General features: G+C 44.7%; 1 protein-coding gene and 1 pseudogene across 1 annotated transcript; one reads left to right on the top strand and one right to left on the bottom strand.

The window, feature by feature from the left end:
• The first annotated feature begins 7393 nt into the window (after positions 1-7393).
• Positions 7394-8589, top strand: LOC118702259 (annotated as a pseudogene).
• Positions 8590-17517: 8928 nt separating this feature from the next.
• ECHDC3 (enoyl-CoA hydratase domain containing 3) lies at positions 17518-31122 on the bottom strand. The gene is made up of 5 exons (XM_036408002.2): positions 30884-31122; positions 27841-27962; positions 25849-25946; positions 23530-23730; positions 17518-18400 (listed from the first exon to the last, which is right to left on the bottom strand). The coding sequence occupies exons 1-5, from the start codon at positions 31057-31059 to the stop codon at positions 18089-18091; spliced, it is 909 nt and encodes a 302-aa protein (XP_036263895.1). The 5' UTR covers positions 31060-31122; the 3' UTR covers positions 17518-18088.
• Positions 31123-67799: the final 36677 nt, after the last annotated feature.

The following is a 67799-nucleotide window of genomic DNA, read 5'->3' as shown; positions in this document are numbered from 1 at the left end:
TTAAAATACCTAGGAATAAATTAAACTAAGGAGGTAAAAGACCTGTACTCAGAAAACTACAGGAAATTGAAAAAGGAGATAGACAAAGACATAAACAAATGGAAGAACATACTATGTTCATATTGGTAAAATCAACATCATTAAAATGTCTATACTACCCAATGCAATCTACAGATTCAATGCAATCCCCATTAAAACACCAATGGAACATGTCAAAAATCTATAACTAACTTTCCAAAAATTCATCTGAAATAAAAAAGGACCCCAAATAACCACAGCAATTCTGAGAAAGAAGAATGCGAAGTTGGTGGGATCCCAATACCAGATATCAAGCTCTAAGATAGCAAGCCATGGTTCTCAAAACTGCCTGGTACTGGCACAAGAACAGACATATAGACCAATGGAACAGAACAGAGAACCCAGGTTTCCTTAGATTTAAAGTTCAATAGCAAAGACTAGAAAAATTATCATGCCTAGGAGTCTAAGTAGCAACTCAAACCTTACTATCAAGTACCTGTTGAAATCCTACGTATTGCCTCATCTTAACCTATCCTATATAATAAAAGCCTAGGTGGTTTAAGCGATGTTGTTACAAGATGCCTGCCACAACATCACAAGATGGCCACCACAAGATAGCTTCCATGATAGTCACAAGATGGCCTCCACAAGATGGCCATCACAAGATGGTTACCACAAGATGGCCAGCAGGGGAGGGCAATTGGGGGTGATCGGGCCAGCAGGGGAGGGCAGTGGGGGTGATTGGGCTGGCAGGGGAACAGTTAGGCGGGAATCAGGCTGGCAGCCAGAAGTGATTAGGCAGGCAGCAGGAAGGCGAGTGGTTAGGAGCAAGCTGTCCTGGATTGTGAGAGCCTAAACCAGCAGTAAGACATCCCCAAGGGGTCCCACTTGGAGAGGTTGCAGGCCATCCCCATACACGAATTTCATGCACTGGGCCTGTAGTTAAAAATAAAATGGAAGTATACTGTTTTCTCTCTATTTTATCACAAGTCTTGGATATTAATAATTAATAATGACTTCTAAATCACTTAAAATTTCTAATCCTTACATGCTATAGCAATTTTGGCAGACAAAAATACATAATCCCTATATCTGTTCCATCTAGGTGGCTCAGAAATGGGACAATCTGATGAAATGCATTGTTTGAATAGAACTCTTAACCAAGGTTTTAGTAGAAAAGTGCAGTATGCTAACTACAGATATAATCACAATATTCTCTGAATTAATATTATTAATTTTATTGAATTAAAGCTTTAAACTTTGATTTACACTTTAAATATAAGTTCTATGTTTGAGATTTCTGAAATGACCACAACTCCATTTCCTTTCCCCTTCCTTTCAGAAATACGTCCCTAGAATTAAAGGCATAAAAAAAAGAACAAAAAACAGGAAGCACAACTTTGGTGTCTAAGGAGAGTGACTGGAATAGGAATAAGAAAGCCAGTTTGTTTTACAGAGTCCAAGGCAGGCTCAGAATTCAGCCCCCAAATTCTTGCAGTGCAGCCCTGTCAGTAAAAATTCTGCTCACACCTTTTGCTTTCAATCCTATATAATAAAAGCCTAATATGCTAAGTGTCTCTGGTCGTTCAACTGACTGTTCAACCAATCAAAATATATTATGCTAATGGTATGCTAAGTCTGTTCAACTGCTCAGTATGACATGCACTGACTGCCAGGGGCAGACAGTTGACTGGTCGACCAGTCTCTATGATGTGCACCACTACCAGGGGGCAGATGCTCCGAATGGTAGGCTAACTTGCTGCTGGGGTTTAGCTGATCAGGACTGAGTTAGATGGGCCAGACACATCCTGGAGCCTTCCTGCAGTCCTTCCCCAGCTGCTCAATCTCCCATGTCTCTCCCTGACCCTGATCATGCATCGGTGGGGTCCCTTGGCCTGACCTGAGCCCCCTTGGGGACCCCTCAGGGGTTGTCAGAGTACTGTTTTCAGCCTGATGGTGGGATGACCAGACACACACTGATCACCAGGGGGAAGGTGATCAACACAGGAGCTTCCCCTTGGTGGTCAGTGCACTCCCTCAGGGGGAGCACCGCTCAGCCAGAAGCCAGGCTCATGGCTGTTGAATACAGCAGCAGTGGCGGGAGCCTCTCCCACCTCCACAGCAGCGTTAAGGATATCTGACTGTTGGATTAGATCTATTGCATGGAAGTGGGCCTAAGCCAGCAGTCGGACATCCCTCAAGGGCTCTTGGACTGCGAGAGGGCCCAAGGCTTGGCTGAGGGCCTCTTCCCACGTGCACAAAATTTGTGCACCGGGCCTCTAGTTAGACATAAAAAGACAGCCACAGACCAGCACAATTCCGAAGGAAGCCAACAAGGAAGACAGACCAAGGCAGAATGGTTACCATCAAGAAGGCAGATAATAACAAGTATTAGAGAGGTTGTGGAGAAAAAGGAACCCATATTCACTGCTGGTAGGAGCATAAACTGTATAGCCACTATGGAAAAGTGTATGGAATTACCTCACAAAAACAAGAATAGAATTACCATATGATCCAGCAAACCCTCTTCCAGTTATCTATCAGGAAAAAACATTTGTAAAGATATATGTTCATTGTAGCAATATTATTCCTGATGGCCAAACATGAAAATAAAGTGTCCTTCAGTAAATATTTGGATAAAGATGATGTGGTGTGTATGTATGTATGTGTGTGTGTGTATGAATACTACTCAGCCATAAATGAGGAAGTACTGCCATTTGTCACAACATGGATATTATATGCTAAGTGAAGTAAGTCAGACAAAAAAAGCTATGTGGGATATAAAACTAAAACTCAGACATAGACAACAGTAAGGTGGTTACCAGAGGGAAGGGGTATGGGGTAAGTAAAGGGTAAAGAGGGACAAATGTATGGTAAGGGAAGATTATTTGACTTTAGATGGTGGACATACAATGCAATGTAGCAATCATATTTCATAGATAGGTACACTTGAATCCTAAATAAGGATTTTAATCAATGTCACCCCAGTGAATTTAATTTAAAAAAAAATCTGAACTCATAAACAAAAAGCAAACTGAAAGCTTTTCTTAAAATCCACATGCTAAGAATATCATGTTTCTTACTTATTTTCATAGAACAATTTAGAATCTGTGGTATCAGTAAATCAGTTGTCCTATTTATACTAAAAAAAAGGGTAATGTGCTAATTAGACCAGACGTTTTCTGCATGTCTGTTCTGACAAAGCCTGGGTTTGGCCAGGCTTGCAAACTACCCATGGACCCTTGCCTAGGCCGGCCCTGCCCGCAGTGGGGACCCCTACACTGATTGGGGGCATGGCCAGCCTACAAACTACCCGCCCTCTTGCCCAGGCCAGCCCCGCCCCAAGCAGGGACCCCCACCCCCATTGGGGGTGAGGCTGGCCTGCAAACCACCCCAGGCCCCCCACCTCCAGCGAGAACCCCCATCCCGACTGGGGTCATGGCTGGCCTGCAAACCACCTCAGGCCCCTCACCCAGGCCAGCCTCATCCCCAGCGGGGACCCCCACTCTGATCAGAGATATGGTCAGCCTGTAAACTGCCCCAGACCTCTCATTCATGCTGGCTCCGCCCCCAGCGGGGACACCCACCCTGATCGGGGGTGTAGCCTTCCTAAAAACCCCAGGCAGCCCCTTGCCCAGGCTAGTCCCTCCCCCAGTGGGGACCCTCACCCTGCCCCAACTCAAATTGCTGTCCATTCCCCCACCCCGATCTGAGACCCCCTTCAGGGCAGGCCAGCCGGCCCCACCCATGCACCAGGCCTCTATCCTATATAATAAAAGGGTAATATGCAAATTGACCCTAATGGCAAAATGACCAGAACGACTGCTGGATCAGTCACTATGAGGCACACTGACCACTTCTGGGTCCCTTCCCCCAGACATCAAGCACCGATCACCTGATGGCGAATGGGGAACTGGGGGTGGGTGGCAGCAGGGGCAGGGCTGGCTGCGGGCAGCTGGGAAAGATGGCCCTGATCACAGGCCAGACCTAGTGACCATACCCGTGCATGAATTTTGTGCGCTGGGCCTCTAGTGTAAAATAAAACTGTAGCATAAAAAGAAAAATTAATGTGAGTGATAAAATTCAAAAGCAAAAAAATAAATAAAAATTCCTTTGGCCAGTGATATGCAGTAGTTAGAGCATTGTCCTTCACACCAAAAAGTTCAGGGTTTGATTCTAGTCAAGGGCAAGTACCTGGGTTATGAGTTCACTCCCTTCTTCTGTTTGGGGAGCATTTGAGAGGCAGTCAGTGGATGTGTCTCTCACATAGATATTTCTCTCTATCTCTCTCCTGATTACTACCTCCCATCCTTCTACTCTCTCCAAAAACCAACAAAAAACCCCCACCTCAAGTCAATATTAAAATTCTCTCTATATAAAAGCCTAATGACTGAAATGACTGGATGACCGGCTGGTAGCTATGATATACACTGCCCCAGACCTTGTTGCTGGGGCCCTGACAGCCCTGAATCTGGTTCACTTGCACCCGGAACCCAGACAAGGGAGAGAAGGGAGCCTGATCCCGCATGGAAATGCTGTTCCTTAGCCGTCATGCCTTGCTTGCTGCTGGAAATAAAGGGGGGCCGGCTAGCCAACTTCCCACGGTTCCTCTCCCCTGCAGACATGCCCCCCTCGTTTGATCCTGATCACCAAGACCCCACCCATGCACAAATTTGTACACCATGCCTCTAGTAAACAAACAAACAAACAAACAAATAAATAAACCTTACAAAAGCAAACATTACAGTGGTAAAAGAATGAAATGCTATAAAAATAACAGGACATAAATAAACACTAACAATTAAAAACTAGATAAAACAGAATTATAAAGTGTTGGTGGCCCTAGCCAGTTTGCCTCAGTGGATAGAGCACCAGCCTGCAGACTGAAGAGTCCCAGGTTCGATTACAGTTAAGGGTACATGCCCAGGTTGTGGGCTTCATCCTTAGTAGGGGTCATACAGGAAGCAGCCAATCAATGATTATCTCTTATCATTGATGTTTCTATCTATCTCTCATTCTCCATTCCTCTCTGAAATCAATAAAAACTAAAAAAAAAAAAAAAAAAAAAAAAAAAAAAAAAAAAAAAAAGAAAGTCTTGGCAAACAAACTCAAGGAAATCTCCAGGAAGCAGAAAAAGACAAAATGGGAAATAAGAGGGGGGAATATTTAGAGATTTGTCCAGGAATACTGGTCTAAGTGTTCCAACTTCTGACTAATGATAATATTAGTAAAAAGAAGGAATAAAGAGCTTATAAAAGAAACAAAAATATCCCTTGAAAGTAGATAAGACCTGGAGTCTTGATGGCCACAATACAATGAAAAGATGCATACCAAAACATAACACGAAATTTTAGAATCCCAGGAATAGGTAAGCTTCTAAATATTTCCAGAGAAGAAAGGGTGGGGGAAATTACTAAAGTTTCAAATATACAATATATCATACATTACCAATATATTTAAGAGCAACAATGTAATGAGAAAGTAGAAATGTCTTTAGAACTGCAAAAATTTATTTCAACCCATAATTCTCTGCTCTATTAAGTAGGAGGCATTTCAGAGAGGCTACAGTTTCTGCCCATGTGTCCCTTCCCAGGAAAAAAGATATTCAGTGAAACAAAGGAGAATAACAATACAGAGGAAAACATAAACAAAGTGATTTTTAAACCAGTATTCCACCCAGCACACTGGTGTGTGGCAAGAATATTTACAAAATGCAATATCTATTATATTTGGACAGGGGCACTGACCTTTTCCCTTACATTGTCAAATAACAAAATGACAACAGCCAATACCACAATAGACATCAAAAGTGAATGAATCAGCCGAAACCGGTTTGGCTCAGTGGATCGAGCGTCGGCCTGTGAACTGAAAGGTTCCGAGTTCGATTCCCGTCAAGGGCATGTACCTTGGTTGCGGCACATCCCCAGTAAGGGCTGTGCAAGAGGCAGCTGATCGATGATTCTCTCTCATCGATTCTTCTAACTCTCTATCCCTCTCTCTTCCTCTCTGTAAAAAGTCAATAAAATATATTAAAAAATTTTTAAAAAGTGAATGAATCACAATTACACTTTTTTTAATTGGTAAAAAATATATTCTTTTGATGTGTCACAGAATTTTAGTCATTAGTTTATGCATGCCATGAGATGAAAAAATTTGAAAATCACTGACTTAAGAAATTGGGATCCAACACCAGTGTGTGTGAGATCCCAGATGACTTCAAAGAAATATGCTTAAAAGCAGGCACAGAACAGACCTTTGGAGAACAAGTGTATAGTAGAAGAGGATAACAAAAAGCTAGGGAGATGGCTTCCAATAAGAAATAGAACAAATGTGTTTAATACGTGAAAAATATTTTTGAAAGGCCTGTGACAAATGTCACAGCATGTTCAGGAAAAAAAATAGAACAAGTGATTACACTAAAAAACTAATTCCACACACATACAAATGAAAACTTACTAGGTATTATGTTAATGTAGCATAAATGTAGAATTTTTGTCCAATAATCATCTTTCTCTGCCAAATTACTAGATTGTTAGATATTAAGCAGTTATTTCTGAAATCAGAAAGGCCAGCCTACTTTCTGAATTTGGCTATGTGAGATCATTTTGATGAGAAAGAGAGGTTTGTATTATCCTGGAGAAGTGTAGCAGTGCTGAAATTTCAGTAATATAGAGGTGCCAAAAATGAATACACATTTTAACAGCTGGTAACTCAATTTTCACTCCTTTTCAGGATTAATTGATTCAAAATAATAGGTAAAGCCAGCCTATGCTTTGAACAAAGAAAACTTATTCTAAACTCTGACTAAACTTTTTTTTTTTTTTTTTCATGGGGAGATATAAAACCAGCAATAGGTGACAAATTGAGGGCACACAATTATCAACTAAAATAATTCATTCTTGACATTTGCAATTCTATTGCTTTGTTTTGTCAGCAGTGCTTGGACCAAAATGGTCATAAGATTGAAAACAGGTTCTGACAAAAATTATTCACTTCTGTAGGTTCTTTAAAATTTTTTAAATGAACTATCCTATATAATAAAAGACTAAGAGCAAAATGAGGAAATGGTGGAATGACTGGTTGCTATGATGTGCACTGACCACCAGGGAACAGATGCTCAATGCAGGAGCTGCTCCCTGGTGTCAGTGCACTCCCACAGGGGGAGCACAGCTTGGCCTCTCTCCCAGTGGGCCTATGCCCACAGGCCACACCCCCCACCAGTGTATGAATCTCATGCACAGGGCCTCTAGTAAGTTAATAAACACCAACATAATTATGCAGAGTGCATATACATTTTTTGATCAAAAGAATGAGGGGGCAGCGTCCTAGGCTGCTGTGGTGTAGGAGGAGGAGGTTTGTAGCAGTAGCAGCATCCATGGCCGGTCCCCTGTAGCGGGACGCAGTATTTGTGCAGAGACATAGGACAGGCCTGTTGGTGGGTTCCTGTGCGGGCCTGTTTGGGGCCCAGATCTTGTACCACCTCTTCCCAGATCCTGTGGTTCGATGGCTATAGTACTAGCCTTAGGGTCAGCCAGCCCCGCTCTCCCCAAAGCTTCAGAGACTTTTCCAAGAGGTGCTACAGGACACTGGCGTCCCATCTGACCATGGGTACAAGGCCTTCACCACTTTCACCTTCCTGCCGGTGAGTGCTGGCTTCCCAAGACTCCCTGCTGGGGCCATGGTGGACATCCCTGCCAGCTTCCTGGGTGACTCAGTGACCAAAACTGACCACCCTGTGATTGTACACGGGCAAAGAGTGGACTGGAAAAGCCCAGAAGGTGCCCTGACCCTGTCCCATGATGCCCAGAAGCTTGCCTTGGCCAGGGAGGTGGTGTGCCTGGAGAGCAGTACAGCTGCGCTGCAGACCCTGCTGGTCCCAGATTGTCTGGCAGGAACTTGGACACTGAGCATAAGTGCCAAGCATGCCCTGGGGCTCTATGGAGGCCCCATAAACTTAAGAGTTGCCTTCAACCTGGTGGCAGCAGTGGTAGGCTTTGTGGCTTACGCCTTCTCCACAGACTCTCTCACTCATGCCCTGGAAGCCTGGCTGGACCGTGCACAGCTTCCATGTCTGCAGCCTATTCCCAGGGTGGAGTGGAGTTCTATGAGAAGATTCTGTCTGGCAACCTGGCCCTGCGCAATCTCTTGGGTCTACCCGGAGAGAACTGTATACGCCCAGTGGGAACATCGTTCCCAGACATTGGTTCCTCAACAAACATTGACCCTACATGGCCTGTCGGGATTCCATGCTGCAGATGTGGAGGGCGGCTCCCAACCCAGGCCACTCCTGAGGGGTTCATCTCACGGACAGTTCCAGCTCATGCAGGCACAACCCTGCCATTGACCCTGGGGACTCTCCGTACCCACAACCCAATGTTTTTGGAGTCAAGCAACCTGGATTCTACCTCACCCCACCTCTTATGATCTAAGCGACCTTGAGCACATCCCTTTATGAATCTGAGCCTTGTTTTACTCCACTGTAAAATGGGGATGATGTACACTTCTGGCAGGATTGTGGGGGTCCTCTGGCAAAAAGGGTGTGGCATAAGTAAATGGATGTCCCTCCTTCTAGGTCTGTGAAACCAGTAGGCTGTGGGGATGAGGTCATACATATCTCACCACCAGAGGTCCTTGCATGATGTGAACACTCCTACAGCGAAGAACCACCCGTGGTTTGCCTGTCGGTCAGATCCCAGTTTCCTTCTGCGGTAGAGGTTAAAAGCTTTGAGAGGGTGCCCAGCCAGTGTGGTTGAGCCTTGACCCAGGAACCAAGAGGTCGCCAGTTTGATTTCCAGAAAGGGTACATGTCCGGGTTGCAGGCTCAATCCCCAGTAGGGGGTGTACAGGAGGCAGCCAATTGATATTTCTCTGAATATTTCTATCTCCCCTCCCTCTCAAAAATCAATAAATAAAAACATTAAAAAAAAAGAATGAAGGGTATACAAGAAAAAGGCATGGCCAGAGAACTAGATGGCTCAACAGTAACAAATATTTGCATAGTCATGATAACAGAAACACTGATTCTGATTTACTAAAAACCATGATACATGTTGGGAGGACAGGAGGAGGGAAATAAGACCACACTGGAGGGAGAAAGCTAAGCTTTCAGCTGCTACAACAATAATTCAATAGATAACACAAAAATTGCCTTAGCTATTATATTGCTATTAATTTTGTTTTTAAAAAAAAATAAAGTTAAGGCAAAAAATTAAGGCAGATTTTTATACCACAATCATGTTACTGACATTTTACTTCAAGATCAGAACCCCCTTTAAAAAATGTCTATTACTGAGCAAAAAACTTTCCTGAATATGTAACTTGTTAATTAAGATGACAGAAGTGATTAAGAAAATCTTCAAAAAAAGGTTCATGCTAATGATACTGGGTTTATAATAGATTTTTAACAATTATGGCAGACAATTTTTAATTCAAATTACCAACTTCTTACATAACTTTTCAACTATTTACTTACATGGTAGAAATAGTTGTTCTTTCTCTTTCCTCCCACTAAGAATAAAAAGAATGAACTGATCAATACTGATACAAATGCCATAGAAAAAAAGAGAAGTTACTGATTACCTAAAAGATTACTAATATACAAAACTGGAGGCACACACTCCTCAGGACTGCAGAGAGGGGCACAGGATAGCATTTCCTTTACTCTTTCACCCTCTCTTTACAGGTGAGCATCCCATGGCTCTGGAAGAAACTGAGAAATACAGCAATCCTACCCAAAATGATCAGCTCCAGACAGTCATACACACATGCCATGAAAATGCATGTTAAAACCCCCACTTTTTATTGAGCTGCAAGGATTCAAATAAAATGGACCCTTCCCTGCCTGTACTTTTGCTGTCACAATCAACTGAAAGACTTGATCCTTGTGCCTTTTAAAGCAAGTAAACTCAATTGACCATAACGTTAAGGAGATAAGCAGGGAAGCAAAAGCATTAAAATCCTCCAGTTCTGGGTTTTTATCCTAAATCAAACAGGACAAAGGAAATTGACATAGTTGCACATGCTCCTGCTTAGCTTCTGGGGAACCCTATAGTGCTCTGTTCCTCTGACGTACTCTGGGGCAGCATTTCCTAGAGTGAGAGAGTTCGAATAGCTTCAAATTCTAATGTGAGATAGCATTTGCTTGAGGACTATGTAAGATCACACATTCAACCCTCATATAAACAACTGAAATGTTTTTTATTTGTTCAAACAAAAATCTGTGACCTAAATCCTATCGTGACTTACCGATCATTTGACTTTTCTTGAGGAAAATTGTGCCAGCTCTTGGATGGACAGAAGGGATTAAACCTGAAACCAGGAAAAAGGCATACAATTTTGTTGAGTAGGAAAATTCATAATTAAAAAAAATAGCTACACATCAATTTGTATCACTTACTATTGAGAAGAATTTTTAAGTAATGGTAATAAGCCAATTTTAATTTTAAAAGGAACAATATAAAACTTATATTGAATCACTTACTATTGAGAAGACTTTTTAAGTAATAATAATAAGCCAATTTTAATTTTAGTAAAGGTAACAATATAAAAACTCTACTGTGAAAATTCAAAATTGCAGAATTTTGATATACAGGTGCAGTAAAACCAGGCTATGTCTTAGACTTTTTTTTTAACTTGGACATAAATAATCTATGAATTATGTACTCATCAATTAGAAACAGTCACTCTCTTTCATGCTAATATTAGCACATTTCAGAAACAATGTGAAGAAACAAGTTAAACTGTAGCCAATTATTGTCAAATTCCTGCTAATATATCAAATATGTCCAAATCACGAGCTGTATTTGGAATTGTTCTTTACCATAGTCTAATTCTAACTCCATTCACAAAATGAACTTATTTAGTTAGCTCTGGCTTACTTGGGGCTATTCATAGTGGCACATTTAAAAGAATAGTATCAATGTTTTAATCTACAGGGAACCTTTCATGACAGTGACTTTTTATACTTTCATCAAAGTGATTTCTTTTTCAATCTTTATTGTTCAAAGTATTACAGATGTCCCCTATTTTCCACAATTGTCACCTTCTAGCCCACCCTTAGGTCTTCACCACCCTACTGTCTGTGTCCATGGGTTATGCATATATTCAATATATGCACACAAGTTCTTTGCTTGATCTATTCCCACCCCACCCACCCATCCACCCACTCCAGCCTTCCCTCTGAGGTTCATCAGCTGTTTCATATTTCTATGTCTCTGGATTAATTCTGTTCATCAGTTTGTTGTTGTTTTAGACATGGATGGAGTGGTAATTGTTGCTTCTGAGTTGTATACAATAATTTCAAATCGAAATAATCAAGACTAGAGCAAGTTAAATAGACTCACTTTGTGGAGAGTTTATAATATATAGGCTGCATTCTAAAGAGCTTTTCATGCATCACCAAATTGAATTTGGCACATCTATCATCTACATGTCACCCAATTCTGTTTAGCAGCTGGTTACACAGTTGGTTCACATCTCTAAGTCTCTGTTTTTTTTTTCATTAGCAATAGAAGGAGAATATACACAGGACTTGTTTGAAGTTAGAAGGACCAAATGGGCTATACATGGGAGTGAGTTGTAAATCTTAAAAGAACTATATAAAGGTCCTTTTTGGTCTCTCATCCAACACTACTCATCTACTAACTGGTTTATAAAATCACTCAGACAGAAGGACACCTTACAGCACCAAACAGAGTGAACAGAAATTTCCACAGGTTCTCACTTGTTTTGTGTCTAAAGGTACAATTCATTAATTCACATAATTTATTCACTTTTTTCACATCGTTTTAATATTCTGAACAGGGAGTAGTTTTCAGTTATAAAGACATATCCACCATGCAGGTGAATCCCTAGGCTTAAATGTTCTATTTTTTTTTAAATTAAAAGCTCAACTAGAGTTTAAATATTATAGAATAAGAGCTATGATGTGTTTTCACTATAAAATAATGAAATAATCTCTGACATTTAAATGCAAAAAAAGGGCCAAAGAGGCTTTACCATCTTTGTAAATGTATGTTTTATACTTCACAAATCACTCTTCATTAGCTACATTGTTACCCAGGATTATTTTGAACCAGGTAGCATATCTCCTCTCTTCTCCCTCTCTCCTCCCACTTCTCCACTCCCCAAGCTCCTCTTCAGGCATCTTGTCTTTAGCACTTTTACCTCAACATTCTTCTTTTTTTTAAATACATTTTATTGATTTTTTACAGAGAGGAAGGGAGAGAGATAGAGAGCTAGAGATGTCGATGAGAGAAACATCGACCGGCTGCCTCTTGCACACCCCCTTCCGAGGATGTGCCTGCAACCAATGTACATGCCCTTGACTGGAATTGAACCTGGGACCTTTCAGTCCGCAGACCGACGCTCTACCACTGAGCCAAACCAGCTTCGGCTACCTCAACATTCTTACAGTTAAACAGGAATCTACTGGCAGTAGGGGAGACGATGAAGATAAACATTCTTGCGCACAATTTTGCATCTTAACTGCCAAGACTTTATGTTACAAATTAAAGTCTACATGTATGTGTTCTCTCTGGAAACTTTTGACCGACACTCTTGTGAACAACCCACCCCTCCTTTGGAACAAGCAATATGGCAAGAAAGTCTCTTAGGTCCCTGAAGTAAGACTGAGGGAAATTTGTGTCAACGTGGACATATTAAAGTAATCAGAACTCCCTGGATCCTTCTAAATGTAAAAACCAAACAAATAACTATTCATGTCATTTGAGAAATTTTGAGTTCCCTCTCCCACAATTTCCTTCTGTGTTCAAATTACAATTGGAAGTAGTAAACAGCTTCTATTCAGGCAACTGAAAACAGCCTACGCAAGAACACTATAAAGGTTCTATGTCAGTTATTGATTTTGAGTTTACATAACAAACCCTGCAATCTTTGCAGCTGGACTGTCCAGAATATCAACTATCTTAACAGGTGGGAGCAAGGGTTATCACTGGGCCCTACCTGATTCCTACACTAGGTACCACAATGCTGGATAAGGATAGGGAGATGGGATGGAAACTGCAGTCGGGATGTTAAAGTTTTCACTGAGAAAAAGGAGAACATATATCCAAAATTCTTCCTAGAGCCCAGGAGATGTTAAACAGAGCCATGAACAGGAAGGGACAACTGGAGTGTCTCGGGCTGAGCTGGGGATAGAAGGAGGAACTGGACATCTGGGTAGTAAACAGGAAGAGAAACCGGCCAGACATGACAGGGGAAATGAAGGCTCGGGATACCAGAAAGAAGGCAGGAAGGAGTCTGAGGTGGCGCTCATCTAGAGGATCCTGCGGTCAGCAGAGGCCAGCGGGGTAACGGACAGCAGTGAACACCTGCCACCTCCTTACCTGTGGGAATTTGCAGGTCACTGAGGTGCACCACAGGGTGGCATGTGCAGAACACAAAATCCGAGTTCTTATATGTCTGGCCAGCTTGAGTCACCTCACAGACATAAGACTCAGGGTGTGGATTCACCCACTCAACGTTCCGGCCCACTTTGGGGCTGGCGTTGGGCTTCAGGCAGCAGCAGGTGAGTTTGTTCCCCATGAGGAATCTCTACTCCTAGCTGCTGGTACTGCCTTCACTCTACAGTCCCCCCAACCCACCCTCTTACCCCCAAATGGCAAACCACGCCCCTATTTCCCTCCTCCCCCCCTCCCCCGCGCCCCCGCACAGCTGTCAGCTGCTGCCGCGTCCACTGAGGTGACCAGTCTGTGAGGACAGCCACAGTCTCACTCAGCTAAAAGGTATGCCGATCAGCAACTGCTGAGAACCACAACCACTTCAAGAAGAGAGCACAGCCAAAGCTCCACCGCCTGCCACAGCTGCTTCTCAACTGAAGGCCTGGCTCCTAGCTGGCCCCAGCCAACCAGAACACATTCTGTGGTCACCTTGGTTACGAGGGACCAATCACGGCAGAATTCCCTCCATGTGCACATCTTGCTGAGAGGGCAGTTGGTCATTACACTGGCCCTCCCTGCCCTGCAGCCCATCCACTCCCTTTCCCAGCACAAAGGTATGGCCCAGTCTGGGGTTCCATACAGAATTTCCTCAACACAGTCAAATGTTGTCAGAAGGAAAGGAAACCTGGAGCCCTCTTGCAGTCCCTCGCCAGCCTGATCGTGCACCAGAGGGATCCCTCAGCCTGGCCTGTGCCCTCTCGTATCAAAATAAAATCAATAAAGATGTCTGAAGGCTGCACGCTGAGAATATAAACGTCATGACACCTGACTTACCAACTGCTTCCCCTCATCCCCATTTCCCTGTGGACAGCCAACCCCGCTGTGAGCCCGTTGGGCAGGTGTTCCATTCAAGAGACACTGCATGGGTCTCTGGTTGGGACCTGAAAAATAAGTTTTGAGCCCAAAATACAATGCAAGACTGAAATTTAATATTTTATTACCTGCAAAATGTCAATTTCAATGTTGAATTTAACTATTACCTACTTGATGATTGCCCAGAAATAATAAATTAATCAAATATTTTTAAAATATTAAAAAGCAAATAATTTCATTTCCTTCCCTAAATAGAAGAATTATAGTTATTTGCTGCACAATATGAGTGTGTTCTGGTGATTAATGTGATAGGAGGTAGGACTTCCAAAGCTTAAGAACTGAGGGCTGAGGAAGCCCCTAAAACCTGCCCTAGTGGAGGGCTTTAAGGGGATCCTGGAAGTCTCAGGTCTCCTCATAGTGCTCCCCAGGCCGCACAGCTGCTCACAAAGGCCCAATGCTCCACTGCAGGCACTGACAGAGAGCTATGTCATGTCCACCCTGGTGCAGGAGCTCACACTGTAGTGTGCAGCAGAATCACTTGGAAATCTCTTTTTAAAGTTCATATTTTGGGGTCCCCCCAACCAGAATTATGATTCAACAGGTCTAGTGAGGAACTCAGAAGTCTGCACTTGTACAGTTCAGACCTTCCATGGGCCACATCTTGGAAATACTCTCAGCATGGTGGATATTCAGAGGAAGGAGAGAGGAGAGGAGGCTGGCTGACAAAGGAAGGGTAGCTGCCAATTTTGACAGAGATCTGCCTGCTGTAGGGTCTTTCTAGCCATGACATCAGAAGGTTCAAGTGTGGCCCGAAAACCTCTGGGTATGTTCTTGTTCTCAAATGTAATAAGGTGTTTTCAATGTAAAAATAGCCTGCTCCTATTCCTCATTCATAAAAGAGCATTTTCTACAAACAAAAGTTTCCTGTTTCAAGTGTCAGGCAAGTTTCCCAAACCAGTATTGTAGAAGAGGAAGTGTCCCATCAGGCCATTTTTATGACTGGGCAGCTGAGTGCTGAAAGGGGTTTGGCCTGCATCCCGCGGCATTTTAAAAAAAGTCCAGATATTTTGGAATCTTTCCAAAATATCGGGCCTTTTTAAAAATGCCACGTGACGCAGGACAAATTGTTAAAAATCAGGACTGTCCCGCCAAAAGTGGGACGTCTGGTCACCTTACATCACCTGCACACAAGTGACACGACTAGTTAATGGCAAACCTGGGACTAAGCGCCCTTTGTGTTGCCATTTGCAAGTTTCCGAATCCTGTTTGGGAAGGAAAACAGTTGGCGTGGCTGTGCCATTTCCGACTGGCTGCCATTGAGCACGGGCAGTCTTTCTCTCCAGGCCTCAGTGTGGTAGTCACGTTGGGAGGAATCTAATGTGGTAGTCAGGAGCACAGGCTTCAGAACCATACAGATCCAAACCCTCCATGGTGGCTGATGCCCTCACCCTCTGAACTCTCGGATGACAGGGGGACAGGAAGAGCTACTTCATTGCCTGACAGTTGTTTCCTGTAAAGTTAATCAGTCATTCACTCCATTTCTTTATATTTTCCAGCTGCCTAGAGCCAGCCTTTGGAATGGTGTCTTGTCCAGGTGAGCAGGAGTGAACACCTGTTTCACAGACCTTCCAGCCCCTGTACTGCTGGAGTTGATGACTATTGGGATGAGCTCAGCAAAGCTCCCTGAGAAAGACAAGTATACTAGACTTTCCAGAGGCAAATCATGACATGTTAGCAGAAAATGTTCATTCTATGTCCCAGTGGAAGGAACCTGATACATATTAACCCAAAATTTATATTAGCCTTGGGGTTAATTATATGACATCAGAAGGTAGGTAGCAGACTTTCATTCTGGATTATTTATGCACAAGAGACTATTTTATAGCTAGTCTCTGAGGGCACATCAGCTCACAGGCTGGGAAGGCAGCCCAGAGGCCCCAGGATTTCATGGTTTGAGAGAATCGTGTGACTCACAGACACTGGGAAGTTGTTAACCTTTGCTTTTCATTTGCCAAATGTGTGAAAAGGCTTTGTTACTTTCTCCAATGCACAGAGAGTTTATAACACCTTCTCCTCTACGCTGTGTGAGCTGGCACTGGCAAACAGTGAGTGCCACAGCAGGCCCCTGGAGAGAGGGTGCAGTAGGGACCCCACTGACTGCACTGTTCTGGCAGCTCCATCCTTCACCACCTACTTTAGAACTGCAGCCAGCTCTTTATTAGTTTTATAGAAAAACTCCATTTGTGGTCTGCCAATAACTCAAATCCGATATCGCCTGCACTCTGGCAGAGTTCTGGAGCAAGGAGCGCCTGGTCTGTTTGGGTTGGAAAGCTGCCATGGAGCCGGAGAGCCACATCTTCGGGCTGGCCTCCCAGTAAGGCAGTGTGGCCAGGAGAAAGTATCCATGGCTTCACCAGGCAGATAGAGTTTAGAGCCCTCACTCTACTCAGTGTCAGCTGTTTGATCTGGGACCATGTGGGCCTCAGCTATTCACGTGTTTGGTGGAGATCACGTTAGGTCCTGCTCCCTGAGTGTAGTAAGGACTGAAGAAGAATGTAGCATGTCATGTGTCCAGCAGATGGTAGTTCTAATGATGTTTTCGCTCAGGAGGGGCACTCTTAGAACAATCTCTTCCTTTCTAAGATAACTCTTTTATTAACCTTTCTAAACCTGTTTAAAAAAACTACACAAATACATGCCAATCTGAAAAGAAACCTGTGAAACCACTATAGGACATCATACCAAGAAATGCTTGCCCTGAGCGAGAACCACTGGCTAGAACCACATGGTTCTCATTTTTGGTTGGTACTAACCACATTTAGGACCACATTCTACTCTTAGGTAAAATAAACTGGGCAAGCTTGAGGACAGGAGATTTAGACATTTCTTGGCCAGGCTAAAAACAGAAGCCAGAAAGTAGCATATATTGAATATAAGTCCTAAACCAAGCCCTTGCTCAGGTTGGGGACTCAACTGCCCGATGCTACTGTGGATTCTCACCAGCAGCTGAGCAGAGTTTGGAAGCATGTCCATAGCAGGTGATCTTTAGTGGGAAAGACATGTGTTCTGCATCCTTCCCACCTATCCTGATGTTTTTATCCTCAGGCTGTACCCAGGGTTCCCGTTTCATAGTAGCTCCAATGGCCATGACATTCACTACAAAAAAGTCAGGCACCTACTCAGTGTCCATAGTACAAAGAAAGAATTCATTTATTTTTTTCCCCCCCCTCAAACAGCTTATATTCTGGTTAAAAAGATAAAATACCAGACTCTCTAAATATTTAGTATTTTAAAGTAGTCACAAACGATTATTCCAAAGCCATAGGCATGTTTCTTTCTCAATAGAACCAAGATGTGCAATGTGGAGAACACCTCATAGAGATTGGAAACAGTTCGTATGTCTGGGCAAACAGAACTACTGACAGCAGAAGCAGGTTGGCATTTTTCTTTCATGCTTCATTTTATCGTCACCTTCTCCCATGTCAGTGTGGTCCCACACTTACGGTCCCGTGAAGAAGTGTATAAAATTCCAGGCTTACTACCGCAGCTGACCCAGCATAGGTGCTCACCACTCTTAAATTAAAATTAGTTTTTCCTTTGAGTCTCCGTTTCATCCTTTCCCCATGGAACCATGGCTTTGAATACAGACCCCATGCAGTGGGACCATGACTATTGTACAGAAGCAGTCTGTCTGCTGTTCTTGATATTAGGCAGCAGTGGAGGGGGGAGAGGGGAGAGGAGCATCCTGAGAGCTGCTCCCTGGGTCACGCTCCCTCCATCCCTCTAATATGGCCGACTCAGTGTGACCAGACGGGCTTTCTCTTCTGGATGAAGGCCTTGATTCCCTCCTGCCCATCTTGCAAGGCCACATTGTCCACCATGGTCTGGGAGGCCAGGTGGTAGGCTGTTCTAAGGTCCTGGTGCACTTGCTTGTAGAAGGCGGCCTTGCCCAGAGACACCACAGGACGGCTCAAGGAAGCGATCTTTCTTGCGATTCTCATGGTCTCTTCCTCCAGCTGATCTGCCGGCACTACTCTACTGAGCAGCCCATGAAGCAAGGCCTCCTGAGCAGATATGGGCTCCCCAGTAAAAAGCATTTCTAAGGCAACCTGGGGGAGGAAACACGGGCAGTTATTAAGGCACTCTACTCCTCACCCCCTGCCACCTGAGTCCCACCCTCTCCATTTCACTCTGCTGAGATGGTTGATGTCCTGACTTCCTGACAATCTGGGCCAATTCTCAGGAACAGATTGGATCTTTCCAGGAGCCAGGAGAAGGAAGGACCCTGCATGTCCTCCTGTTCCTTCCTCAAGCTGAACTCCCAGCCCTGCAGAGGCAGGAGATTTGAGCTGCCTCTTTCAAGGGTCACGCACAGGACAGCGGACAGTGGCTGCATCTGATGGTATGAAACTAAAAACATCCATCGTCTGGCACAAGCCAGTGCAGTGGTTACTTTCCAGAATAAAGGGATGTTCAGAGAAGCCACCACCTCAGCCTGAGTTGAAAGAGCAGCCTCGTCTCCCAGAGAAGGAGGGGAATAAAAGGAAATGCCTTCTAGGGACAGATGGAGGCGTCCAGCATGATGTTAACTTATAAGGAGGGAATGCTCTCTTTCCACAATCCTCTCCCCTCAGATTTCCGAGGCCCGCAGAAAGGGGGAGTACACATTTCTCATTCTATAAAGTGTCCTCAGTTCTGTCCGCCTGCCATACTGTGCCTCAATTCTGTAATTCTAAAAGGCTGAGCTTCTTGAAACTAAAATGTATGATTTAGAAAAAGTGTTTCCAGATACACAAGAAATAAAGTGCCTCTCCTATCCCTCTCCCCTTGCTTGCTCTCCTGCAGCCCAGCTGGATCTTTGCTGTTCCTTGAACAGACCAAGTGTGCTGTCACCTCAGTCCTATACTTGCCGTTTCAGTGGTTTGCAATGCTGTGTCCCCACATAGCCTCACGGCCTGTTCCCTGGTCTCCTTCAGGTCTCTGCTCACCTGTCACCTCATCAGTGAGGTACTCCATGACCATACCAGCCTAATACGATTGCAATCCTACCTCAGCACTACCTCATTTCTGGCTGTATTTTAATTCTTTGTACTCATCATTTAATTCTTTGTAATCCTCATCATTTAACAAACTATATACAGGGTAGCATCTCTGGCCTCTGTCCACTGGGTGCCAGTTTGTGGTGATCAGAAAAAGCTGCAGGCATTGCCAAATGTCTCCAGGGTCAAAATTGCTCTTAATTTATTTTATTTATTTACTTTTTAATTGATCTTAAAGGAAGAAAGGGAGAGATGGGGAAGAGGGAGAGAAAGAGAAACATCGATGTGAGAGAAGCATTGATCCGTTGTCTCCCAACCAGGGATCAAACCTGGGGATGTGCCCTGAATGGGAATGAATTTGCTGCCTCTGGTGCACAGGACTCTTAACAGTTAGAGTTTAACTGAACCACACCGGCCAGGACAACCTCCAGTTTAGAACTACTGATTTAGATGGTTTCTAAAATCATGAGACTAGATTATGCTTCTGCTATCCTGGCACTTCTCTGTCCGGGAGACCAAGGAGGTCTTAACGAAATTAAAGCTGCTCGTGAAAGACATTTTGACTGGAACAGGGTCAAAAATAGAGTTCCTGGCCTACCTTTAGCTTCCTAAGTCACCCACGCCTAGCTTATGCCTCTTTCTGGGCTTCAGTTTCCTCACCTGCCTAGTGGGCCAATACTGTTTGGCACTGTGTTGATTTATGGGGACTTTATGCAAGCAGATTAGGTGATGGAGTGGCATTCCCTAAAGAAAAGAAAACCTGTTTATTTTATAGTGCACAAGCAACAATCTTTACTTGGGCCCCTGAAACCTGAGGTGAGAGAGAAGAAAATACCTCCTAATAAACTCTTGTTCATTTTAGGGGTACTTTTTGGGTCCCCCTAACAAGTTGGTGATTTACTACTTCTCCTCCCAGGCTATTTGCATTAAAAACAATAAAAAGGACTGGAGCCCAGGCTTGCTCACAGGGTGGTGGGAATTGTGTCTGGAGGTCCTTGAGACCGTTTACTAACCACAGACCTTAAGGGAACAATTTAACCCATCTGAGTCTGTTCCCTTATCTGAAAAACAGGAATAAGACCACCATCCTCCTGCAGAATTGTCAAGGTTAGAGACAATGTATACAGCTTATACTACAGTCCTGGGCACTCTGTAGCACCCAATAAGTACAATGGCTATTATTCACATGCTTATTCCAGCTATAACCATGTCTGAATCTCTATCTGTGCTTTAGGGATATGGCCCCAGAAAGCAGAGCAGTCTTCCAGATCCCCTCTAGTCACACAGATGACAAGAACCAGCTGGTGGCAGTGGAGGGGCTGGGATGCTGGAGGACTCAGAGGCGAATGAAGCTGACAAGATCACCAGGCTAATTTCATTGGCTGGGAAGCCTGAGAAGTAAGTAAATTTGTGTGCTGAGCATGTTCTCAGAGGCACTAAGGCGCCTTTGACAGACACAGGAATCACTGATAGAGCATGGATTTGATGCAGTTGATCTGGGATCTGAGACCTGAATTTCTCCAGGCTCTGGTAAACTGCACACCAGCTGAGGGTCAATGCCTTTACTCTCCTTTTAGCTTGGAAGTTCTAATTAGACAACTGAGAAATCAGATTCTACAGATACATAAGTTACCGTAGGTAAACAGGTGGCAGCAAGTGTTCCTACAACAGAGAAATGACTGGTTTGGAAGAAGGCGATTCGGATCTTTCATGTGCTCCACAGGGGTACCACCCGCTGAGGCACCGGCTCCACATTTCTGAACAAGGCCACATATGGGTCACCAGTACCCTCTGACAGGCTAAGGGAGCAGCTGCACCAGGCACATTGTTTATATGGTGCAGTGAAGCTACCTTATTTAACTCACACCAGAGGAGAGAAACACTTTACAATCGTGGAAAATTATCCATGCCCAGGCTCAGCCTGGCTGAACACAAGGGCTCCATGCCATTATTTCTGCTCCCAGTGGACCAGCTGCAGCTCTGGGTCTCTGTCACAGCTAAGCAGTTTTCCATGATGGCCAGCAGAGGGTAGTGGTGAGCCGTGTGTGTGGCCTTAAGCTGCCTGAAAAAGGCCAAGTTTCCCAATTAGGTCAGTTTGCAAAAGCGCTGCTTGCTACCCTATGGATATGCATGGGGATAAGTGCCCAACCACTCCAGAGTTTACAGGCTTGTGTATGGAATGTGTGCAATCAAGCAATGACAACAGGCAGGTATGTTTTGTTCAGGTCTAGATCTTTATGAATCCCGTTTTCCTCCCAAAGAGGGCCCACCCAGGGTAAAATCTGCAGTCCTGAAACCTGGCAAAGGCCTTGAATGCCAACAGACTTTTCACCCCACTAAATCCCCTTTATCACCTCTGGGATTTCAGCTCATTAATACGAACCCAAAACCATTTTATGCCTCCAAATAGCCCCACATGCAGGGAGATCTGTTACAACTGGAAAAGCTCTGAAGATTTCAAAATAAGAATGCTACCCCTGACTAGTGATTCAGAGGCCTCCTGGGATCAGGATAGGAAGAGCACAGATCAGGGATCTGAAAGGAACAATACTGGAGATCCTCTCCCGTCTTCTGAGTGGGCCTGGCACTGCCAGAACTTTCTGTGGTAGGCCAAAGTTACTTTGGTCTTACAACATCCTGCCCCTTAACCTCTCATGCTGGACAATCATGCAACGAGGTTCTGAGAATTGGGCTCTGTGGGAACTAAAGTCCTGTTTTTGCCACATTTTCCTTCTCTTTCTTCTCAAAAACTAATTTAAATTTGACAAATATGGTATAATGTTTACATTTTTAGGACTCAATTCTAAGCCTTGATTTTTAAAAGTTTGTTTTAAGAGAGAATGGATTCTTATCCTGACAGGACAATCATGATTTAAAGGTTTCAAATGCCTTAACATGGTTGACGATGAACAGCTGCAGGTGGGCTAACCAGACAACCACCCTTTAGTATGCAAAAGGCCTTGTGAGCTGATTTGCACAATTATAAGACAGTTTATTAATAAGCTCTGACAATGTTTTTAATGAATGCATTTTAATTTAATGTACTGGCACAAAGTAGGAAACACACACACCCACCCCACATTTAAAGTCCATGTGTATCCTGACAAGATGAAACCACCGCCTTGGGCTGAGCACATTTCAGAAGCTCTGTGTTTGAACAGGCCACTTTATGTAGTTGTGGAGCCCATGTTCAGCCAGTTTTCATGTGTGTGTGTGCTGGTAGGTATCTCTATTCAGAACATCTGCAAAAGCACACACCTCTGTAAAAACTAATGAAGAGACATCGTGAAAGAAAGGAGTGCTTCCCTAAATGTCTCTGAGCCTATGACTTGATTTTGCTTGGGTCTCATTTCTTTTGTGCCTCAGGCATCTGAAGAGCTGCTGACTTTTGTAGTAGATGCTAAATGGACATAATATCCTAGAAAGCAATTTAGTTTCCTACTTGCTATGGTATACAACACCCCTCTCCCCCATTTTTAAAAAGAGATTTCCCATTGAGAATGAAGATACATATATTTTTTATAACAAGGAAGCCACTGGTTTCTACTCACAAGATGTTCAATAAATATTGTTTTATGTCTTCTAGGAAGGGAGAAAGCTTTGTAAAGAAAATGGATTTAGCAAGGACAAAACAACATTGACAATATGGCTCCTGGGGCAGCCTCAACATGCTGAGCTCAAGATGTTCCATGCTCCTAAAATACAACCATCATAAAGCCGACACACTCAGTATAGCAGCTACTCCAGTCCTTTCTAGAATACGACAAGCTGACAGCACACACTCAGCCAGTGACACTCATATCCTAGCCTCTTGATAATGCCATGTCACCATGCTATTACATGTCATGGACAACCTTTAGAGTGCAACTGTCTAAACTGCATTTCAAATAAGATTATAAAAAATGTGTGCCTTTATGAAAACAAACAAAAATATCCAAAACCATAACTAACCACATAGAGGGACAGGCAACAGCAAAATGCATGATTCACGAAGTAAAGTGAAAAGCAGGCACCTGTGAGAAGCTACACATTCCCCCCTAAACAAGAGGTCTTAAAAGGAAGCCTGCAGCGCATCCAGCCAGCTATGCTTCATGCAGAACATCCTGATTCAAATGGTACTTTAACAAGCGAATTTGGAGCCAACCCTCCAGTGCATGTGAGGGTTACAACTAGAGAGGAGGCTGCAGGGGTCAGATTACCTTTCTTGGCACTGCTCTCCCCAAGGCCACTCCAGGGGTGGAGCAGAAGAGCCCAATGTTTACACCTGGAGTGGCAAATGAGGATTTGTCACTGGCCACGGCAATGTCACAGCTGGCAACCAGCTGACATCCAGCAGCGGTGGCCAAGCCGTTCACCATGGCAATCACGGGGACGGGATGATTCTGGATCAGCATCATGACCTGAAGGAGCAAACATAACCAGTTCACATCCATCCAAGAGTGAGGTGCAACATTAATGCTATTTCATGTGACTTTACTTCAGAGCTTTTCATCCCCATTAGTGCATCAGATTCTAGGGAAAAGGACAGAAGCAGGCACAGAGAGAACCTGAATTGAATACTGACGGTGGACCAGATTGTGCCGTTTGACTCCTGAGAAACCCAGGAGGAAGGAACACTAAGTTCCAATTGAGACACGAGGCTCAGGGGGAAGGAATTGGCCTAAGGCCACAGACCCACAAGTGGTGGCTGTGGGGTCTGAATGCACACATCTATCTGACTCCCAGGCCCTGGCCTCTTCGAGGTTGCAGTCCCCTCCTCTCCAGCTGCTTCCTCAGCAGCCCTGCATAAGAACCAAGCTGATTCTCTCTGCGGAACAAATAGTTCTGTTCTCACTAACCTATGTGGAGCTCTAGTGTTAAAGGTCTGAAACTGGTATTTGGAATTTCCTTAAAAATTTAAGATGGAGAGGAGAATCCAAGATGGCGGCATAGGTAACACCTAACTGCAGCCTCACACAACAATTTTAATAAAATACAACTAAAATACAAAATGGATATTACCCAGAACTACAGGAAAGTCGACTGACTGGAAATGCTACGAGAAGGAAAAAGAAAACCAGAAGGAAAATCAGAGGAGCTGTAAAAGCCTAAGGTATGGAGACACGCTGTGCGCACTGAGAGGACTGAGCCGGAGAGGAGGGGAAGGCTGAGTGCCTGGCTGGCGTTCCCTAGCGGGAAGGAGATAAAAGCTCCAGACTGTGCTGAACCCCAGTTCCGACAGCACTGAACCCCAGTTCTATGCCAGACCCTGGGGACCCAGGCTCATAAAGAGGGAGCCTGGGCTGTTAGGTGGAATCTCAGGGGAGCGGCAAAAGACAGAGCCCCGGGAGACGCACACATAACACACAGAGGACGGACCGTTGACTCTGCTGCTAGATTGCTCTAGTGCACATGTGTCAAACACAAGGCCCGCGGGCCAAATCCGTCCCGCCAGGCCTTGCAATGTGGCCCGCACCGGGCTGTCATCACTGCACTCCGCTGCGTTTCCATCACAATGACAGTTTATGACTGTTCAGTAAACCATTCAGCCCGCGATTTAGGCTGAATTTTAGATTTTGGCCCCTTCTCTGATTGAGTTCGACACGCCTACCCTAGCGGGAAGGAGACAAAAGCTCCGGATTGTGCTGAGCCCCAGTTCTGACTGCACTGAACCCCAGTTCTAGGCCAGACCCTCATTACAGAGGGAGCCTGGGCTGTTAGGCAGAATCTCAGGAGATAGAATTTTAAATTATCTTAAACTTTTTGTCCTTCCTCTTCAATATCTGTTGGAAATTTCCCTTGTTAATGTTGTTAAAGTGAAAATGAAGAGGTTAATTTTTCTAGTTAGAGGTGAAAGAGGGGGTAAAAATGAATTTTAAAATTGTTATTGTTGCCGAAACCGGTTTGGCTCAGTGGTGAGCGTCGGTCTGCAGACTGAAAGGTCCCAGGTTCGATTCCGGTCAAGGGAATGTACATTGGTTGCGGGCACATCCCCGGTAGGGGGTGTGCAAGAGACAGCTGGTCGATGTTTCTCTCTCATCGACGTTTCTAGCTCTCTATCCCTCTCTCCTCCTCTCTGTAAAAACTCAATAAAATATATTTAAAAAAATAATAATAAAATTGTTATTGTTATTCCATTTATGAATGTTCTCTCTTTTCCACTGACAGAACTGTTTTAGTTAAAAAAAAAATTTAAATTATAATCTTAGGTTCTTTCTCTATAAAGATGTACATTTCTACCTTTTACATCTTAAGACATATATACCAAGCCATACCCATGATGCTGGACCTGGCAGCTATCAATACCAACATATATTTCCCTTTTTTTGGCATATCACAACTATGGTTGCCTTTTAAAAGTCTAAACCAAATTGTTGCTTGGATAAAGGACTCACCAATGGCCACAGAGGTTTTAGTAGTTCTGCAGTAGTTAGGTCTCAAAGATAAAACCTTACCTGTAAACTAGAAGCCTAACTCAATATTTAGTATATGTAATTATCATTTTCAGGTTTGCAATGCAAGATGTCCTCCTGGCTTACCTCTGCACAGGTTTGAAATACTTCAGAGTGATGTTCTGAACCTTGCTCATCCGTCAGTTCCTTTAAATCATGCCCGGAAGAAAATACAGGCCCCTCAGCTACAAATGATTCCAAATGAGAAAAGAAAATGAAAAGGTGTAAACAGCAGAGCTGAGAAGGTCACTTATTTGTCAATTGAATCATTTTAATAAACAATTGTATCATTGCTGTAGACAGAAAGTTAATGGCCCAATTTGGTAAGAATAATTCCGGTTAACTGGAAAAGTTATAGCCAGTATTTTGTGATGACAATTCAACGTGAGGCATCTGTACTCTAAAAAGTCCGTGGTGGAAACCAATGAACACGTGCAATTACACAGGTAGTAACCAAAGCAGATGGACAACTTCTTTCAGAGTTGTCCCTCCAGTCTCACAGTTTGGTTTTTGAATTTGATCTGGCCTAAATTTTTGACTCATGCAGTTCCATCAAAATCCACTGTGCCTCCTGCAGCAAGCCTTGTCATTTAGTCTACAGACACTAGCCATCTGTACAGGCTGCGATCAGAAAGGTCAGAAGGTAAAGAGAACCTCCTTATTTTTAATATATATATATATATTTGTTATTGATTAAAGAGAGGAAGGGAAAGGGATACAGATAGAAACACCAATGATGAGAAAGAATCATTGATCGGCTGTCTCCTGCACACCCAATTCTGGGGATTGAGCCTGAAACCTTGGCATGTGACTTTTCTGGAATGGAACATGAGACCCTTCAGTCTTCAGGCCAACACTCTCTCCACTGAGCCAAACCAGCTCTGGTGAGAACTCTTTATTTTTTACGTGGACCTAAGGATGTGGTTTTATTGTTATTGTTAAAATAATAACAAAATGCAATTCCACTGATAAGCTGGTAACACTTTCTCATATTTTCCTTTTGTTGTAATTCTTTTGATGGGCAATATTATTCCCTTTAAACAAGTTAGGAAATTGTGCTGTATGGAAGTTAACTGTCTTCGCTGCATCTGGGTAATATTCCTGTGGCTGTTGAACGATATCTGACCTATATCTTTTTCCTTTGCCATAAAAAACAGTTGGTAATTTATATTCAACCACAGGTAAGAAGGTAACATTCTGAGTATCTGCCTCCAGAAAAACTGACCCTTAATTTCTATAACAACAACAGTACATCACATGGTATCATCCATTTTATATTTCTATGGATGCTTTAAAATGCTGACACTGATATTACTTTGACCAATGGTCAGCAAACCGCGGCTCGCGAGCCACATGCAGATCTTTGACCCCTTGAGTGTGGCTTGGCATTAGAACCACTTCTTCAAAATAGACTCACCCAGGCCAAAAACTGTGCATGGCCAAGAAATTTCAATCGCACTGTACGTGTACACCCGCACATGGTATTTTGTGGAAGAGCCACACTCAAGGGGCCACTGTATGTGGCGCGCGAGCCGCAGTTTGCCGACCACTGACTTGGACCATCACCATCATCACTAAATAATTCATTAACAACTTTTACTGGAGAAGAGGAAGGAAAGAAATGAGCAAACTGCAGAAGATTGCAGCTATTGGTTCAAAGTTTCATAGGAACAGACAAACAAACCAACCAAATGCTTGAGCAGCCTGATCCCATCGACTTGCTAAACTACCCAAAGGATCAGCAATTAAGCTCCTCTTATCCAGTCCATGAGGAAACCAATTATCTGATTTCAATTGGAATATTACGTATCTGACAAAAAGGAAAGACATTTTCCCTGCACAGTAATCTTTGCTATAATTTCCAATTAACAGTGTTAGGGGGGGAAATAATGTCAACAACAAAAAACAGTAAGTGTTAGGACCAAGCCCCCCACTTCACAATATTGATAGTTTTTCATAATGAATGTTCTTGTAAAGGAGCTCCCAAACAATTCTCCCATTAACTGAGGGGATCCCCAGTTGACAAAAGAATTTTGGGAAAAGTCTTCAGAACCCTGAGGAGGGATGTAAGATCAGTACCTGAAATGATAATGACTTTCAGATCTTTGCTTTCAGCTTCATGAAGAATGTCACTTCGGAGAGATTTCAGCATTGCCAGTGACAGCGCATTCCTCCTCTTTGGATTGCTCAAGACAATGTTCCTGTGAAGAACACTTTATAAGTACTGGGTCATGCACCAGTCAAAACAACTGAGGGCCCCTGCACTTCCTTTCTAATTTGGGAGCTGTTTTTAAAACACCAGAAAAGAGAAGTGCTGGTGCTTTGAGGCAACTGAGATGGTCTGTCAACTCTTCAGAGTTACAACTAAGTCAAAACAAGGAGACGTCCCGAGATACGGGCTGCATTTTTTCCCTCTTCCCTTCATTTGTTTCTTTTTCAGATTTGCTGTCAGAGACATTACTGTCAGCACCAAAAGGGCAAGTCAGAGTCTTCCCAAAATCATTGCTGCCCATACATAGAGGGTTCGCAGTCTGTAAGACAGCGGCAGGAGCCAGAGGCATCTGACACATAGTGCCACCTTCAACTTCTTCCCATTGTTCCTCAGAAATAAATTAGGTTAGGAAAAGAACCAAGAATCTGCCCCTATCGCCTCCCACCCACCACACAGAATAGGCAGCCACGGTGGGTGCAGCTGCCCATACATACATATGGCAGCATTTTCCCATCTTTTATAGTGGCATCCTATAATTCTCCACAATAATTCATGCTGTCTGAACATGGGATGGTATGTGATGAACAGAAGGCCAGAACCTACAGCAAGAGGGCTCTTTTGGACATGTTATCTCACTAGCAGCTGGCATTCAGAGGCCTGCTCACTATTTTAAGTATGCTGATGAACCTGTATTGTCGTCTTACTGCCCAAACACAGAAATGTCTTATTTTTGCTGTTATACGGAACAAGCAGCAAACCAAACACCAGATTAATAATATATGTTTTATATCTGTTTCCCACCCACATTTTTTCTTCCTTCCTCTTTCTTTTTTGAATCTGATATTCCTACTGCTATGTGTCAACTTGGATTCTCCACAAATAGCCTCCTATGCCACTGTTTTCTGGAAAACTACTTTGATGACTGAATCTGTGTAATACCATTTTCTTTGGAATGCCATTTCCATTTTGCTGCCATCTTTAGGTGGCTATGAATGTGCTTGCTGTAGTATACTCAAAAAAGCTGCCATCCTATCCATGGCAGATGCTTAAATAAAAGTCTAAGACCTCAGGCAAAATTGTGTAAAAAGATGCCAGCCCGATTTCAGTGCTTCATGGCAGTGTCTGCTCATATGGGTCTCATTAATCCTTTGGCTTGCATATGACACACCCTTTGAGAGTGCTCCAAGTTGCTGAGTTCACTGTTCAACCAGTGTCATTAACCAGGCTTCCTGCCACTCCACTAGAACTTTTCCCACTGACAGCTTCTAATTGTCTGAACCAAACCCACTGGCCATTTGGATCATGCTCTCCTCCTTCTGGAAATGCATTCCTCCTCTCCTGACTTTTTAGTCCTTCTCTACTTCTTCCATGGGCTCCCAGCTTTCTGCTAACATCCAAATGCCATCCCTCTTCAGAGCTCCTTCTCGTGCCTAGAGCAGAACCCAATTCATAGCTGGCACTTGCCTATTGTTGAGGCCCAGCTTTGAAAGGGAACACTGAAAGCTTGACTGAGCTGCTCAATTGAACTCACCTACTTAGTGAGTAACAATAGTACTGCTTCCATGCTGGATTTGGGGGCTTCCTTACTCCTGAACAATTCCCAGTGTTTATGATAGGTGATTCTTCTCTATCTCCCTTTCTGCTCCATGTTTCACTCTGGAGAACTCAACCAGGTCTCCTTTTACAACGAGGCCGCCATGCCACAAGTCAGGCTCCTTGTCAGATGGAACCAAATGTTCAAACTACCTTTGAAAATGGACAGGAGGGCCCCTGCCTGGGTCCTGCACTTTGGAACACGGAGCTCTGGGCCTCCGTCCCGTTCTGCCCATCCAAGCGAGCAGGAGACCACAAGGATAATGGGAAATGCTTCCCTGGAATAACCTCCCCTTGCAAGCTTTGCTGCAATTACCTGAGACCCTGGAGTTCCCTGGCTGTGCAGTGGGCACCCTAGATCCCAGGACTAACCAAGAGGAGTTGTCTGTGAAGAAAACAAGAGAGGGCATGTGGATGGGGTGTCTGCAGACTTATGGGCCACGCCTCTGGAAGAACAGCGGGAAGGAGGGTTGAAGAGGCCAGAGCAGAAGCTGGGAAGAAAAGCTGCAGGTCAGCAGCTGGCTCTCCATTTTGGGGGGACTCCTACAAGCCTGAGGGTTGTAAATTCAAACATGACCTTGGAGGTTTTATGAAGTACTGCTTGTCGGGGCAGCAGAAGAAAACACATTTAGCAGTTAGTTTGTAACTTTTAAATACTTAGATATGCTAAAAAAAAAAAAAAAAAAAAAAAAACGGCCTCGCATGGGGTCCTTGACTGGCCCGGCAAAGGTGAGGATGAGGCCTGGATGGGGCTAGAGGCCCTTCACCCTTGACTTCATGGTGCTGCTCCAACTGTGTGCACAGGTGTGGTTTTTAAGAGGCTTGGGGCCTGTAGAGACAAAGGCCAGGGCTCAGGACGGTGTGTCCTTCACTCTATTTATTGACTGGGCACTTCTGGTGAGGGCCAAGCAGCAGCTCTGCCAGGCCTCCCCGGCCTTGTAGCCAGGTCCCCCCTGGCCCAGCCCCTCTAGGAAGGGCTTTCTCATAAGCCCGCGACGGGTGTACCGGCAGAGTTGCGCACACTGAGCCCGCGGGTCTGAGGGTTTGGGGCCGTCGAGGCAGTCCCACTTGGAGTCCTCCTGTGTGGGTCTTGCAGGGTCTCAAACGCCCCTGCGCTCAGGCAAGGGGCTCCCCTAAGTACCGCACCCGCGATTCCTTTCCTTGGACCACCTCGGGGCCAGATGACAGATAACGGGGGTCCAGGGCAGCGGGCGGCTCCCCCGGGGGGCTCCGCGTCGGGTGGCCTCTGTCCAGCTCTCTCCCCGCTCCCCGCCAGCCCGGCTCTCCCGGGAGCAGCGCGCCAGCCTGCAGCCTGACCTGATGCCGTCCCGCTGCCGCGAGCTAGTGAGCCGCGACCCCGGCTCCGGCTCCGGCTGCCGGGCCCCGGCCGGCCCTCCGCTGCAGAAGCCGGCGGCGAGCGGACCGCACCGGCCGCGCCGGAGCCAGGCGGGAACCTGTGCCCCGAAGGCCCGCAGGCCCGCAGCAGCCGCCATCGAGGACCGGAGACACGCTCCGAGGGCGCAGGTGCGAGCCCAGCCGCTGAGCTCAGGCCGTGGGGAGACCCGAACGGAACTCCCAGGTCCCGGTACCGACCGACTCCCAGGCCGGATCCCTCCGCGCCCCGCCCCTCGGGCCGTCCATCCACAGCCCGTTTCCCCGCGTCCCCGCCTGGCCCCGCCCCCTCGCCGCCATGGCCCCGCCCCTGAGCCCTCCCCTCCTGATCCGCCTCCGCGGTCCTGATTCCACTCTGGCCATTGGCGCCTGGTCCCTCTCCAACCCCGAAAGGTGAGGCCAGGCCAACTTGTAGGCGATCTCCGCGATCAGTTTGCCTTGCAAGGCCAGTTAAAGAGGTGAGGAGTGGGTTGGTCTGCTCCTTTCTGCACCAATACCAAGAATGGGGTGGTTTGCCTAGATTAGAAAAATGAATGGGATCATGTGGTGAGCGGTGTGATTTCTGGACTTCACTTTGTTACCTCTCCCCACCCATGAAAAATCGCCAGGCCTGGCAGATGACCATACCTCAGGAGGTGAAGTATATCCCACTCAGGCGTTGACTTTTTTAAAAAATATATTTTATTGATTTTTTACAGAGAGGAAGAGAGAGGGATAGAGAGTTAGAAACATCAATGAGAGAGAATCATGGATCAGCTGCCTCTTGCACACCCCCTACTGGGTATGTGCCAGCAACCAAAGTACATGCCCCTGACTGGAATGGAACCTGGGACCTTCCAGTCCGCAGACCAATGCTCTATCCACTGAGCCAAACCGGTTTCAGCAAGGCATTGACTTTTGAATGCTTTATGTCCTTCCTTAGAGAAACCCTGGGGTCTACATTTATGTCTTGAGTTTTTCAAATGCACAGGGGGAAGAATGGGAGACCCTTTCAGGATCTAAGAGTGGCTGCCACAGACAGGGCATGTTCTACACTTAAAGTGTAAATATGAAGAGAATGTTTTCATTGTCATTTGTTAGTTAACTGCTTCCTGTATCAAATTCTCAAAATCTGGAGATTTCAGGAAACTTAGGAGAGATGCTGTCATCCTTCAAATATCTTATATATGCTTTCTAGAGAGACATCATGCCCAAGAGCCTACACACCTTTCTTTCACACTGACTTTTGCAAGAATAACAATTGTACAAAAGCACACTAAAATGGGGCCATTGAGATTGTACAGTGGCTTTAAATAGTCACACATTGGGTTCCTCTCAGCGAGGCTCTTATTAATTCTCAGCTTCATAATTGGTCAGAACGCATGTACAGAAAAATATTTTGAAATGTCAGTTGAGATCACCTGCACCTTGGTCATTTCCTTGGTCTCCACTCCATTCAAACAACCTGGTGTATTCTCATTCATTGCCTCCAAGGATGAAGGGCTCTGGCAGAATTCAGAGACAAAGAGAAGGCAATTCTTGGCTTTTGAGTTGTAAAAGTCCAGCAGATGGAGGTTCAGAAACACCCAACAGGCATAAATAGATTGGGGTGTGAAGGGAGCTACAGATAAGTCAGAACACAGCTCTCTGGATAGGGCAAGTAGAGCTTTTAGGAAAAGCTAGAAGAAGGCATACTATTTTAGTATTTGGGAAAGGGATGGGACAAAGCCTCCTGGAGAAGTGGGAATGGTGGGAAGCCCAGCTAGAGAGGAGGCAGGCTTGCTCATTTTCCTTGTTAGTATCCCAGGGGAGTCATGAGACTCCAGGTGGCATGGAATGCCTGAACACCTCCCAGAATTTTACATGGCCCAGTGTGATGCTGTGGCAATTGGGTATTGCACTGGGCTCAGAGACAGCTGGGAAAGGTAGACCTGAGGAGGCTTTGAGGTGGGGAATGGACGATGATTTAGCCAGTGTGGATTTGTTAGACAGACATGAGCAGAGCAAGGACGATGGGCCAGGTACAGAAGGTCACCAAGTGGACAGCCCTGGATGCCTAGCAATGTACAATTGTAGGGTGAGACCTCATCTCCATGGTTACCTTTCCTCCTTTAGCACATTGATGGTCAAGCAGTTTAGACCTTTCTTCCCTGGAGATAACATCTAAGCCTCACTTGTTTTTCAGCTCCAGGCCCAGAGAAGCAGCAAAATCAGACAAACAGCAGACCTCAGATCATTATTCAATTTCCAATGGTCTCAGACTCTACAGTAGTGGTTCTCAGGTTGGGAACTATTACCCACAGTTGGGAACTGCTAGCAGGGTCGCCTGAACATCAGAAAAGACAGATATTTACATTACGTTTCATAACAGTAGCAAAATTACAGTTACAAAGTAGCAATGAAAATAATTTTATGGTTGGGGGTCACCACACATGAGGAACTATATTAAAGGGTCGAGGCATTGGGAAGGTTGAGAACCACTGGTCTATGGAGATTTTCCCCTGGGACTGTCCCTGAAGATGACACCCTTAAAACTCTTAGGAGGGAGGACCTAGCTGCTCTCCCAGGAGTAAGGCTGCACCTTGCCCTTCCCCATTCTCCTCCCATCCCATCAAGCACATCACCTTGACTTTCCTTTGCCTCCATAACTTGTTTCTTCAGCCCACTTCTTCTACCAATTACTTCTTTTATCTCTTTGATTTTCTAAATAAATGTTCTCTTATAGTTTGAATCTTGGCTCTGAATTATTTCCTAGCCAGAACTCAAGAACCAAGGTTACTGAACCCAGGTCAGTTCTCACCCCATTAGTCTAACACAGTGGTGAGCAAACTCATTAGTCAACAGAGCCAAATATCAACAGTACAATGATTGAAATTTCTTTTGAGAGCCAAATTTTTTAAACTTAAACTTCTTCTAAAACCATTCTTCAAAATAGACTCGCCCAGGCCGTGGTATTTTGTGGAAGAGCTACACTCAAGGGGCCAAAGAGCTGAATGTAGCTCCTGAGCCTCAGTTTGCCGACTGTAGGTCTAACACTGGGTGCCTTTCTCACTGACCCCACAGATTGACAAGTTGAAGACAAGGTGGGAATGAGGACATTTTGGACGGTTACCATTACCTGTAGATTAGAATATGGTGAGGTAACAAAAACAACAAAACAACAAGCTGAGGTGGCTCAATAACAAAGCCTCATTTCTCATTCGCACTGCAGGACTACTGCAGATCAGCTGAAATCTCTGAGCTAGGTCAGTACTGTCCTCACCTAGAGACCTATTAGAATAAACTTTGTCTGGAAAGTTGGCAAAGGAATCCTATATAATAAAGAGGTAATATGCAAATTGACGATCACTCCAACACACAAGATGGCTGCTACAAGATGGTCTTCAGGGGAGGGCAATTGTGGGGACCAGGCCTTCAGGGGAGGGCAGTTAGGATTGACTGGGCCATCAGGGGATGGTAGTTAGGGGTAACCAGGCTAGCAAGGGGAGGGCAGTTAGGGGTGACTGGGCCAGCTGGGGAAGGCAGTTGGGGGTGACCAAGCCTGCAGGGGAAGGCAGTTGGGAGAACCAGACCTGCAGGGGAAGGCAGTTGGGAGGGACAAGGCCTATAGGGAAGGACAATTGGGGGGGACCAATCCTGCAGAGGAGGGCAGTTGGGGGGGGGGGGGAGGCAGGCTTGCAGGGAAGGGCAGTTAGGGGCAATCGGGCTGCCAGGGGAGCAGTTACGCATGGATCAGGCTGGCAGGAGAGTGGTTAAGGGGTGATCGAGCCAGCAGGAGAAGCAGTTAGGGGCAATCAGGCAAGCAGGCGAGCAGTTGGGAGGCAGCCGTCCTGGATTGTGAGAGGGATCCAGATTGGAGAGGGTGCAGGCTGGGCTGAGAGACACACAAACACCTCCCTCTTCGCATGAAATTTGGCATTGACCTTCTAGTAAAAAATAAAAATAAAGAAAGAAAGAATGGGGAGAAGTATGGACTGACACTTAAAGCTTCCTTCTGGAAATGCCACTTGCTTGTACATCTCATTTGCCAAAGAAAGTCATGTGGCCACACTTCAGGTGTGTGGGGAATTACAAGCCTCCTATATATTTGGAAGAAGAGAGCTGGAATCTTTTTTAGTAGTGACTACCTAATGACTAGCACAACCACCCAAGCACAGAGCCTTGGTGTTCTAAACTAACTCATACTTATTCAGGGGTCGAGAATAGAACTCCAAATTGGCTTAGGTGAAGTTTCTGCCACTAGGCAGAATGAGATTTTAAAATATAAATTAAGCTCATAAATAAAATGAAGTTAAATTTCTAGAACACCTGAGATTTATATCTGTCCTCTTAGTCATGTCATGTGCTGCCAAAGAGGCAGAGCATACTACCTGAGGCTGCAGGTTATGCAGGATCAAAAAATCTGATCAGAATGATCACCACCATGGTCCAGAGTCCAGCAGCAGAGTACATTTCTCACCTTCGTACTAAGGTTAGTACAAAGTACTGATAGTACCATCTCGTGAGCTCAGTGGGATGTGCTCATTTCCCCCACGCGAACAACGGAGAGCAGTGGAGTCCAAACAGGGATGTTGCCCAGGGGTGGCTTGAGCATGGGCTCTGTAGCAGATCTGACAAGCAAAGGCTATTTACAGTTCTGAGAGACCAATATTTGTGCTTTAAAAAAGACACACCGCGGGTTTTCTCTTTTGGCTTTTCAACGTCTTTGATGAGTGCAATTGTCTGTGACAATGCAGCGAACAATCTATGACAGTCAATGAAAATTGAAAGCTCCTGATTCTAATAAGGTTTTGGGTATATCCAGTTGATCCTTCAACCTCTAGTGCTCATGGACAGTCTGTAGAGGGGAATAATTTTATTGTTTGGGCAGCTGCTGTTGGAATGCTCATTTATTTCAAGTGGAAGCTTTCAGGATGGTCTGGAATCACATCATTGAAGTCATTCATCAAAGTCACCTGCTTTTCTGGGATTCTGGTTTGGATAGGCTCAAACTTGCATGTTAGATATTGCTATTGCTGGCAAAGGTAGGGGCTGGATGTTCATGGAGTTTTCTAACATTAATCTTTGCTTGTTTGTGTTTGCCTTTGTTAAATTAATACTAGATAAGTGTTAAATTTAAAAAAAAAATTATGGGAGGTGGGGAGAGGAAGAGACTGCTTCATCCCAACACAGGACTTGGAGTAGAGGACCTAACAGGAATATTGGGTTTTGAGTTTCACATTTCCTTCAAAGACCCACAGATGCTTGGCAGAACTGTTTCGGAGACAACATCCACCGGCTTTTAATTTTTATTTAATAATAGAATCAGCTGCTCTTTAAGAAACTGCCCTCTGTGCCATTGCCTGCGCATGGTGCTTCCCTGATGCCACCTGAGGATAACTTGCAAGGCAGGTGTCATTCATTATCCCAGCTCAGAGAAGTTACTGCGGAGGGACTGTGCTCTGGAGGTGACCTAAAAGATGGTGCTGGGCTGCAGGTTTCCACACTCACCTAAATTCCTACCCTGCTCTCCCATCCCTTTCATGTCTCCTTCCTCCCTTCATCTCTTCCAGCGTCCGCAGCTCCGGTTTGAGAGTGATGAAATGGCGATGGACAAGAGAAGCACTATCCAGGCGGGAGTTGGTGTCACTTGCTGGAATGCTTGTCCATCCTTCAGCAGTGTAAGAGTCTTTTCATGCAGGCTCTTTCTCCAGGCCCCTCTGCCTCTCATTAATTTTGGACAGGGCAGCTTGTCTTTCTTCTCTCTTGCTCAGTGCCCTTCTAATCTATTTTTTCCATGCGGGCCTTCTCCCTGACACAATTTAGTTCCAGATTGCCAGCAGGCTTCTCTCTGCCTTTGATTTATGTGCTCCTTCCCTGTGCCACATGTCTTAGCCATACAGATGTGTCTTCGCTAGGCTTCACATTTCCTTTCAAGACGCACAGTTGCCTGGCAGAACGTTGCAGACAGAATGCAGAACAAACAGCAGTTCTGGGGAACCTGGTGTCTCAGGCTTGCTGTGGGAATGAAGGAAGTATCAGAAATCTTCAGGGTGCAGAGAAAGAAAAGCAAAGGGCAGATTTTTCAGCTGCACATGGAGTGGTTTTTGAACTTTCTTTTTTATTAACTTCAGGCCCGTCTAAGACAGGCATGTAATGACACGGTTCAGAGGTGCCCTGTGGAAGCTGAGTTCCAGCTGAGATCTCTCTGGCATCCAGCTGGCTCGCCAGTGCTAGCTTTCACCCTCATTCTCCTCATATCTGCCCCCGTTCCCTCCCAAAAAAAGTCACAGGAGAGTCACTCACCCATAAACCAAAAATGTTTAGATCTTTCATTATTTCACACAACTGTGGGTGCTTTGCAGTGCCCCGGTTTTATTTCATATTTTATTTAGAATCCACCAGTCATTTTCCAAACGCCTTTTGCAAACCTAAAATTTCTTCACAAAGACCCATGCTTTAAGTTGGTTGAACATTTACAAATTAAAAGGGAGGAAGGGTGAGTGCATGATTGAAATTAACTTCTTTTTACCCCCACTTAGTGAATAGTCTTGAGTTTGCTCAGATGCCAACCAAACAAACCCAATAATTTTAGGTAAAGGATATGGAAAAGTGATATAAACTGATGAAGAGGTATGTGCTTCATGCATCGTGGCTATAGATAACACTTTAAATGAGCTTGAGAAAGTTAAAGGATCCTAATAGTGGCATTGATGGAAACTTTCTGGAGGCAAGGAGTCATTTGGGAGATGAATGTTGAACATTTGACCCATTAAATGGTGTTAGAAAAGTCAGCCATGTGGAGGCCACAGAGCTGTGCAACTCAATACTCACAATCCCCTGATGAGGAAGGGACAACAGACCACAGAACCTGTTTGCCTGGGAAAAACTAGTGCCAGGGCCTCGGCAGGGGCAGGAACCTACTGGTCTCAGTCTTTCACACCTCCCCCATCTACACCACAACTCTCAGTAATTACAATCCCAGCACTCGAAGAGAAGGTTAGATTATGTTTCAATAACTCTAAGAGGAAAGGAAAATAGTGGGAATCCTACCATCAAACAGGTTAACATTTAGGCAGATGGAAAATTCCTCTGTGAATGTGAAATGATCTATTGCTCCAATATCCCAGAGAGCCTTGGCAGAGAGCTGTGGTCGTGGTGGGTAGTGGTGATGGTAGTGATGGTGTGGTGGTGGTACTGGTGGTGATGATGCGGGCTGGGGGGGAGGGGAGAGAAGGAGGGAGTTTGTTTGACTGGAAGGGGGACAATTTTCTACTTGGCTTCTAGGAGGGAGGGATGGAGCAGTATAGTTCTTGGTAGTTAGTAGCTTACTCGTTTTTTGACCTTGGCAAGCTATTTCTGAGCCTGTGCTAAGGACTTCAGAGCTTGCAAAAGCTAGAGCTGACTTATCTGTGATTCTTGAGGAGAGCTTTGGGCACTTTACAGATGAAAAACATTAAGAGAGAAGGTGTGAACCAATTCCCCATGGTGTGTCAGCCTTCTAAGTCTGTGTGCATCTGTGCAGAGCTGAATAGCTCTGAAGTTCAGGGTTTTTATGTTGTTGTTTTTAGATGTAATTGACATATAACATATTCATTTCAGGTGTATAACATAATTTGATAATTGTCTATATTGTGAAATGATCACCACTGTAAGTCTAATTAGCATCCATTGCCATACATAGTTTCAAATTATTTTTCTTAGTAACTTTACTCTTAATAACTTTAAATCCTATCTAATAAAGAGGGAATATGCTAATTGACCCTCACACCATTGCAAAGATGACAGCGCCCATAGCCAATAAGGAGGGAATATGCTATTGATTGCCCCACCCTCAAAGTTGGCAGTGCCCAGAGTCACAAGATTGCAGCACCAAGTCCCCTCAGCCCTGCCTCCAGAGTCCCTTAGTTCCTTTAGCCCCCCAGCCACCCGGGGCTGGCCCAAAGCACAGGAAAGCCTCAGATGGTGGCTGCCCAGCTATCTAGGGCTGCCTGAGGCTCAGGTAACCAGGGCTGGCCGAGGCTTGCGCTGCTGGCAGTGGCAGCAGCAGAGGTGTGATGGGCCGTTGCCTTCCCCTGATCACCTGGTTGCCTCCCGCCCCTGAAAGCTCCTGGACTATGAGAGGGGGCAGGCTGGGCTGAGGGGTCCCCCCTCCAGTGCATGAGCCTCTAGTTAAAGATAAATGTGATTAACCATAGTCACTATGCTGTACATTACATCCCAAGAACTTATTCTATAGGTGGAAGTTTGTGCCTTTTGACCACTTTCACCAATTTTGCCGACCTCTCACCCCTGCCTCTGGCAACCACCAATCTGTTCTCTGTATTTATAATTTCAGTTGTGTATTTTGGTTTGTTTATTTTTCAGATTCTACTTGTGAGAGCATATTGTCTTTGTGTGTTTGTCTGACTTATTTCACACACCATAATGCCCTGGAGACCCATCCATGTTGTTAAAAATGGCAGTATTACCTTCTTTTTTTTTGCTGTATACCCATACCATGTTATCTATTCCTCCATTGATGAACACGTAGGTTGTTTTCATGTCTTGGCTATCCTATATAATAAAAGTTTAATATGCAAATTGATCAAATGGCGGAACTACTGGTGGAACCACTGGTTGCTATGATGCTCACTGACCACCAAGGGGCAAACACTCAACCCAGGAGCTGCCCCCAGCCTGCAGGCCCCAGCCCAGACAAGGTGGATGCCATGCCCTACCAGGCACCCCCCAGAGGGAGGTAATCGGCAGGGTTGGGTGGCACCAGGCCAGCCAAGGCAGGTGCCATTTGACCCTCTCCCCGCTCCCCATTGCCCAGACAGTTGCCCCACAGATTAGCCCTGATGATTGGCCAGGCCTAGTGACCTACCTATGCACGAATTCCATGCATTGGGCCTCTAGTTGTAAATAATGCTGCAATGAACATGGTGGTGTAGATATCTTTTTGAGTTAGTGTTTTTGTTTCTCTCTGATGAATACCCAGACATGGAATTTCTGGATAACATGCTAGTTCTGTTTTTAATTTTGAGGAACTTTCTTTTTTTAATTAAACTTATTGAGTGACATTGATTAATAAATTATATAGGTTTCAGGTATACAATTCTACAATACATCATCTGTATATTGTATTGTGTGTTTACCACCCCAGTCAAATCTCCTTTCATCCCTACTTATCACCTTTTTACCCTCTTCTCTCTGGCAATCACCATACTGTTGTCTGTGTCCAAGAGTCTTTCTTTTTTTCTTCTTCTTTGCTTAATCCCTTCATCCAGCTCCCAACCCCCTCCCCTCTGACAGCTGTCAATTTGTTTCCTAAATCCATGAGTCTGCTTCCACTTTGTTAGTTTATTCTGTTCATTAGATTCTATTTAGATATAAGTGAGATCATTGGTAGGTTTTCTTTTCATTTTGTTGACAGTTTCCCTTGCTGTACAGAAACTTTTTAGTTTGATGTAGGCCTGTTTATTTATTTTGTTCTTGTTGCCTTTCCTTTGGATGCCAACTCCAAAAAATTGTTGCCAAGACCAACATCAAGGAGTTTACCACCTATGTTTTCTTTTTATGGTTTTAGGTCTAATGTTCACGTTTTTATTGTTTCTGAGCTGCTATGATTTTTACATGGCATAATGTAATACAATTTCAAAATAGGTGGGAGTTAGTTTTAGTAACTTTCATCTGAATTGTTTGGAACTGCCTTGAGCTCTAGGTGCCTTTATGTTATCTTTCTCTTTTAATCCCCCTCTTACTGCCCCACAGTGATACCATCATACTACTTCCACTGCACCCTAGCTCCAGCCCCATTCCCTTAGGCATATATTCTTCCCACCCCCCAAGTGAAACTTAGCTTGTTAGAGAAACACAATCTAGTTAAACCACTGTTTCTGGCCTTATTACCCACTCCTATCAGGATACCTAATCACGTATTGTCCTTGTTCCCTAAAGCTAAGAGGTCCCAATCCAAACCCGTCCTCTGCCCTCACTTGATTACCCATCTTCTTTTTATTCCTACACAGGATCAAAGCTTTCATGTCTCCTTGAATGCCATTCCTACACTTTCTTTCTCTCTAGACTTGGAGCTTGGGGGTTCCTCACCCTCAGAGTTTGAATGAGGCTGGTTCAAATTACATACTCACCTCCCTAGGAGCCTCTTGTGTCTCACTCCCATGCCCCATTAAGACAATTGCAGTGGCCTCTGAGTATGGCCCCCTCACCTCTTGCTTTTCCCTTGTAATCCGTACTGTGGCCAGATAAGCCTCCTTGGAGCCCTTCTCTCCATCCCCATTGACAGTGGCCTTGGTGCAGCGACCACTGTCTTACGTGGCAACCACAGAGGCCTCATTACTGGTGTCCCAGAGCTGCCCATGTCTCATTCTTCACACTGTGCCAGAGAGATGTTTACATATTGTAGACAAAGTCAAATTGCTCCCCAGTTTCATGTGGCACTTAACATCCAGGCTCATTGCCATGACATGTAAGGTCAGCATGAACTAGTGCCTTTCCCTCCTTGCCACCCTCTCTCTTGTTCCTGCCCTCCACTCACATCAGCATTTTTCCAGTCTCTTGAGGTCAGGAAACTCCTTTCTTCTTCAGGCCTGTATGAAAGTGTTAAAGGTTCATTTCTCAAATCTCTACCTGGCCATTATGGGTCCTTCAGAATGTCATTTTCTCAAAGAAGACTTCCCTAACCCTCAATTTCAATTAAGATTCCAACCCCACCAAAACTGGTTTGGCTCAGTGGATAGAGCGTCAGCCTGCGGACTGAAAGGTCCCGGGTTCGATTCCGGTCAAGGGCATGTACCTTGGTTGTGGGCACATCTCTACTAGGGGGTGTGCAAGAGGCAGTTGATCGATGATTCTCTCTCATCGATGTTTCTAACTCTCTATCTCTTTCTCTTCCTCTCTGTAAAAAAATCAATAAAATAAAAAATAAAAAAAAAGATTCCAACTCCTCAGTATTCTTTTACAGGTTCTTGTTTTCATTGTCTGCCTTATCATAATCTTTAATAAAGTATTTATTTGTATGAATACTTCATTATAATCTCTCCCTGCTATAAGCTCTGTGATACCAGGGCCCATGTGTGTTTTCCTCAATACTCAGTACCTAACACCTTGTGCCTCCCACTGGTAGGCACACTAATATACATGGAATAAATCAAAGAGTAGGTGATCTTTTCTCCTCTGCTCAAGTGCCTTCCCTGGATCTCACTTTGTCACCCAGAGAACTTCAAGTTTGTTTGATAATTTTTTAATTTTTAAAACTTATTTTATATTTTAAGTGTTATTCTGTTTTATTTTTCAATAATGGTTGACATCAAGTTTTTTTTATCTTAATTTAAATTATTACCCTTCACAAATTTATGCTCCCATAACACAAAATTCCTTGTTATTATCTCCATAATGCCTTCATTTTTCTGCTCGAGTGACTTCATTTTACCATTAGTTAAAAGAATTCATGAGTGAACCAATTAATGACCTTCCCTCCATGAGACCCAGTCTACAAGGTCCATTTCAAATACAGTATCTACCATGAAATTCATTTTGTCTTCCGGCCTTCCATTGCACTTTCTCTGGAGCAATTAAAAGTATTTGTTGTACCTGGCCAGCGTGGCTTAGTTGTTGAGCATGGACTCATGAACCAGGGTGTCACAGTTCCATTCCTGGTCAGGGCACATGCCCGGGTTGTGGGTTCAATCCCCAGTGTGGGACATGCATGAGGCAGCCAATCAATGACTCTCTCTCTCATCACTGATGTTCTATCTCTCTCTCTTTCTCTCTTTCTGTCTGAAATCAATAAAAATACATATTTCTTAAAGTATTTGTTGTTTTCTGCCTCTCCTAATTTCTTTCTGCATATCTTATCTTCTTTGTTAAATTGTGAGCTTCTTGGGGGCAAGATTTTCATTCTAATCATCTTTATATCTGCCACCACGATGCTTCAGCTACAGCAGGTGCTCAGTGAAGGCAAACATTATGGATAATTGATTCAAAGTGGTTATGATTTTTCAAATAACTTAAATGGTAGTTCCCTTTAGAAACACAAGAGGGTGCCCTAACCAAGCAAAAGTATAGAGCAGCACTTCTTGAATTATTTCTAAGCTATTTTAAAGATGATGGGGTTCCTTTTGAGTTCTGCCTCACTGGTCATATTGACCATCTGTGGATGACAGAAATGTAAGGGACAAGTTAATGGGCAAAGTAAGAGGGTTATTAAATCAAATTCAAAGATCACAGCTGGCCAGAGAGACAAGGCAAGCTACCACACCTGCTTTCTCTGAATGAGGGGCCCTATCTATGATTGCAGACTATGGATGTAGCCTTGATATCATGGGTCTCCAAATGAAGGAGGGCTGGGAGTTGGGCTATGGACTGAGCTATACCCCATCGAAATTCCTATGTTGAATCCCTAACTCATAGTATGGTGGCATTTGGAGATGGGGCCTTTATGAGGTAAATAGGTTTAGATGAACTAAAGAGAGAGGGGACTCCATGGTGGGATTCATGCCCTTATATGAAGAGAAAGAGAACAGAGCTCTCTCTCTCTCCCTCTCTGTCATGTGAGGATGCAGTGAGAAGGCAGCTGTCTGCAAACTTAGGACAGGGTTCTCATCAAGAACTTGACCATCCAGCACCCTGATCTCCAACACGCAGCTTCCAGACCAGAAAGGAAATGCACCTCTGTTGTGTAAGCCCCCCAATCTGTGGTACTTTGTTATGGCAGCCCAAGCAGACGAGGGCAGGCTGAGTGCTGGGCTGGGCTGCCTTTCAAGCTATTTTCCCTTTCCCGGGGAAATTGAAATTTAGATAACAAAATGTTGAAACATAAATTGGGAGCAGACAATGGGATTTTAATCCCCTATCAAATCCTCTGATTTTGCTTTCTTAAAATGTAAGTGCTGCTTGGAAGACCTACCTTACATGCATTAAAAAAGCATCACTAGCCTCCTCTTTTATAACAAGTATGTTGGTGGCAAATCTCTTCCATTAGTTTGTTTGGATCAGAATCCTATTTCTATTTTTGAATGAATTCCTTTCCATTTTAAATGTCGGGACCTAATGTGGGAAATAAGCTCTGAGAACTCTGTCATCTGGGATAAATGGATTCCCCCTCCCCCCCACCCCAACTATTGGTCTAAATGTGCAAAGCATTCATTAGAATTAATCCAGGGATGTCTCCACAAAAGCAACATGCATTGCTACCTGGGCACTTGAATACCTGGATTTACATCTGTCAAAACAGTGCTTTCCTGATCCCTGTCATTATCCAGCACTTTTTTTCATTTAAAAAAATTTACATATTTATTTGGATAAACTGAATTTGAATAAGCTGAATGCACTAGCAGAATTTGAAGGTGCAATCTAAAGTGGTTTACAAGCTGAAATAGAAACTCTTCCTTTCTTATCTTCCACCTTTCCACCCTTCCCTCCACCCTCTCAGGTGTTTTGTGCTATTGTGTGTGTGTGTATCAGTATGGGTGGGTGCCTGCACATAATCGTATTCTATATAAATTAAAGATGGGCCTGAGCTTTACAACCGGGTCAACATGGTATAGCCATAATAACATAGGTGTCTTCCTCTCACTCTGCTATTTAGAAATGGTAGGAATCTCAGGGAAGGCTTTGAGCTTCCACGATCCATGGAATTGTGAAAAGGAATGGAACCAATTATCATTAGAGCTTGAGAAGTAGAGAGATGTCAGTTTACATCTAAGTTATATATTTTCTTAAGGTATATATTTTATAACATATGATATAAACTTGGGATAAGACAGTGCAATGTTTTATAGCCTGCTTTTTCTTGTTAATCCTATATAATAAAAGGCTAATATGCAAATTGTCCCCTCAACCGAAAGTTCAGCTGAGATTTTGACCAGGGGGTGGGGCCAACTGGCCAACTATCCAAGGCCCTTCCCCCTGACCTGACTGCCCCCCCATGATCTCCCTCTTTTTCCCCCTAACCCCCGATTGGGGCAAGCTGTCTGGACCCCACCCATGAATGAATTCATGTACCAGGCCTCTAGTAAATTATAAATACTTGCATGACACTAAATATTCTCCTACAAATAATTTTAATAGTAGCATGCTATTGTATTATACAACTCTACTATAATTTATTTAATCAATCTTTCTTGACAGACATTTAAATTGTCTCTAATTTTTATATTATAAATAATGCCACAGTGAATAACCTTTTTTTTTTTTTTTTTTTTTTTTAATAGATTTCTCTGTACAAATCTGATATTTCTCTAGGATGACTTCCTGGAAGCAAAGTTGCTGGATGAAAGGATGTGAACATAGTTGATGGCCTCTGGTACCTGTTACCAGACTGTCCTCCAGTAACATTGTTTTTCTGCTTTCAGGTGTTTTAAAGAAAAAGGGTTTGAATTTGGATGAAATTTAGAAAATAATTATTGATATGGTTGAATTTGTTCCACAAAAATTCTCACTGAATGCCTTATATTGTACATGTACATACAGCTTTGTAAAACTGACAGTTTTTTGGGTATGTTGAAGACTTCTTTTACATTCATACCAACAAGGGGGCACATGGCAGAAATGGGGGTGGGCAGAGTGGGACAGGAAAATCGAGAATCACTACACCTTTATTGGTTAACCATCCCAGATAATTCACAGATTGATTAGTAAAAACTCCAGAGAAGGACCCAAATATTATAACTTTGAGATTAGCCTATCATGAACTTAAGAAACAGCATTTTACAAAATGCCTATTTCAGTTTGTAGGCAATCTCAGTAATCTCTGCCCTTTTGTAATACGGAGATGTGTCTTCTCACTCTCGGGACCAAAACAGATTGTGGCATCACCTCCTCTTGATATTGGAAAGGGGTTTCTTTCCTTTTGTCTGCATTCTTTTTTATACACGAAGGAACTGACCTCCTTTAATAAGATATGCCCCCTTGGTTTTTTGAAAATGTTGCTTATATCCATTTTTTCGTTCCATCTGTCTTCCCTCTGCCTTTCTGCTGTGACTCTCTGCCATTGCCACTTTCATTATACCCTTATCCATGGCTTCCACCATTCTCAATGTGGTGAAGGGGAACATGACCTGGGCCTAGAATCAAGACATCCAGGTTCTAGTAACTTCACCTGTCAAAACTTGTCTGCTCATCTATCAAATGAGTTAAGCTAATTGGGACTATTAAAGAAAAAGAGCTGGACAGTAGTTACAGTGGTAAATGCACCTTTTATTCAGAACTATTGCAATAGGAGAAAAGAGATCCCAGCATAGAACTGCTCTCAACTCCAATACAGCATGAGCAGGTGGGAGTTTATAGTCCAGCAGCAGGTGGGGGCTGGTGAATGGAAGATGACTAAGAAGAAACACCAGGGGTGGGGGGATTTGGGCTAAACTGTCTTAACAGGATTCTTACTAAAGGCTGGCCAGGTGATCAGACATCACCTGGGAGATGGTTGAGGTTAAGGAACCCGATCAGATATTGAGGCTGATGAGATATGGAGGGTGATCAGATATGGAGGATGGAGACTGTAGCTAACCCAACTTAGCAGGATTCTTGCTAAAATTGGACAATGCAGAGATTAACACAGAAGTCCAAAAATGGAGGCCTGGAGACATCTGATTGGTGGTGTTGGTCTTATATCAGTCAGGGGCAAAGCAGATGTACAGACCTTAGTTCATCCTAGCTTGAAGCCTGTGTCAGTGGCCAGAGCTGGTTCATGCCTGAGGCACATACAAACAAACAAACAAACAAACAAACAAAAAACAGAGGCCTGGTTGAAAAAGAGTTAAGAGGGGCTGTTGTAGGGTTTGGTCAAGGAGAAAGTCTTTGTCAGGATCTTCTCAACCTGGGTCATCAGAGCAACACTGGGGGCTCTGAGGAGGAATCATTGGACTGTGGACTGCAGGAGGGTGGAGCTGAGGGGCCAAGTGCAGCTCCAGCCTCAGTCTCAGCCTGAACAGCTCCACTCTTACTTGAGGGTGTCTGTGTGCTGAATTGGTCTTACCCAAAACTCGTTTGTTTGGCTCACATCAGTAGAACCTTTTCTTCAAACTTTGAAGACCATGCAACCAGAAAATGTGTGAAGATCCTTTTAAATATACCACTTTAGGATTCTGAGTCCACTTAAAGCAAGTAAAGGGCTTAATTTTCTTCCTTACAGACACCCTCGGGAACTTGACATTAATGGAAAGAGGCTTCTCATGAATCACAAAAACTGGCTGTGCTCTGTGCTCTTTCTGCATAATATATATATGACTTTTTTATAGAGAGGAAGGGAGAAGGATAGAGAGTTGGAAACATTGATGGGAGAGAAACATTGATCAGCTGCCTCTTGCACACCCCCCACTGGGGATGTGCCCACAACCAAGGTACATGCCCTTGACCGGAATCAAACCAGGGACCTTTCAGTTCGCAGGCCGACGCTCTATCCACTGAGACAAACCGGTCAGGGCCTGCCCGTTCCTTTTGTTAGAAACATGTCCTTCAACCAAAACCGGTTTGGCTCAGTGGTAGAGCATCGGTCTGCGGACTGAAGGGACCTGGGTCGATTCCGGTCAGGGGCATGTACGTTTGTTGCGGGCACATCCCCAGTAGGGGGTGTGCAAGAGGCAGCTGGTCGATGTTTCTCTCTCATCGACGTTTCTAGCTCTCTATCTCTCTCTCCCTTCCTCTCTGTAAAAATCAATAAAATATATTAAAAAAAAAAAAAAGAAAGAAAGAAAGAAAGAAAGAAAGAAAGAAAGAAAGAAAGAAAGAAAGAAAGAAAGAAAAAGAAACATGTCCTTCAAGGTCAGTCCCTTCCTTTAAGAGGATTGCCACAGCCAATACTGAAACTACCGTTTGAGCACATCTCCCCCTCTCCCAGTGATAAGTATTCATCATTGCTTCTGAGTTCACATTTCTCAGCATCCATCTTCTGTGGGAGGCCAGATTACTCATCCGTTTCCACAACACATGCTGTAGTATGATTAGTGCCTGTTCTGCACAAGAGGAAACTGGGACACAGAAAGGATGAGCAACTGACCTCAAATAGCACACGTTGTCTATCAGGGGGTGTGAATCAGGACTGCAGCTTCCTAAAAAGAGTTCCCTCCTTGCTAACTGCTGCTCTGCCAGTGGAGAGACTTATTTCTCTTTTCTCATCTCTTGATGACATGGGGAATGCTTCTCTCTTTTATTTTCTTCTGGGAAACCAGCCCATCAAGATTGGCTGCAGTGCCCAAGGAGGCAGCCTCTGAACTTGGAAGGGCGAGGCCAGAGAGTCAAGAGTGCTCTGGGAGGGTGATGACACCTTTCCTGTGGGGCCTGAGCAAAGGAGGAGACAAAAAGGAGGGCCCTTGTTGCCTGCTCCTGCCTCTTAGAGTCTGCGTCTACCTACTTGTGCTGCAGCAAAGGGGCATCACAGAGTAACACAGAGACAACCAAGCAGTGGACTGAGTCTCAAATCATACTTAAACTCATGTCTTTGGTTATGACATAAAACCCCAGGTCCATTTCATGTGCAAGAGCTGGGTCATTTTTGAAAGAGAAAGCATTTTAGAGTTAACTTTGAATGCTAAGAGGCAAGACCCAAAGTCAGCAAACAAAGGTTATACCGTTAGGCAGGGCTTCCTGACCTTTCCCATTTTGTGGCACACACAGAAAACAGGAATGTGCACTATATTTGTGGAGCATACTGGGCAATGCCACTGGCCACCCACCCAGGGCCTCACCTGTCCACCTATGGCAGTGCTCGGCAAACCGTGGCTCGCGAGCCACATGCGGCTCTTTGGCCCCTTGAGTGTTCTAACGCCACTTCTTTAAAATAGACTCACCCAGACCGAAAACCGATTTCTGCACATGGGCCACGAAGTTTCAATCGCACTGCATGTGCACGTCTGCACGTGGTATTTTGTGAAAGAGCCACACTCAAGGGGCCAAACAGTCGCATGTGTCTGCGAGCCTCGGTTTACTGACTCCTAACCTAAGAGATCAACATCTTATCCCACCCATTCTGGCTGCTACCAAACATCAGGAAGTTCTGTCAAATGAACAAAAGTTGGAAGGAATCACAATGACATGAGAATAGTGTTTCCCATGAAAAAAAATAAAGGACATAAAAATGGCATCTAAACAGGAAAGACTAGAGTGAGACTCATGTGGATGCCCTGATCAGGTCATCATGAGGGGACACATGTCATAAGATCTACCCTCATGGCAATTATGAGTACTCTCCAGGACTTACTCATCTTGCATAACTGAAAATCTGTGTCCTCTGACCAACATCTCCTCATTTCCCCTCTCCCAGTCCCTGCCAACTGCCAGTCCTCTCTCTGCTTCTGCATTTGACTCTTAGATTCCACATATACTGAGTGGCCAGATTATTATGATCTCTGAATAATAATCTGGCCAGTCAGTGTATATGTGTGTATATATACAGTATAAGCAGCATTGTGTAGTATTTGGCCTTCAGTGCCTATTTGTCCTTTGGTTTCTTTCACTTAGCATATTAGTCAGCTTTAAATGAAGGAAATCCTGCATTTTGCAACAACATGAGTGACCCCATACACAGGTTTTATACCACCAAACCAAAAAGTCAACTTCCAGTGAGCAACATCCTGTTCAGGTTATCTCATAGCATCAGCAGCTGTGAGAACAGGAGACATGCAGTAATTAGCTTTGCACTGTTCATGCTGGGTGTCTAGGGTGACTTTTTTTAAGCAAGGAAAACCTTGCTGGGAGGTGAATTCCAGTATCTGCCACAAGGTTTTCCATGACAGCTTAACCCCGCTCCCAACCCTCTTGCCCCCTGTGTCCTGATGGCTATTCCAATGGCCACTTTCCTTCATCTTTGGGAGTGGGGCACAGGCACCCTGCTGAGAGAGGTAGGGCCCCCATCCTGGACCCTGCTGTTTGCCCTTAGCTTACTGCCTTATCCCCAAGCCCCTGCCCATACTTAATTTTGTCTTTGACCCTCTACATTCTCTACTTGGACTTCTCTCACCTGTGATGGGACCTTCAGACTATTTCCTCTGCAATTAACCCTCCTCTAGGTTTCAGCTTTTTCTTTTGTTGACTCAGATATCAGCAGTTCACCTTTTTAAAGCTGGGCGACACACACTTCTCTCTCCAGTCACCATTTGTTGTTTCCAACCACCTGATTTCCAAATCAGCTGGAGAAAGAAAAGTTATTCTTAGTATGTTTTCCCTCATGTCTATTCCTTCCTGCCTCCTCTCTCCCTTTTCCTCTCTGTCTCTGCACTTGCCAGGCAGAGGCCTGCACTCATTTTTCCTGGCAAGATGGACCGGGCATTCTGCTGTGAGGATAGTCGGGTCAAGGCCCTGGACAGTCATGGTCTTTTTGTTTTGGGGTTTTCTTTTTTGCTCCCAGTTTCTGTTGGTCTCTGCTTTGGCTGGGGTGGGATGGGGCCCTGTGGGGAGGCTGACACAAAGGAGGCCCCTCAGATTGCTTGATGGTGGTACCTGCACCACAGCAGTCCCTCCTAGTTCCCTGTGCCTGCTGGGCCTTGGTCTTCTCCCTGCCAGCCAGCTCCCTTTATGAAAGGACAGTTCTTTTTTTTTTTTTTTTTTTTTTTTTAATATATTTTATTGATTTTGTACAGAGAGGAAGGGAGAGAGATAGTTAGAAACATCGATGAGAGAGAGTCATCGATCAGCTGCCTCTTGCACACCCCCTACTGGGGATATGCCCGCAACCAAGGTACATGCCCTTGACCGGAATCGAACCCGGGACCTTTCAGTCCCCAAGCCAGACACTCTATCCATTGAGCCAAACCGGTCTCGTCTCTTTTTTTTTTTTTTTTTTTTTTTTTTTATATATAATATATATTTTATTGGTTTTTTACAGAGAGAAAGGGAGAAGAATAGAGAGTTAGAAACATCAATGAGAGAGAAACTTCGATCAGCTGCCTCTTGCACATCCCCTACTGGGAATGTGCCCGCAACCAAAGTACATGTTTTTGATCAGAATCGAACATGGGACCCTTCAGTCCACAGGCCGATGCTCTATCCACTGAGCCAAGCCAAACCGGTTAGGGCAAGGAGAGTTCTTTATTTGGGGCCAAATGCAGCTTCCACTCCACCGTCCTCAGAGGAGTTTCTTGGTCTAGGGCAGTGGTTGGCAAACCGCAGTTTGAAAGCCACATGCGGCTCTTTGGCCCCTTGAGTGTTCTAACGCCACTTCTTAAAAATAGACTCCCTAGACTGAAAACCGACTTCTGCGCATGGGCCACAAAGTTTCAATCGCACTGTATATGCATGCCCACATGTGGTATTTTGTGTAAAAGCCACACTAAAGGAGCCAAAGAGCCACATGTGGCTCGCGAGCCGCAGTTTGCCAACTGTTCTAGGACATGTCTATGATGCAAAGGCTCATTCCTATGGGTTTGAGTGAACTTTTCCTTTTTTTTTTTTTTTTTTTTTTATTGATTAAAGTATTATATATATGTCCTCATCCCTCCATTAAGCCCCCAACCCCCCTCCCCTCATGCTCTCACCCCCCTGGTGTTCATGTCCACTGGTTAGGCTTATAATTCATGCATACAACATTTGGTTGATCTCTCCTCCTTTCCTCCACCCTCCCCTATCTTTCCTCTGAGGTTTGGCAGTCTGATCGATGCTTCTCTGTCTCTGGATCTGTCCCTGTTCATCAGTTTATGTTGTTCATTGTATTCCATAAATGAGTGAGATCATGTAGTATTTATCTTCCTCTGGCTGCCTTATTTCGCTTAGCATAATGCTCTCCAGTTCCATCCATACTGTTGCAAATGGTAAGAACTCCCTTTTTTACTGCAGCGTAGTATTACATTGTGTAGATGTACCACAGTTTTTTAACCCACTCATCTGCTGATGGGCACTTAGGCTGTTTCCAAATCTTAGCTATGGTAAATTGTGCTGCTATGAACATAGCGGTGCATATATCCTTTCTGATTGGTGTTTCTATATTCTTGGGATATATTCCTAGAAGTGGGATCTCTGAGTCAAATGGAAGTTCCATTTTTAGTTTTTTGAGGAAACACCATACTGTTCTTCACAGTGGCTGCACTAGTCTGCATTCCCACCAGCAGTGCACTAGAGTTCCTTTTTCTCCGCAACCTCGCCAACACTTGTCATGTTTGTTGATTTGTTGATGATAGCCATTCTGACAGGTATGAGATGATACCACATTGTTGTTTTGATTTGCATCTCTTGGAAAATTAGTGACTTTTAACATGTTTTCATGTCTCTTGGTCTTCCTTCTGTCCTCCTTAGAAAAGTGTCTATTTAGGTACTTAGCCCATTTTTTTATTAGGTAGTTTATCTTCCTTTTGTTAAGTTGTATGAGTTCCCTGTAAATGTTGGAGATTAAACTCTTATTGGTGATGACATTAGCAAATATGTTCTCCCATGCAGTGGGCTTTCTTGTTTTGTTGATGTTTTCTTTTGCTGTGCAAAAGCTTTTTATTTTGATGTAGTCCCATTTGTTTATTTTCTCTTTAGTTTCAATTACCATAGGAGCTGTATTGGTAAAGAAGTTTCTTCAGCATATGTCAGAGATTTTTCTGCCTGTAGATTCCTCTAGTATTTTTATGGTTTGCCATCTTATGTTTAAGTCCTGTATCCATTTTGAGTTTATTTTTGTGTATGGTGTAAGTTGGTGGTCTAGTTTCATTTTTTTTGCATGTATCTATCCAATTTTTCCAACACCATTTGTTGAAGAGACTGTCTTGACTCCATTTTATGTTCATGCCTCCTTTGTCAAATATTAATTGAGCATAGTGGTTTGGGTCAATTTTTGGTTTCTTTATTCTATTCCATTGGTCTATATGTCTGTTCTTGTGCCAGTACCAGGCTACTTTAAGAATAGTGGCTTTGTAATACAGCTTATTATCTGGTATTGAGATCCCACCTACCTTCTCAGGATTGCTGCAGCTATTTGGGGTCTTTTTTAAAATTTTTTTAAATATATATTTTATTGATTTTGTACAGAGAGAAAGGGAGAGAGATAGAGAGTTAGAAGCATCAATGAGAGAGAGTTGTCGATCAGCTGCCTCTTGCACACCCCCCACTGGGGATATGCCCGCAACCAAGGTACATGCCCTTGACCGGAATTGAACCCGGGACCCTTCAGTCCCCAAGCCGACGCTCCATCCATTGAGTCAAACCGGTTTCGGCTGGGGTCTTTTTTTTTTTTATTCCAGATGAATTTTTGGAAGTTTGTTGTAGGCCTGTGAAATATGCTGTTGGTTTTTTAATAGGGATTGCATTGAATTTGTAGATTGCTTTGGGTAGTATGGACATTTTAATTATGTTGATTCTAACAATCCATGAACACGGTATGTTCTTCCATCTGTTTATGTCTTCCTCTATCTCTTTTTTTCAGTGTCCTGTAGTTTTTCACATATAGGTCTTTTACCTCCTTAGTTAAGTTTCGAGTGAATTTTAAGGCAACTTTGTATAGACGATAGGGGATGGAGCCCAGGTTTCTAGTTAGATTTTGCTCTTGATTCCTACTCAGTGCCTGGAGTTGGTGTAGGTCTAGGGCTGGCCTTGTACCCCTCTGTGTGGGACACCCAAGAAGGTTTCCCGGACTTCCTGTTGTTAGGTCACACATTATGTCAGAGGAAAATATCGGCATGTACCATTCAGATACTGAGACACAGGCCCCTGTTGTAGCATTACTTTTACCTCCTCCCTCTTAAGCTGCCCCCTCGAAACCTAGCAGGAATTTTTCCCAACTAGGCTCTTAAAGTCTTTCAAAAACATCCATAAATTCCTTCTCCACCGCCTCCAGTAGCAGATGTGTAATGTGTTCTGTGACTTTTAGGAATGTTCCGAGTGATGGCAAAGAAGGTCCAGGAAGGTTGAGGGACAGACGTGCAGTGCTCAGGCCTTAGTCCACATGAACCCCGATTATCAAACTCTCCGTGAAACTGTCAGGCTGCCTTTCCTCAGGCGTGGTTGTAGTCTGACAGATTCTTTGCAGCGAGGGTGTGGATTCGTAAATTGTTAGAAATGTGTAAATGCGTGGGCAGCTGTTATCCGGATTGCCATACCTACCCAGGCTTTCCTTTCGCTAGTGTTTGCACACTCAGATGGGTAGGCATTTCAACGAATTCCCTCCTTGCTTATACTTCATGCGAATTCCACGCCTGTTGGGGGTGATTTCATACAATGTGTGCATACTCTGGCCTATTGCACCCTGAATTCTGGAAACGCAGACACCTTCATGCAGCACATTTCTCAGAGGTGCTGCTGAGGGGGAACCAGAACAGCTGGGGATGTCCGACATAACAGACCGTTCTCACAGTAAACACATATAGCAAGGATTTTGTGATTTTTATCAGGAAAGGAAACATAAGGTGATGTTTATAATGTTTTGATGCCAGAGATGCTGCATGTAGATGGAAAAATATACCCATACATCTTGGAACGATGCCAAGGTGGGGTGGGGGGTGTGCAGGCAGAGGAGTAGCCGAGGGAGGGCCTGAAGGTGCAGACTAAATAAGTGCTTCCCTTCAAGGGGGGAGCCTCATGTGCTGGTTATTCTGCTTGAGCTGTGCTGGTGCCCAGAACTTGACCGGCTGCCAAGAAGGGGTCTGGATGCAAAGAAGGCGGGAGACTCTGGATTCTAATTATGTTCTGAGATCTTCCTCTGAGGTTCCCGAGGTCTTTCCAGGCACAGCATGTTGATGCAGCCCAGCCACCCAGAACTGGCACCCGTCTGCTACGCAGCCCCCTCTGCCAGCACCTGCCTTTCTTTCTTGGGATCTCAGGATCCATCCTACTTATTCTGCAGAAAAGGTGGTGAAAAAGGTTGTGATAGCAAGATTCAAAAGGGCCTCTGTTAGGAACCAGCTTTACTTCTGACACCTAGTTATATGGGGAATGTGTGTTTCAGGTGGCATAGATTTGGGTGATCCAGGAGTCCTATTTCTGAAAGTCCTATACCTGTTCATCAGGTGAGGTCCTGCTGCTCTTTCTCCACTCCCTGGAATGTCCTTTCTTCTCTCTATATGAAGAAAATAAGAAGAGTGATAATAAAGCTTCTTCACTCAATGAATATTACTGAGCACCTGCTGTAGCAGGCATGGTTCTCAGACTGGAGAATAGGCCTGTCATAAAGCCTACATGTGTATAGTTTGATTCACAGTGTGCAAAAACACTTTAAGTTCCACCGATCTTTTAAAATATATATATTTTTATTGATTTCAGAGAGGAAGGGAGAGGGAGAGAGAAAAACATAATTGATGAGAGAGAATCATTGATCGCTCCCTCTGCAACCCCACACTGGGGATTGAGCCCACAACCCGGGCATGTGCCCTGACCAAGAATCGAAACCATGACCTCATGGTTCATAGGTCGATGCTCAACCACTGAGCCACATCAGATGGGCATACTTCTTTATGCATGTCCTTATTGTGGTGAAAGACACATCACATTAAATTGATCATCTTAGCTATTTTGTACAGTTCAGTAGCTTTAAGTATTTTCACATTGTTGTGAGACAGATCTCTAGAATGTGTTCATCTTGCAAAAGTAGAACTCTGCACCCATTAAATAAAAGCTCGCCTTTGGTCCTCCGTCCAGCCCCTGGCAAGCACCATTCCACTTTCTGTCTCTGAAGTTGATGGCTGTAGATATTTCATGCAAGTGGAATCATACAGTACTTGCCTTTTTGCAACTGGCTGATTTCACTGAGCACAGTGTCCTCAAGGACCACTCATGCTGTAGCCTGTGTCAGACATGTTCTCCTTGGGACAGCACTACAGGGAGCATCAGAAAGCTTTCATTTGGGGCAGTCTGTGTGCAGTGTCACAGTAGCCCCCAAAGTGTATCCTTGTCACATGGACAGGTCTAGTTCCTCAGATTGTTATTGTTCCATGCTCCAATAGGTCTGGGAAATGCTAAATGAAAACAAAATAATATAGGCTGCTTTATTGCAGGATTTCTCAGCCATCAAATCAACATACATCTATACACTGCCTGTTGAGGGTATGGTATTGCTTGAGGTGCTGGGAACACCGGAGGAGAAAGATGTGGCTCTTGTCCTTGGGAGGTTTAGATGCTAGCAGAAGACAGACCTTACACAACAGACTGCCCACTAGGAATGCAACTGTAATGACAAGTGAGTGCTATGGGAGAAAGGGCAGTGGAGAGAGCCTTTGCCTCAGGTGCTAAAGGATCTGTGGAATCAGGAAAGGCTTTGGGGGGAAAATGAAGTTCAAGAAAGATCTGAAAAGGAAAAGATGTGGACGAGGTGATAAGGAGACTGTAAAGAGGTAAAGAGCATTTTAGGCAGGAGGACAAGTCTATGCTCAAGTCCTGAGCAGGAAAGGGTTGGGCGACTCTACAGTGTTTTGAAAACAAACCTGATCAGGGAACTCCTCCTCCACACCCTTCCCACCCTCCAGTGCCTCATGGGACTGGAATTTGTGTTATAAAAAGCTCCCTGGGAGCCCTAGCTAATTTGGCTCAGTGGATAGAGCATTGGCCCATGGACTGAAGGGCCTGTACCTGGGTTGAAGGCTCAATCCCTGGCCCATAGGTGTCTCTCAGTCTCTCATCCTCCCTTCCACTCTCTCTAAAGATGAATGGAAAAATATCCTCGGGTGAGGATTAACAGCAACAAATCCCTGGGAGAGGTTTGGGAGACTGGGCTGGGCTAGCCATGCTGTCATTAACGGTCTTAGATACAATGCCCTTAATTTCTTTGAGTCTCGTTTTTCTTATCAATAGAATTAGGGCAGACACGAAGATTCTGAAAATCTTGATGCATCCATAGCATGCTGTGGCTGCCCCCTCCAGCCACAGCATGCTATGGATGCATCTCAATGTCTTAGGATTGAGAGAGAAGGGAAGTCAAGCTCATTGCAAATGGGAATTTTTAGGCTGGAAGGGAAAGAAGTCAATGTTGAGGAAGATGAGATAGAACGAGGCAGAGAGGTGACTAAAGCCTGAGGGGACTCAGTCAGAAGCTGTGTACTCCCCGAGGCCTCTCCTCAACAAGTATGTATTGACCAGCTGCCATGGGGGTTACAGGCCTGCCCTGATTCCCAAGGGAGATCTGGGGTTCCCCTGTCTTCATCCCATTTGCCCTTTTCTTGCAAAGACACAATTTCCAGGGAAATGAAGCCTAAGGGACTCTAGAGGGGACAAAGGGCTGATAGACATTGGGCCCCTATTCCCAGAACACAGAGACCCTGGAGTGGGAATAGCGGACTGGATCCAGGAGAATCCAGCAGATGCCCCTGCAAAAGACTCTTTTAGAGAGTCATTTATTTTATAAAGTAACATGCTTGCAAAACACCAATAGAATCCTATTTTTCAAACTCTTGCAGGTTGAGCAAAGACCCTTCCTCCCCCTGTGGAATAAGCTTGGAAATTAAGAATAAATAGTGAATAAAAACTGTTATCTTCCAGGATCCCTGCTTCTCTCACTCTTCCTCCCATTTTTTTTTTTTTTTTTTTAGCTCACTAGGACAGATCCTTTTGTTCTGTCTCTCCCTCCCTGCCCCAGAAAACAGACACTGTTTTACTGCTGCTCTCAGATTACTTCACTGAGACAACATGGAGTGAGAAGCTCCTCCTGCTCCAAGGAAAATGGAATGCTATTCCTATCTTTGAGTTCAGAATATTCTGAGCGACCCCACTCTAGCTCCACAGTAGATATATGTGTTGCAAAGGTCCCTCCGTCTCTCTGTGCAGCCATTGTATTCGTTTGCCAGGGCCTCTGTAACAAAATACCACAAACTGGGTGGCTTCATTTGTTGTCTCTCAGTTCTGGAGGCTGAAATTCCAAGATCAAGGGGTCAGCAGGGTAGGTTCCTGCTGAGGGCAGGGTCTGTCCCAGGCTTCTCTCCTTGGCTTGCAGACAGCCGTCTTCTATTTGTGTTTCTTCATGTTGTTTTCTCTCTGTGCACATCTTTGTGTCCAAATTTCTTCTTCTTATAAGGACACCCATTGTGCCCAACTGATGTGGCTCAGCGGTTGAGCATTGACCTATGAACCAGGAAGTCATGGTTCGATTCCCAATCAGGGCACATGCCTGGTTGTGGACTCGATCTCCAATAGGGGCTGTGCAAGAGGCAGCCAATTAATGATTCTCTCTCATCGTTGATGTTTCTATCTCTCTCCATCTTCCTTTCTCTCTGAAATCAATTTTTTATATATATATATATATATATATATATATATATATATATATATAAAACTTTTTTTTTTTTTTAAAGACACCAGTCATGTTGGATTAGGGCTCACTCCAAAGACCTCATTTAAAAACCCTACCGCCAAATAAGGTCCTATTCTGAGGTTGTGGAAGTTAGAACTCAAATGTATGAATTTTGGGGAAAGGCAGTTCAACCCATAACAGCCAGTAGGTGTTAAATTTCACTGTACTTATAGCTTACCTGGGAACTGGTTAGAAATGGAGATGTCAGTGATACCCCCACAGTTTTGAATTTGATAGATCTGGGTGTGTGCGCCTCCCTCATGAATCCCGCCCCCCACCCCCAGACTTCATGCTGTGAACCCAGCACTTTGCTTACCAAAGGCCTATAATAGTGTTGTGCCAAACACCTCATGCTGCAAAGAAATAACATTGTTTGTGTCTAGCTTTTCCTTAGTCCCTACTGTAGAGCCAGGCCCTGCTCACCTGTCACCACACACCGTCTTTAATTTTCCTGTGAGGGTCCTGTCATATCTGGAAGCTGCCAGGACCACTTTGACTGTCATTGCCCTCTCTAACTGGCAAGCTCCGGGGTTGATGGCTCAGGCTTTGGATTTGGGGCCTAGTTGTTCTGCTTAATGGCTGGTTGACCTTGACAGATTGCCGGGCCTCTCTGAGCCTGAGTTTATTCACCTCTACATTTAGAGCCATCCTGATCCATCTCAAAAGACTACCACAGTAACTGAACAAAATCACACAGTGCCTGGTACATAGAGAGGGCAGAGTAGATGTTAGTTACTACTGTTACCCTCCTCTTACATCGGATGACAACTCAGATTTAATTCACTACTGCAGCCTACTAATAAATGTGTTAAAGGGCCCTAGGAGAAACTCCATTTCAAGGGCCTCAGGGGCTGTCTGTTCTGGAGATGAAGAGTAAGCCTCACCTCCGAATGGAACATCCAGTGTTTGCACGTGAGATCCGTAAGGCATGCTCTGGAAACATGGGTTAGATGGTCCCTCCCCAGATGACTTCTCACCTCAAAGAAACCTTCCCACTCCAATGCAGAGTTGGGAAATGAGGCTGTTGCTGAGTCCACAACTCCCCCCCCACCCCCCCGCAACTCCCACCTAGGATGGTACAGTGGCTATGGGCACAGGGTATGGAGCCAGACTTCCTGGTTTTGAGAGCTCAGCACATCAGCTCTTGGATGTGCCATCTTTTGCAGGAAATAATAGTGCTATGAGGATTAATTTAATGTCAGGCTCCTCTCCTTGGCTTGCACATGGACATATTGACTCTGTCAGAAGCTGCGTACTCCCTGGGGCCTCTCTGTGGAATGCCCGAGGGATGCCCAGATTGCCGGTAAGACATTATTTCTGGGTGTGTCTGTGAGAGTGGTTCTGAAGACATTAGCATTGGAATCAGTAGATTGAGTGAAGAAGATTGCCCTCCCCAGTGTGTGTGGGCCTGACCCAATCTGCTGAGGGCTGAATAGATCAGTGAGGCAAAGAAGGGCGAATTTTCTCTCTCTGTTTGAAGAGGGACATCCAATTTTCCTGCCCTCAGACATAGTGCTCCTGGTTCATGGGTCTTTGGTCTTGAACCAGGACATATACCATCAGTTCCCTGATTCTCAGGCATCTGGGTTTGGACTGAAACTACACCACTGGCTTTCCTGGGCCTCCAGCTTTCAGACAGCAGATTGTGAGACTTCTCAGTGTCCATAATCACATGAGCCAATTTCTTATAGCAAATCTCTATATGGCTTTGTATATAGTATTGATTCTCTTTCTCTGGAGAATCCTGACTAATACACTCACCTACCTCACTATATTCATAGCTTTTTCTTGATGCATAATAAATGACCACAATTGTAGTGGCTTTAGACAACACACATTCCTAATTCTGTAAGTCAGAAGTCCAGCATGGCTGGACACTCTGTTTAATCTCCTACAGGCAAAATCAAGACTCTTACCTGGAGGTACTGGGGCAGAATTTCCAGCCAGGCTCACACTGATTGTTGGCAGAATTCGGTGCCCTGCCACTGTGGGACTAAAGTGTTCCTCCTCAGCTTACTGTCAGCCAAGGGCTGCTCCAGAGCACCTAGGCATCCACATTCCTTCTCATTTGGCCTCCTCCATATTCAAGCTAGTAATGCTGCTTCTAATCCTTCTTGTGCTTTACACTCTCTGATTACCTCATCTGCCTGCTTTTAAGGGCTCATGTGATTATATTGGGCCCATGCAGGATGACCTCTATTCCAAGGTCAGCTGATTATATCTGCAAAGTCCCTTTTGCCATGTAAGATATTTGTGGATGTGATAGCATATTTCTAGTCTCAGGAATTAGGGATAGACTCACCTTGGGGATCATCATTCTGCCAGTGAGAGTACTCCTGAAAGACTTTGCCCCTGGATCATAGGGCAAGGCATATTTTATCTACATACAATTTTCCCTCTTGCTGTAATTATGTTTTGTTTTCTTCAGCACACCCTAGCAACTTGTGTAGTGGATGTAAATCTAATCCCCAATCATCTGTGTGAGCCTCCCTTTGTGGCCCAATTTTTGTGGTTGGGTGGGATGGATATTTTACCACGACCCTCCAGCTCCAGAAATGGGTCCTTGCTTTTCTAACAATGGGCCCCTGAGGCACACTGACAAGTTCAGAGATGGGTATGTGACCCACAGTGGTCCATATCAGAATGATGCTCAGGACTTCTGATCCAGATGGGGAAGGCTATTTCCTTGCTCTGTGGGACTGAGGCAGGTTATTTTAGGAGCTTATCTTATGCCAACTGGTAGCCAAAGATGAGAGAGAGAACCTTGGCATGAAACCAGTACCAGGAAAACAAACAGAGACAAAACATGGAAATAAAGCATATTCTTTGCAATACACAATAATGAATTATTATGTTGTTAATATAAAATTGTATATTAATTACACTGCAATTTTTTTAAAGTGTGTTCTTGGTGGCATTGTTGAACTGCTAGATCAACCCTTACCTATCGTCCACACAATTTTGGGCTTTTCCTTTCTGTGGGCCAATAAGTTTCTTTTATGTTTGGAAACTACCTTGAGTTAGGTTTGATATTGTCATCAAAAGCATCCCAACAGCTGGGACCGGTTTGGCTTAGTGGATAGAGCATCAGCCTACAGACTGAAAGGTCCCGGGTTCGATTCCTGTCAAGGGCATGTACCTTGTTTGCGGGCACATTCCCTGTTGGGGGTGTGCAAGAGGAGGATGGTCGATGTTTCTCTCTCATCGACGTTTCTAACTCTCTGTCCCTCTCAATTCCTCTCTGTGTAAAATCAATAAAATATATTAAAAAAAGAAAAAAAAAGCATCCCAACAGGCAGAACTTGTTTAATTAACCACATGGTGATTTTACAGAGTGGAGTAGTGGATGGGGCCACAAAGAGGTGTGATCTGCCCAGTGTTCACCTCCCCCTCTGCAAAGGCTTCTAAAAAGTAGCCATGTTGCACCATAATAGTAGACACACACAGCGACTGCAGTCCTCAGGTTCCTGGATTGTGGTCAATAGTGGGGTGAGGAGAGGCCCAGAGCAAGGAGGAGCACTGGTCAGAAGTGGTCAGAAAGGGAGCGCTGGACATCGTGGGGACAGCCATCTCTTTTTGCCATCACCCTTTCTCAAGTACACAGAGAGAGGCAACACCTAAGAGGAAGGAAGGCTGTTCTCTGACTAATGTGTGGAGTCCTGGACAGTGCCTGGCACAGGGTGGCCTCAGAAAAGAGCTGCATAGCCTGGGTCCTGTGGGGTGGACTGGGCACTAGAGTTGGGGATGATTCACCTGAGAACAAATTTATTCTTTTCCTCCTCTTCAGCAGGGTCTGTGCCTAAAACCACCTCATTGTTACAGACTGAATTCTAGTCCCTTAGAATTTATGTGTTGAAGCCCTAATCTCTGGTAACTCAAAATGTGACTATATATATTTGGAGATAAAGTCTTTGCAGTTAAGTCCTTGCTTAACCTTAAGTAATTAAGGTTAAATGCAGTCATTGGGGTGGTTTTTAATCCAATGTGGATGGTGTTCTTATAAGAAGAGGCCATTAGGACTCAGTTACACATGGAGGGAAGACCATGTGAGGACACAGGGAGAAGATGGCATCTAAAGCCAGGGAGAGAGGCCTCTGAAGACATCTCTTCCCCACCCATTTTCCTCTCCTCCTCCCACTCACACATCTGAATCTTGGACTTCTAGCCTCCAGAACTCTGAGAAAATGTCTGCACACACCCCTACCCCAAGCCTGTCTGTGGTATTTTGTTATGGAAGCCATTGCAAACTAATATATCTGGATTGAATGGTGTTCTCCTCAAAGACGTGTCCACCAGGAATTGTGAATATTTCCTTATTTGGAGAATTGTCTTTGCAGATATAATTAAATTAAGGGTATCCTGATAAAAATATTTGGGATTCACCAGGTGGGCCCTAAATCCAATGACAGGTATCTGTATAAGACACAGGAGATGAGAAGGCCATATGAAAGGAGGCAGAGATCAACATGATGCAGATTCAAGCCAAGGAATGTGGAGGATGCAGCACAGGAGACAGACGAGGGACAGATTCTCTCTCAGAACCTTCCGAAGGACCTACCGTGATTTCACACTTCTGACCTCCTGTGAGAGGATACATTTCTGTTCTTTTCAGCCATCCAGTGTGTGCTCATTTGTTCTGGCAGCCCGATGAAACAAGTCCAGCTGAGAGCTTACCTTTGGAGCACTCCAGGCTAAAGTTAGTCCTGGGGCTGTGGTTACCCTGCCCCCAAAAACCCAAGCAACGTGTGTGCACAACTCTGTCTGGGAGGTGGACAGAGATTGCCAGTGGGATTGAGTAGAGCCAGTTTCTAGCTGCAGACTTCAGAGTATTCTCTGCGCAGATGGTGTGGGCCTCTTGGGTTTAGGAGTGGAAGGGAGAGCCCCATAAAAAAGATACATGGGCTTCCTGTTCACTAGACAGGGCCTGAGAGACAAAGGGTTAAAATAAAAGGGAAGTGACCCTGTGGGCACTGTGATGGGAGCACTTCCTGCAGCTCGCACAGAGCTGGACCTTCCCCAGGTGGGTCTGTTCTGGGAGCCGCCTTTGAAAGTGCAGAGTCTGTTTATCTCTGCTCCTGCGACCACTTCTCAGGTAAATGTAATCCGAGGGCAGGAATCCCACCCAGTGCTATCATTTAAGCCATAGGTGGGGAGTGGGAATAGTTCTGTGTCCCTGCCTCTCCTCTGAGCTGACACCCACCACCTGTTGGCTCCATGGATCCTTTGAACTATACAGCGCAGAGACAGATGGCTTCCGCACTGCCAGGGGGAGGAGTCACCTCTTGTTAGGCTTGTTACGGAGCATCTGTGGCCAGGAATCAGGTGAGGAGTTTCTAATGTCTCTGGCAGACATACAGGTGGGTTTGCCAAGTAGTGGCTGCAGATTCTACACCCTCCCGCCTCCCTCGGCTAACAAGATTATGCAGCACTTGGCTCCTGATGTCTCGCTGTTTAGCAGATTCTCCCTTGGTTTTCCCTGTGCCCATGTCCACTTCATACACTGTGTGGATGTAAGTTAAGGGGGTAACCTGGTTCCTGGAGGGGCTGGAACTGACCTAAGGACCTATGAGTTACCCAGGAACCTTCCTTGGACAATGTGAGGCCCAAATCAGGGCAGAAAGGCCATGCTTTGCCACAGGACTGCTAAGTTTAAAGTGTGCAGATGATTTTGAAATAATGATTTGAAAAGATTGTACAAAATTGTAAGCCGGTAACTCCTAAGGAATTGCCCTATCATGTTCCTCCTTCTCACATGCCCACCCCAAGTGCTGCTAACTGGCTGAAGTGGCCAGGTAAGTCCTGTCCCTGTGTCACCTACCGTGGGTATCAGGGTGCACAGAGGGTAGTTTGCCTGTGCAGGGGCCACTCTCCCCTCACCGTGCTAACTAAGCTTGTTCCATTGGCTTGAGACCACTTGTCATATTTCCAGCCTCAAATGCCCAAATTGCTAGTTACTGTACATGGAGACTCCTATTCACTTAGAGAAGGACTGGGCAGAGGAATCAGGACATGTGGGTTCTTTACAAGGTCCTGCAACAGTGGCAGCCAGCAAGGTCACCTCTAAGGGTCGAATGTGAGTATGGAGGTTAGTTTTGAGTGAGGGTGGACGCTTCTAACAGAAATGAAAGGATTTATTTTTCTCAGACGTCAGTTCAGTTGAAAGCAGGTCCCTGTTTCCTTGGTTCTGCTTGAGGCTAAGAGAAAGTCTGTCTCCAGGTGAGGGACTGAAGACTGGCGGAGGTGTGGTGTGGAGGAGACGGGGGCCAGTGTTTCAGAGCCAGAAGGTGACCCCACAGCTTGGTGTCCTGTTCTTTTCTCTGCTGCCCACACCCTGCTTGGTGAATGCTGGTTTCTTACTCCATAGACCTGCATTTTTCTAAAAACAAATAAAGCCAGACCACAAGTTTCCCTCTCCCCAAAGCCTAATGAAATCAACAGCAAAAACCTCACTGTTGGTGATCAAGGATGGAAAAGAATATAATCACACACTGTAAACTTTGAAAAGTGGTTGCCAAGGAAAGACACATGATTCCCAAGGTAGCTCCTACCTCCATTCTCACCCATCTCTGCCCCCCAAAAGAGGACATAAAAAGGAATCAGGATTACCAGATACAGAGAAGTGGCTATGTCTGCAAGAACCTTGTGGCCACACTGTGGCTTGGAAGAGTGGACACAAAAGTGATCAGATTGGAGGTAAGTAGGCCACAGAGAAGTCAACCACACACTAAGAGAGAAATAGAAAGTTGGGGCAGAAAACATGCAAAACTAATAAAGGAAAAAAGGAACATCTATGCAAATTGATGGATGAAGAAACTTGTCCAGAAAAAGATTGAATCAAAGGAACAGAAGTAAATTCTAATGCCCTAAGTCTGTGGTCCACAAACTGTGGCTCTCGAGCCACATGCGGCTCTTTGACCTCTTGTCTTAAAGTGTACCACTGCCTGGACAAGTCTATTTTGAAGAAGTGGCATTAGAAGAGGTTTAAGTTTTAAAAAATTGGCTCTCCAAAGAAATTTCAATCATTGTACTGTTGATATTTGGTTCTGTTGACTAATGAGTTTGCCGACCACTGTCCTAAGTGTTTCAGGCTGTGGTAGACACAAGTGGTTCCCAGGATAGTCTGGGTTGGTCGCTAACAGCATGTAGCTCTCCCCTTCATTCAGGATGCCATGCAACCTCCACTGTCCACGGGGCAGCTGGAAGATTTTGACTGTCTGAAGACAAAAGGCTGACCCCTTGTCTTAAAGTGGGCACTTCCCTGTGGTGTGGTTCAGGCTCTATCCAGAGGGCTAACTGTGGGGCCCACAACTTTATGAATGACTTTGTGGGCAATACTAGGGGAGCATGGGGAAGAGATGGAGCATGGGGAAGAGATGGTCCATAGCAATTGGGAGTCATGGGGCATCTATTTCTCCACTAGCACAGAAAATCTTTTTTCCTTACCCAAGAAGAACTATTTCTTGATGTGGCTGTGAAGGGAGGCATGTCTGCCCAGGCACTGAGACTCAAAGAGGCTTTTCCAGGCCTAGCATCTGTGCCTAGTATCAGCAGACTGTGGGTGGTAGTGAGCAGGCGTAACTGGTTCTTTGGGCAAGGATGGTAATGAGGTCACTAGCGACCCATTCCTCCTGTTTGTTTAAATGACAAAGCCTGGTATAGCTGCATTTCTTCCAGATGACAATTAGAGGACACACCTGGGGACAGTGTGACTCCTGCTGATGCCATTTTCTGTCCCCAGATACTTCCTTCAAACTGTGTATGAAGCCCCTTAGTGGCAAATGTCTTCTCTTCTGGGAGTCAGAGCACCTGTCCTTCAGCATAGAGCACCACTGAGGCCACACCAGACAGAGCTGGCAAAGTTGGTCACCCTTGCCTCCTGGTTAAGTAGATGATCAAAGGTGGTTAAGGAGAAATACCTGAGACATTGTGCAGTGGTTTCTCCTGAATAACTGGTCTACACATACATAGTGCCTGGCTTGGTCTTGTGTGTGGCTCACCTGGAAGTCACTTCCTCAGTGTGACCTCAGGGCTTCTCTGTGGAGCTCCTCCCCACCCACACCTCCCCCCAAACCTCTTCCTTCTGACATCAGAAATTCTGGTTAGACCATATACGTTTTTTGTATTATCTAGAACAGTAGTCGGCAAACTCATTAGTCAACAGAGCCAAATATCAACAGTACAATGATTGAAATTTCTTTGGAGAGCCAAATTTTTTAAACTTAAACTTTTTCTAACACCACTTCTTCAAAATAGATTCACCTAGGTCGTGGTATTTTGTGGAAGAGGCACACTCAAGGGGCCAAAGAGCCACATGTGGCTCACAAGGCACAGTTTGCACACCACGGTTCCAGAGAAACAAAACCAATAGGATATACAGAGATAGATTTGTCATGAAGCCTGAGAAGTCCCATAGATTTTCCATCTGTAAGGTGGAGGCCCAGGAAGGCCAGTGGTATAATTCTAACCCAAACCCTGAGGTCTGAGAACCAGGATTGCTGATGTCGAAGGTCAGGAGAAGATGGATGTCCCAGTTCACAGAGAGTAAATCACCTTTCCTCTGCCTTTTTGTTCTATCCAAGCTCTCACAGATGGGATAATGCCCACCCACACTGGGGTGGGCAATCTTCTTTACTCAGTCCAGTGATTCAAATGCTAATCTCTTCTGGAAACACATTTACAGACACACCCAGAAATAATCTTTTACCAGCTATCTGGGCATCCTTTGGCCCAGTCAAATTGACACATAAAATTAACCATCAATCTTTTCCTCAAGGTTTTACCAAGAATGCAGGTGCTGCTCAGAGGTAACAGCACAGCTGTCAAAGATAAGCTATTTGACTACTTTTTAAAAAAGATATATTTTATTGATTTTTTTTTTTACAGAGAGGCAGAGAGAGTGATAGAGAGTTAGAAACATCGATGAGAGAGAAACATAGATCAGTTGCTTCCTGCACATCCCCTACTAGAGTTGTGCCCGAAACCAAGGTACATGCCTTTGACCAAAATCAAACCTAGCACCCTTCAGTCTGCAGGCCAATGCTCTATCCACTGAGCCAAACTGATTAGGGCATACTTGACTTCTTGATGAATGACCATCACACTTTCCCTTAATGAGGGTTGGGGAACGTCCAGCCTGAGGGCTGTAGGAGGCCCCAGAAATCATTTGGTCTGGCCCTGCCAAGGTAACCACAGCCGGGACTCAAAATTCAATGAATCTAGGAGCTCTTTTCATAGCAACATAAGTTTATGTTAATGAGTTATATGAAGCGAATGATGTTATAAATATCCAAATGGTCCTTGGCAGAGAAAAGGTCCCCAACCCCTGCCTTAAAGTCTAAGCTTTAGGAGAATGTAGGATGGAGCTGGGGCCTGCAGGAAGGATGGAAGGAGTGACACAGACACTTGGGTGGGCAGGAAGAAGGCTCGCTCTATCTACTTTGCAGGTCCAGCTTTGGGCCAGATATGGATAAGAGGGCCACTGGAAATCGGGATCCATGAGGGTCCCAGACCCAGGCTAACTTCACCCTGTATTAAAAATAAGATCAAGGCGAGCCCTGAGGACAGTGGAGGAACCGAGCCCTGCCTGCCTCTTCAGCAGGTCCAGTTAGGGAGGAGGAAGAGCCTGGGTGTAGGGCTCCATTGACCTCATGCTGAAGGGCCTGGCTGACCACTGAAGATCCCTCCTGTGAGATGCTTTGT

The sequence above is a fragment of the Pipistrellus kuhlii genome, unplaced genomic scaffold (genome assembly GCF_014108245.1).
Source record: "Pipistrellus kuhlii isolate mPipKuh1 unplaced genomic scaffold, mPipKuh1.p scaffold_m20_p_1, whole genome shotgun sequence".
Classification (NCBI taxonomy): Eukaryota; Metazoa; Chordata; class Mammalia; order Chiroptera; family Vespertilionidae; genus Pipistrellus; species Pipistrellus kuhlii.
The sequence above is the reverse complement of the archived record's forward strand: the minus strand, read 5'-3'. Positions and strand labels throughout refer to the sequence as shown.

Coding starts and splice junctions, on each gene's coding strand:
- ECHDC3 (XM_036408002.2), bottom strand. CDS start 31,059: ATGGCGGCTGCTGCGGGCCTGCGGGCCTTCGGGGCACAGGTTCCCGCC. Junction 23,731..25,848: donor TATTTCAAACCTGTGCAGAG/GTAAGCCAGGAG, acceptor TTGCTCCTTCAG/GTCATGATGCTGATCCAGAA. Junction 18,401..23,529: donor GGAGAGCAGTGCCAAGAAAG/GTAATCTGACCC, acceptor TTCCTCCCCCAG/GTTGCCTTAGAAATGCTTTT.